Below are 72089 nucleotides of genomic sequence, written 5' to 3' on the forward strand. Positions count from 1 at the left end.
GGGTCTGTGCTGTAAGGGAGACAGTTGGTTAACCATTAAACTGGTGTAATTTAGAGGGATTGATTTAATCTAATTAAATAAAAAATTTTATAATTAATTACATAGAATGGAGCAGATGATGTGTTACTGTTGCGAGATGTGGGAGCCGGTAGACCACATTGAGGCTAACGGTGATTACATCTGTGACAAGTGTCTGCTGCTACAGGATCTCCAGCTCCGTGTTGATGAGCTGGAGTCTGAGCTTCAGATACTGCGACACATCAGGGAGGGGGAGAAGTACCTGGACTCTGTGTTTCAGGAGGTGGTCACACCTATGAAGTTAATTAATTCAGATGTAGCCCATGGTCAGGGACTGGACGGTGTGACCACGAGTGAGGCAGGTACGGGGATCCAGAAGGTAGTGTTGGAGGAGCCGCAGCCGTTGCTCTTGTCCAACAGGTTCGAGCTTCTGACTCCCTGTGGAGACGGAAGCAGGGGCTGCAGGGAGGATGAGCAACCTGGCCACAGCACCGTGGAGAGGGGGGCCATTCAAGAGGGGGGAGTAAATAGAAATGTTGTAGTGGTAGGGGATAGTATTATTAGGGGGATAGATAGAGTTCTCTGCAGCCAAGAGCGAGAGTCCCGTAGGCTGTGTTGCCTACCCGGTGCCAGGGTTAAGGACATCTCCTCTGGGCTGGACAGAAACTTGGAGTGGGAGGGGGAGGATCCAGTTGTCGTGGTCCATGTTGGTACCAACGACATAGATAGGACAAGGAAGGAGGTTCTGCTGAGGGAGTTTGAGCAGCTAGGGGCCAAATTAAAAAGCAGAACCACAAGGGTAATAATCTCTGGATTATTACCTGAGCCACGAGCAAATTTGGCTAGGACAAATAAAATAAGAGAGTTAAATGCGTGGCTCAAAGACTGGTGTGGGAGAAATGGGTTTGCTTCCTGGGACACTGGCACCAGTACTGGGACAGGAGGGAGCTGTTCCGTTGGGACGGGCTTCACTTGGCCAGTGCTGGGACTAGAGTCCTGGCGGATCATATAACTAGGGCTGTAGAGAGGGCTTTAAACTAACTAGTGGGGGGGAGGTTCCCAGAGAGCAAATAATACAAATGACAACAGAGAAGGTCATAGACTTAGGTAGCAGTGGGGAAATTAAAAACCAGAGCGTGTCAGGAAGGGGTAGAAGGTGTGGAGTAAAAGGTAAAGTAATAAAAAGGGCAATAGCAGGAACTAAGTGTCACAAAACATATTTTAAAGTTCTCTATCTGAATGCACGTAGCATTCGTAACAAAATAGACGAGTTAAAGGCACAAATAGCTACATATGGGTATGATCTTGTGGCCATTACAGAAACATGGCTGCAGGGTGACAATGCCTGGGAATTAAACATACCAGGTTATTTAACAATCAGGAAGGACAGGCAGGAAGGAAGGGGAGGTGGGGTGGCTATGTTAATAAAGGAAGGAATCACTGTAATACAGAGAAATGATATTGGGTCAAAGGATCAGGATAATGAAACAGTTTGGGTGGAGATAAGGAATAATAAGGGGAAAAAAACACAAGTGGGTGTAGTATATAGGCCTCCGAACAGTCGCAACTCGGTTGGACGGAGTATCAATCAGGAAATAGTTGAGGCTTGTAATAAGGGAACATCTATAATTATGGGGGATTTTAACTATCATATAAATTGGACGAATCAAATTGGGCAGGGCTGCCTTGAGGATGAATTCATTGAGTGTATTAGGGATGGGTTTCTTGAGCAGTATGTAACTGAACCAACCAGGGGGCAAGCAACCTTAGATCTGGTCCTGTGTAACGAGACAGGATTAATTAAAAATGTCCTAGTAAAGGATCCCCTTGGAATGAGTGACCATAACATGGTTGAATTCCATATTCAGTTAGAGGGTGAGGAGGCTGTATCTCAAACAAGCGTGCTAAGCTTGAATAAAGGAGACTATGAAGGTATGAGAGCGGAATTGAGTAAAGTGGATTGGGAAAATAGGTTAAAGGATAAGACGATACATGATCAGTGGTGTACATTTAAGGAGTTATTTTACAAATTCCAAAAAAAGTATATTCCACTGAGAAAAAAAGGGTGTAAAAGAAAAGACAGCCATCCGTGGCTAAGTAAAGAAATTAAGGATAGTATTCGACTAAAAACAAGGGCATATAAGGTAGCCAAATCTAGTGGGAGGATAGAGGATTGGGAAAACTTTAAAAGACAGCAAAAAATAACAAAAAGATTGATTAAGAAAGGGAAGATACATTATGAAAGTAAATTAGCAAAAAATATAAAGACAGATAGTAAGAGTTTTTATAGTTATATAAAAAGAAAAAGGGTGGCTAAAGTAAATGTTGGTCCCTTAGAGGATGAGACCGGGAAATTAATGGTGGGAAATATGGAGATGGCAAAAACACTGAATGAATATTTTACATCAGTCTTTACAGTAGAGGACACCAAGAATATCCCAACACTTGACAAGCAGGGGGCTATAGGGGGGGAGGAGCTAAATACGATTAAAATCACTAAGGAAGTAGTACTTGGTAAAATAATGGGACTCAAGGCGGATAAATCACCTGGACCTGATGGCTTACATCCCAGGGTTTTGAGGGAAGTGGCGGTAGGGATTGTGGATGCATTGGTAATAATCTTCCAAAACTCCCTGGACTCAGCAAAGGTCCCGGCAGACTGGAAAACTGCTAATGTAACACCCTTATTTAAAAAGGGCAGTAGACAGAAGGCTGGAAACGATAGACCGGTTAGCCTAACATCTGTGGTAGGTAAAATTTTGGAGTCCATTATTAAGGAGACAGTAAAAGGACATTTGGATAATCATAATTTAATAAGACAAAGTCAGCATGGTTTTATGAAGGGGAAGTCATGTTTGACAAATTTGCTGGAATTCTTTGAGGAAGTAACATATAGGGTGGATAAAGGTGAACCAGTGGACGTAGTGTATTTAGACTTCCAAAAGGCATTTGACAAGGTGCCACACAAAAGATTATTGCTTAAGATAAAAAATCACGGGATTGGGGGTAATATTCTGGCATGGATAGAGGATTGGCTATCTAACAGAAGGCAGAGAGTTGGGATAAATGGTTCATATTCAGACTGGCAATCAGTAACCAGTGGTGTTCCGCAAGGGTCAGTGCTGGGTCCCCAACTCTTTACAATCTATATTAACGATTTGGAGGAGGGGACCGAGTGTAACACGTCAAAGTTTGCAAATGATACTAAGATGGGAGGGAAAGTAGTGAGTGAGGAGGACATAAAAAACCTGCAAGGGGACATAGACAGGCTAAGTAAGTGGGCAGAGATTTGGCAGATGGAATACAATACTGGAAAGTGTGAGGTTATGCACTTTGGCAGGAAAAATCGTAGAGCAAGTTATTATCTTAATGGCAAGAAACTTGAAAGTACTGAAGTACAAAGGGATCTGGGGGTCCTGGTGCACGAAACTCAAAAGGTTAGTATGCAGGTGCAGCAAGTGATTAAGAAGGCCAATGGAATGTTGGCTTTCATTGCTAGGGGGATAGAATATAAAAATAGGGAGGTATTGCTTCAGTTGTACAAGGTATTGGTGAGACCGCACCTGGAATACTGCATACAGTTTTGGTGTCCATACTTAAGAAAGGACATACTTGCTCTCGAGTCAGTACAAAGAAGGTTCACTCGATTAATCCCGGGGATGAGGGGATGGACATATGAGGAGAGGTTGAGTAGATTGGGACTCTACTCATTGGAGTTCAGAAGAATGAGAGGCGATCTTATTGAAACATATAAGATTATGAAGGGGTTGGATCGGGTGGATGCAGGGAGGATGTTCCAGATGATGGGTGAAACTAGAACTAGGGGGCATAGTCTTAGAATAAGGGGCTGCTCTTTCAAAACTGAGATGAGGAGGAACTACTTCACTCAGAGGGTGGTAGGTCCATGGAATATGCTGCCCCAAAAAGCTGTCGAAGCTACATCATTACATAAATTTAAAACAGAAATAGACAGTTTCCTGGTAGAAAAGGGAATTAAGGGTTACGGGGAGCGGGCAGGAATTTGGACATGAGTCTAGGTTCGGATAGGTCATGGCCCTGTGGGTAGCGGAGCGGGCCCAGGGGCCGTGTAGCCTGATCCTGCTCCTGTTTTCGTGTGTCTAATGCTGTTAGATTCAGGAGATAGTCCTGTCATAGTGGATTGGCGGTTAGGATCAGATCAGCCATGATCTTATTGAATGGCGGAGCAGGCTCGAGGGGCCAATTGGCCTACTCCTGCTCCTATTTCTTATGTTCTTATGTTCTTATGTTCTTAGCCGAGCCAGGAGCAGTGTGTGAGGTGTCTGTGCTTTACGAAGCAGGTGCTCACAGAACTCTGCAACCTCTTGCAACCAGACCTGCAGCCTCACTCCAGGGCAAGGATAGTGCTGCCAGTGGCTGTGAAGGAGCTCATGGCCCTGAAATTCCTTGTGTCAGTATCTTTCTAGGCTGGAGCAGGCAACATATGTAACGTCTCCCAGTTCACCATGCACTGCTGCAAAAGAAAGGTGACAGACGCTCTTTATGCCAGGAGAGGGGACTTCATTGTCTTCTCTCTGACCAGAGAGAAGCAGACAGAGTTTGAACATGGTTTTGCCAGGGTGATGGGCTTCCACATGGTGCAGGGCGCCACCAACTGTGTGCACATGGTGTTATAAATCTCATCATTTATCAAGAAACTACTCGTGAAATAACGCTGGACGGCCAGCTGGTGGCACCATCCAAGGAGTATAAATACTCGGGCGTCGGCCCCAGCTTGCCAGGGATATTTTGTAAGACAAGGAACTAGTGAAATACAACTAGACCTCCATGTTCTAGTTGATTAAAGCCTTGATTTATGCTCAAACCAAGTGCGTAGTGAGTTTTATTACGTCACATGGCTTTGTGGGCACCGTACATAAATGTTGACATGTATCGCAACCGCAAATGTTACCACTCGTTGAATGTGCAGTTGTTGTGTGACCATGCTCAGCACATCATGATGGTGAATTCCCGGTATCCTGGCAGCTGTCATGATTTTATTCTGCGCCATTCTGCCGTTCCCTCCATCTTTGAGCCACGACAAACCAGAGGGTGGCTACGGGGCAACAGGGCTATCCGCTGACCACCTGGCTCATGACTCCGCTGCTCAACCCACGCACACATGGGCAGCATGCATATACCGAACACCATACTGCCACAAGGAATCTGAGGAGAAAGAGAAAGAGGAGGAGGAGGAAGTGGAAGAGGAAGAAGCAGAAGGTTTGGAGGAAACCCAGACAGCCCTTTTCTGCCCGGAGTGTCCGTGATTGACACATCCGATTGCGGTATGAGTGAACGCAATCCCAATTCCCCATTCAATAATAGTCCCACACCTTACCTTCCCTCTGTTACTGACTATCACAGCATCCTCTTGGCCAGAATACTGAAATAAAAGCCACCACAAAAGAAACATTCCAATCCAACTTTATACATCAATCCATCCAATATTAGTCAACTAATCAACCTTGTACATTTCCTTAGTGCCTGTCTTCCATGTGTCTTTGCCTGTCGTAGTTCTCCTGTGAGGTGCTGCCCCAGTGGTTGCAGCAAGGCTGGTGGATGGCTCTGACTTTCAGTGGGGGAGACTGCAGATGGCCTTGCAGGATGACCTTGAGCAGCCCTGGGCCTAAAAGGCATGGTTATGGACTGCACCATTTCAGCATAGCCAGCAGCAGTCTGGGCTGGCTGACTGACAGGCAGCAGCAAGGGCACTGATGGAGTGGCAGTAGTGGGAAGACGAGTGCTGTCATCCTGAGAGAGGACAGCAGGTTCATGCTCCACGGAGCCACTGCCACTCCCCCGGGGTAGCACCTCAGCATTCCTAGTAATCTGTTGGAGGACAGATTGCTGGACTGCTGTAACACCCTGCAAGCCCCTTTCCTCACTGGTAAATGCAGCCATGATGTCAGCAGTCTGAACTTGTGTGGCAGCGAGCTGAGCCTGCATGAGAGCAGTCTGAGCTTGCACGACAGAAGTCTAAGCTTTCACTGCAGCACTCAGACAGGCTTATGCTTGTGCTGCAATGTGCTGAGACATCAGCCATCAGATGCTGAATTGTGGTTGGGTCCACAAGTGCGCTAATGGAATTTCTCATCACTTCCATGGTGGAAATCATGGGCTCCAAGCTCTGCACAAAACCTGGTGCAAGGTTGGTGCTGGATTCCTCCAGGCTCTTTGACCTTGCACTCGGGCTTTCTGGCAGGCCTGCCACTGTACTAAACATTTCATTGTGCATATCCATCAGTGTTCTTCTGTAGGCCGCTCCATAGAAGTCCTCATCTGAGTCCGCTGCAACAGAACTCGTGTGCAACCTCGCCCTATGGGGAGCTGGCACCCTGCGCTATCCTTTCCCCCTGCCCTGGCTGCAAGCCACTCATGCCTGGTGTCTCACCATGTGCAGATCCCGCATCTAACCTATCCTCTAAACTACATGGAGTGTCAGTATCTGCACTGGTGGTTGCAAGTGTGAAATCGAATGACGGTGCTGTGTCTTCATCATCAGTGCCTTGGTGTTCTTCTATTCCGTGCTCTTCCACCAGTGCCTGGCCAGATGTCAGTTCTTGGCTATCTGAAAGGAAAAAGGCACTAGAGTAAGGTTGTGGGGGAGGGGCGGGGGAGCAGGAAAGCAATAGGTGTAAGCTTACACCATGTGCAGCTTGTAAATCAGAAGATACTGTGGGATGAGGGGTAAGTGGGATTTGAGGAGAGGATTATGTGTGAGGATACTGGCTTCTTATATTCTGTCATCACCGTCGCTGGCCACGGACTCAGCGATGCCCCTCCCAATAGTGGCCACCGCCATCTCTTTCATTGGGGTCACGTTATACAGGTGCATCTTTCCCCGTCCTGCTGGCGTCGGTTGTGAGCCAGCTTGTCCTGCAAGAGAAAGGGAAATTTGTCAGTGAGTGTGGTGCAATGTGTTTGGGTGATATGCCTGTCAGCGTTGAATATCTGACAGTATGTGCAAGCTGTGAGATGTGGGTGTGATGCTTGCAGCAGTGGTAAGTGTGTGAGGGTGAGATGAAGCTATGAATGTGAGGTTTGAGTAATGTTTGGTAGGTGAGTGATAGAGGTTTGGCGCATTGAGCAGTGTGTGAGGCTAGTGATGCAGATGGTGGGATATGGCATTAGAAGATGAATTCACTGACCTTGACCACTCGTGTGATGTCGTTAAACTTCTTCCTGCACTGCATCCAGATCCTCGGGGCTATACTGCTGGCATTCACCACAATGGCTATCTGCTCCCATTAGATGTTATGCATTTGCCTGGAGGGCCTTATGGCCCCCTGTGGAAACAAGACCTCTCTCCTCGTATTGACCTCCTGTACCAAGGCCTCCAGTGCTGCATCCAAGAATGCTGGAGCACGTTCTCTTCCCCTGTTGTGACATCATAGCTTTTTTTTTGTCCTCTCTCTCTCTTCTCCAGCCAGTTGAATGAGCTGCTGCAGGCAGAATGCCTCTCCCCTTTAAGAGGTGCAGACTATTATGTCCGTGTGTAATTGAGACACGGACTGCAGGAGTTGGTTATAACAGGTCTTTACTGAGTGGAGACAAACTGGAACTAACTATGCAAAGTTACTACACAGGCTTATATACAGGGGTGGTCACTACTGGTACTGCAGTATACAGGGGCTGCAGAATATAGTTCCTTCTGCAAAGTACATACACTACAATTCCTCCCCTTTTAGCTAAACAGTACATAACATTCGATTTGTAATTAAATAACATATTTACAATTACAGTTGTCATATACATTAGCTGAAGTTAAGCAATTATAAGTTCAGTCTTTGAGGAGGCTTCCTGATTCTGTCTGGATAACGCCTCTTTGGGGTATCAGGTTCTTCTGGCAGAGTTGATTTGGAATCAACGTCGTTGTTGGGTTCGTCTGCTTCCACTATTCCCGATTCTGAGGTAGATGCAATTGGTACTTCGGTTTCATCACCAAGTGTATCGGATCGTGGTGTGGAATTGACATTTTCCAGTGACTCTAGAATCTGGCTAGCATGGCGTCTTACAATGCTCTCTCCAACGTCCACGGTATACATTAGAGGTCCTTGCCGTGTACAGATCGTTCCTGGCTGCCATTTCTCTGTGCGGTAGTCCCGGGCCAAAACTGGTTGACCTATCTTAAAACTCCTGGTCAGCCTTTCATTCATATTCTGAAACTGCCTGTTCTCCACATCTCTTCTGATGTTTGGCTTAATCAAATCCAAGCGGCATCGTAGTCTTCGATTGAAGAACATCATGGCTGGAGTTTGGTTGGTAACCGCATGTGTCGCATTCCGGTAGGCAAACAAGAAGTTATCCACCTTGTGTTGTAGGGGTATGTCTTCATTACACATTGCCTTGATAGCCTTCTTGAATGTTTGAACGAACCTCTCAGCCAATCCATTGGTGGCTGGATGATATGGGGCGGATGTGTAATGCTTAACACCATTGTTCTTTAAGAACCTCCGGAGCTCTTCAGACACAAACTGTGGTCCATTGTCGGAGCAAATCTGTTCAGGCAGACCATTTCAGGCGAATATGGTTCGTAAGACTGTGATAGTTTTTTCTGTGGTGGTTGAGGACATTTTTATTACCTCTGGCCACTTTGAATGTGCATCCACCGCAATTAAAAACATCGAGTCCATAAATGGACCAGCAAAATCAATGTGCACCCTTTGCCATGGAGATGAGGGCCACTCCCATGGATGTAGAGGGGCTTGTGGTGGGGCGTTTTGGACCTTCTGGCATCCTATACAGCTCTTGGTCATCTCTTCGATTTCTCTATCGATTCCCGGCCACCACACAAACGCTCTGGCTAAGTTCTTCATTTTTACCCCTCCCAGATGACCCTCATGAAGCTCATTGAGCACTCTATCCTTAAATTTGGGTGGAATTACTACTCTGGATCCACACATGAAGGTTACTCTGCACACTGACAGCTGTTCCCTTCTCTGCGAGAATGCTGGCAGCAGTGGTTCGCCATGTGCTGGCCATCCCTTCACCATTAAATCATAGACCCAGGAGAGTGTCGGGTCATTTCGTGTTTCCTTTTCTAGGTTTGCATTCGTCACAGGTAGACATTCGACTATGGTCGAGTGGTATATCAACACTGGATCTACTGCAGGTGCTTCTTCCACCGTCGGCAACTGTAGGCGCGACAATCCATCAGCATTCCCATGCTGTTTAGTTCATTTGTACTCGATGTCATATTGGTGTGCCCCTAGGAAAAGGGACCACCTCTGTAGCCGTTGTGCTGTCATTATCGGGACGCCCTTCTGAGGGTTGAAAATGGAGACAAGAGGTTGATGATCAGTTAGTAGAGTAAATTTCTTCACCCCCCACACCTGGCTGAGGGCCTCTCTGTCAATCTGGGCGTAGTTACGCTCGGCTGAAGTTAACGAGCGTGACGCAAAAGCTATCGGCCTCTCTGAACCATCAAGGAATTTATGTGACAGTACCGCTCCAATGCCGTAGGGAGACGCATCACACGCCAGTCTTATCGGTAGTGATGGGTTGTAGTGAGCCAATACTTCTCTCGAAGTGATTAGGTCTTTACTCTTCTGAAAGGCCCGCTTACATTCATCGCTCCATTTCCATGCTACTGCAGTTTGTAGTAGGGCATTCAGTGGGTGCAGGATTGTGGACAAATTCGGCAAAAACTTATGGTAGTAATTCACCAATCCGAGGAATGACCTCAGTTGTGACACATTTTCAGGCACTGGAGCCTTAACTACCGCTTCAATTTTGTCAGGGGACTTATGTAACCCCTCTTCATCAATCACGTGGCCACAATACGATATCTGTTTCTTAAAAAACTCGCACTTGGGGCGATTGGCTCGTAGCCCATGTTCTCTTAGTCTAGTGAGCACCTGCTCTAGGTTGGCAAGGTGTTCACTGTCATCTTCACCTGTCACTAGGATGTCGTCCAAGTAACACTGAGTCCCCAGAATCCCTTGCAGGACTTGTTCCATCGCTCTTTGCCATATCGCCGGAGCTGATTATACTGGTAAAGATCTTTGTGAGTGTTTATCGTGAGATACTTCCTGGAGGATTCTTCAACCTCCATCTGTAAATATGCTTGTGCTAGATCAATTTTTGTAAAACGCATCCCTCCAGATAGTGAGTCGAAAATATCTTCTATCCTCGGGAGGGGATATTGTACTGTGTGAAGGACTGGGTTCACCGTCACCTTGAAGTCCCCACAGATGCAAACCTTCCTTGGCTCCTCAGACTTATTGTTTAACGTTCTCTTCATGACAGGAACGATGGGTGTCGCCCACTCACTCCAGTCTACCTTAGATAACACGCCTGCATTCTCCAGATTCTCCAGCTCTGCCTCGACGGCTGGGCGAATTGCATATGGTACCGGTCTTGCTTTGAAAAACTTGGGAATTGCATTCTCTTCTATTTTTATCAAGGCGGTTACGCCTTAAAGAGTTCCCAGTTCTTGTTGAAATACCTCTTTGGCGTTAGCTAAGATTTTTGACAATCGTCCAGGTTTGACGTCGTCATCCTTTTTACCAGCCACCGTCAGTGCCTGAATGGAGTGCCAGTCTAAACTTATCTTTCTGATCCATTCACGTCCCAATAACGGTGGTCCACCATCTTGCAGTATGTACAGATACAATTTCTGTATTTCCTTGCCGTTGTATTCGACAGGCACCCTTATTTTCCCTCTGGGGTATACTTTTGCCCAGTGTACGTCTTCAAGACAATGGATGTCTCTTTCAAGGGTATGTGTGAGAATAGCCGCTCGTAGTCTCGTCGATTCATGACGGTCAGGGCTGATCCTGTATCCAATTCCATTTTGACTTGGGACCCTGCTATCGTGAGGGTGACCCAAATGGTTCGGTGATCCTCTTTTGCGATTACGTTGTGAAGTTTGAGACAGCTTATTCTCTTGTTCCCGGATTCACTATCGCTCATCTGGTCTTCGGAACTACTGTCCGTCATCTTTTGTACTTTCCTGTACTGTTCCTTAGTAGCCTTTTTGTTGTCATTAGTCTTCTTTCCAGACCTGCAAACTCGTGCAATGTGTCCCATCTTTCCGCATTGCCTGCATATTTTGTCCTTGGACCAGCAGTCCTTCTGGTCATGGGTTGTTCTGCCGCAGCGATAACATTTTTCAAATCCCCGTGTCATTTCGTGGGTGCCGTATTCCTGTGCCTTTTGCTGTATTTCTGCAGCTTCCCTTGCTGCTGCTTCGTACGATACTGCCATGCTGAAAGCCTTATCTAGCGTCAGCTCTTTCTCTGAGAGTAACCTCTTCTGGGTTCCTTCACTCAGGAGTCCACAGACAAATTTGTCCCGTAGGATATCTGCCAGTCCTGCTCCGAGCTGGCAGTGCTTTGATAGCTTGCGTAGTTCCATAAGGTAATCAGCATTGCTCTCATCTTTATGCTGATTTCTCCTGTGGAATTTAAATCTTTCTGCTATCAGCAGCGGTGTAGGATTTAGGTGTTCCTGTAGGATATCAACAATTTCGTTAAAACTCTTCGCCATCAGTTTGGCTGGAGTAATCAGGTTCCGCAATGGGCCGTACGTTCTTGCGCCCATTAAGTTTAGTAGTACCGATGCCTTTTTCTCATCGGCTACTTCGTTTGCCTCGCAATATACTTCAACTCTTTCCACATACGTGGTCCAGTCTTCTATTGCATTATCGAAGGCAGTGATATTGCCAGTCTTCGGCATCTTGGAAATCTAAGATGGTGCCTCCCGCGCTTTGCCTTCTTCCCCGATTTAACGAAATGGCGCCTCCCGCGCTTTCCGTCTTCTCCGCTGCTGCTAGCGCTGTTGCTGGCGTTTTATGCCTTGATGGTGACGCTCTATGGTCTTCGCGCACTTCCTCCCGCGTTGCTGCTCACACCGCTCTCCACGGTTCCCGTGGCAAACTGCAGCCCCTCGTGGCTTTCTGCGCTTCTAATTTCTTTTATTTCCCCATCGTCGGTGCAACCCTGTGGGACACTTTCCTCCCTCTTCTCGGGTCTGTACGCTGCCCGGCTTCGTAGCACCGGCTGCGCCCTGTGTGCTCCACCCTCTCTCTCTCTCTCCTCTTCCCGACAACGCTGCTCGGCCCCGTTGAAAAGCCACCCGATCGAGCTCTAGCCTGCCGCAGCCCAGGAAGGATCAGTGTACTACCTGCCACCAGCCCGATTAGCTGGAACACCATCGACAGGATAACCAAGCCCCACTCTCGACAGCCTCTCCTGCAAATCTTTCACTCCGATGAATCAGAGGCGGTTGCCCATGGTCGACGCCCATTTCTTCTGATTGTTTTATTTTCTTTTTTTTTTCTTTCTTCCTTATGGCCTCGACCTCTGACAACTTCGCTTCAGGGATGGATCCCCATGAGGTGGTGCAGACTGTAGGTAAGTTCGGATCTGCTCGTCGCCAGTATTATGTCCGTGTGTAATTGAGACACGGGCTGCAGGAGTTGGTTATAACAGATCTTCACTGAGTGGAGACAAACTGGAACTAACTATGCAAAGTTACTACACAGGCTTATATACAGGGGTGATCACTACTGGTACTGCAGTATACAGGGGCTCCAGAATATAGTTCCTTCTGCAAAGTGCATACACTACACAGACCACCTTTAACAATTGCAGGCTACCTTTAATTGGTGCTAGTCTCGCACGTTGTGAGCGTTCAGCCACTCTGCAGTGTGTTCAGTGCTGGGCTGAAAGCCAGAATCATGCTAATCAGCAGGCGGCATGAAGTTCGTCTGTTGACTGCATTACTTTAAACGGGTGCAGTTGATCGCGCATCATGATCCCCACACCCGTTTTTGGGGGCAAATGAATTTTTAGCCTAATGTCTTTGAAGTGACCTTTTACATACCCAGTTTGTAATGTACAATCTCTGAAGCTTGAGAAAACAGTTATGGATACGCAACATTTAAAATGACTGACAGATTCCTTTGCAAAGATATATTGAATATTTAAAATAAAAATCTGCAGGGGTTCCTCCAGTCTCTCACTGTAATTCCAGAGGGAGACCAGAAACCCCCACCCCCATCCAGCAAACAGCAGAAACCTGGTTGTACTTGTTCTTCGCTGTTCCAGAGAGGCTTTATATGGGGCAAAATCATTGCCCGCTACTTAGAAATCAAATGCCATCAGGCGGGCGAAGCCCAGAGGAAAGATTCCCTCCATCAGGATTCCCACTACACTGGCTCAGTTGGCGCCTAGTGTTTATATCTGGAGGCCGGTATGCTGAGTGTATTGAGGTGTATTGTTGACCTCTGAATGGGTGAAAGTGGGCTTCACCAGTGAGTCCAGGCTGAAGAAACGGTCTGGACCTCTGAAGAATGGAGTGTTTATTAAAATTTTGTGGATTGACTTCCTTACACAGAGGACCAGGGTGGGGGCTGGGCAACCACTGGGTCTGAACTGCAGAGCACCAATGGAATTGCGAGCTGAGGAATTTGGGGGCGATAAAACTTCTTATTATTTGTAACGTGACTGAATCTCAGTATTTCACAGATGCATGCATTCATTTAGTGTCCTGGCTACAGAGGATAGACTTGATCGCCTAGGAGCCACCCTGTAATCTGCTTTTTTGGTTCACAGAAATTTAACATGCAGTTACAGCAAGTAATTAGGAAGGTAAACGGTATGTTAGCCATAATTGCAAGGGAGTTGGAGTATAAGAGTAATGGGCCTAGAAATTCAGTATAGCCACGTTTGAGGTGCTACAGCTGGGCGTTCGCTAAATTTAGTGCCCGGTGCAACTTAGCGCCACCTTCGCCGATATTCAGTTGCATCGCCCCAAGAGGTTGCTGCTGCGCTAAAGCAGGCGATGCACGACTATCATAAGGCGCTGAGCTGGCGTGCCGAGGCACTAACACCGAGGGCGGGCGCAGCGCAGGTGCAGCGAGTTGCTGATTGAAGGCAGACACACTGGCGCCGGTCAGCTCTTAAAGGGGGAGGGTGGACTTGTTTGGCTGCCACGCCCTGCACACTGCAGCCCTGAATCAAGGCCTGAACATAGCTGCTTCAACAGTTCAATGCCCACGACTATGGAGAAGGCTAGGGAGCGAGCGCAGCGCTTCAGAGAGGGTGCCCTGAAGCTACTGGTTGGCGCAGTGGAGCGCAGGCTGTAAGGATATCAGCAAATAGTGATGATATTTGTCTGTGTTTGATTACTTATGCCTTACAGCATATTTGTCTGTGTTTTTGATTACTTGTGCCTGACCAGCAGAGGTCATGTGAGAGACAAGCAGTCCAGAGGAGTTTTACTTTCAGTTTCATTCTAGATGCATCACAGCATAGTGTGTTCTGTAAAAAGCTGTAGAAAGTCTTGAACAAGACTTTAGATTAAACAACATTCTCTTTCAGAAATGAGTCTTTATTGAACCCAAAAAGAAATCAATACATGATGTCAGAAGTGGCTGAAAGAGAAAAAATCTGAAGTTAGCAAATTGATGGGACAGTGAAAGCAGTTGTGGCAAGTAAGCGAAATCAGCTCTCCACATATTAGCAAGCCAGAAGAGAACATCGTTGCTTACCATTAGAGAATAGCTAATGAAGTGAAAAAATGGAAGGTTTACACCCACCGGCGACGCTTCAATTGACCGGTAATGTGGCTGAAAATTGGAGGAGATTCAAACAACGTGTAGGGTTGTATTTATCAGCAATCGGAGCTGACGATAAAAGTAATAAACAGAAATCGTCCGTGTTTTTACATGTAGTGGGTGATGCAGCGTTGGAGGTATATAATAATTTCATATTTGCCGTTGATGGAGACAAAATGAAGCTAGATAAAATAATGGAACAGTTTGAGGCCTACTGCATACCTAAACGCAACGTGACCTTTGAGAGGCACAAATTTTTCACATGTGCACAGAAAATCGGCGAGGCTATTGATCAGTATGTGACTGAACTGAGAAACCGGAGCAAATCGTGTGAATTTGGGGGACTCACGGACTCGCTGATAAAAGACAAACTGGTGTGTGGTATTCCAGATAATGATCTAAGGGAAAGGCTGCTAAGAGAGCAAGATCTAGACCTGGGAAAAGCCATAGCACTGTGTAGGGTTACAGAGACTGTGAAGTTGCAGGCAAAGGAGCTGTTCAGTGACAGTAGCTGCAACGTGGATGCAGTGAGAAAGAACGGATACAAACCGTTTAACAAAACGAGCGCCAATGTGAAAAAAGAGGCGTGGCCAGCAAACGAAAATGAAAGGGACAATCGGAAGTCATGTAGTCGATGCGGTACACAGCATCCACCAAGAAAGTGTCCAGCATATGGTAAAACTTGCTTTAGTTGCAACAAGAACAACCATTATGCCCGTTGCTGCAAGAACCAAGCGCAACAAAGCAAGGTCCATGCAGTAGATGCAAGCGACATAGAGGAATTCTATGTAGATGTGGTGTCTGAAAACAAAAGAGAAGAAAGAGACTGGATGTTGACACTAAAAGTGAACGACATACACATTCCATTTAAATTGGATACTGGAGCACAAGTTAATGTGATATCAGAGACCGATTTTAAGAGAATTAGACCCAGACCAAAGTTACATGGAATACAAGTGAAAGTGACCGGATACTCAGGTACTGATATACCAGTGAAAGGAAAATGCATTGTCAAAGTAACACACAAGGACAGAGAGCACACGCTAGCATTAATCGTGGTGCCAAAGGATGTGCAAGCCATACTAGGTTTAAAAGCCTGTGAGAGACTGAACCTGGTAAAGAGAGTCCTCGTTGTGGAAAGTGAAAGAGAGACAGTCTATGATGAACTGAATGTTGCATACACACCGGGTAAGCTGATGTATACAGCAGACACGTTGTCCAGAGCTGTTGACCCAAGTGAGCCCGCAAACACCACAATGGATGAAAAAGTGAACGCCTACGTGGACATGATCACAAGTGCACTGCCCATAGCAGATGCAAAAATGGAGCTCATAAAGACTGAGACAAACAAAGATGAAACAATGAGACGACTGAGAAAAAACATCTTGGATGGATGGCCCAACATGAAGCAAGACTGCTCACCTGATATAGCAGAGTACTGGAACTGCAGGGCGGAACTATCAGTGGTCGAAGACATCATCTACAAAGGAAGTAAAATAGTTATCCCAAAGAGTCTGAGAAGAGAGATGCTAAAAAAGATCCATGGAGGACATCTGGGAATCGAAAAGTGTAAGAAAAGAGCACGAGAGGTGATGTACTGGCCACGAATCAACCAAGATGTGACAAATGAGGTGTCAAACTGCACAATATGCCTGAAATATCGAGCAAGCAATCTGGTAGAACCACTAAAGCCACACCCAGCACCAGACAGACCTTACCAGAAGGTAGGCGCTGACCTATTCGTATGTCAAGGGAAGGACTATCTTGTCGTCACAGACTATTACTCCCTGTATCCAGAGGTTTGTAGACTGTACACCACCACTGCAGAAGCTGTGATAAGAAGTATGAAAGCCATATTCTCCAGACATGGCGTGGCAAGCGAGGTCTTCACAGACAACGGACCCCAGTTTAACAATGCAAATTTCCGACACTTTGCCAAAGAGTGGGACTTTGTCCACACAACGTCAAGTCCTCACTATCCACAGTCCAATGGACTAGTGGAACAATCGGTCCAGACAGTGAAAAGACTGATGTACAAGGCAAAAGACAGTGGAACTGACTTCTACCAAAGCATGCTTGTATACCGCACAACGCCGCTCGAGTGTGGTATGTCACCAGCCCAACTCCTGCTGGGACGTCGGCTAAGGTCAAACCTACCCATCCCGGAGAACCTCCTGAAAACAAAAGAGGGGAGAAAGTGAGGAAGTTCAAAGAGCAACAGAAAGAAAAGCAAAAGTACTACTATGACAGAGGAACACAAAACCTACCTGAACTCCACACTGGTGACCAAGTAAGGTTGAAAGACAAAACAAACACATGGACTCAGAAGGGAACTGTCCTGAGTGAAGTTCAACCAAGATCATACACCATTCAGACAGATGAGTGTGCTGTTCTGAGAAGAAATCATCGAGATCTTCTCATGGGACCAGCCACAGCAGTTCAAGAGACTGATACTGTTGAACAACCTGATCACACAGCTGAGAACCAATCATCTGAGGCAAGAACTCAGATTCAAGGACAATCAATCAGAAAATCCTCAAGACACGTGAAGCCTCCTGAGAGACTCATTGAGCAAATTTAAGGACTATTGTTAAAGAAGGAAGTAATGTTATCTTATTCTTTCTTCAAGTTCTAGTGTATTGACATATTTCATGTGAACACACAAAGCAAGGGTAAAAAACCTTGATCATGATAATGATGATGTAAGTTCATTAAATTTTGTTAGTTAAAAGTAAAATACTTTTGTTTTAAGAAAGGGAGATGTAAGGACATCAGCAAATAGTGATGATATTTGTCTGTGTTTGATTACTTATGCCTTACAGCATATTTGTCTGTGTTTTTGATTACTTGTGCCTGACCAGCAGAGGTCATGTGAGAGACAAGCAGTCCAGAGGAGTTTTACTTTCAGTTTCATTCTAGATGCATCACAGCATAGTGTGTTCTGTAAAAAGCTGTAGAAAGTCTTGAACAAGACTTTAGATTAAACAACATTCTCTTTCAGAAATGAGTCTTTATTGAACCCAAAAAGAAATCAATACACAGGCGACTTGTCCTCTTCCCTGATAGTGGCAGGAGGCCACTGCCCAGCGAGTATAGAAAAGCCTGGAGGGAGGTGGCAAACAGGGTGACCTCCAACAGCATGGTTGCCAGAACTCCTGTGCAATGCAGAAAAAAGTTCAACAAACTCACTCGGGTTGTCAGGGTGAGTACCCTTTCCAGTATCCTCCTCATCCCTGCATGTGCACCTCACTTTATGGCCAAAGGGACCTGAAAGTCCCAATGCCCAGCCCTCATCCAGCAGCTATGGGACTCTCATGAAAATCACTTGCACATTCAGCACTTTACACACTGTCAGGGCTATTCCACCATGGGAGGCAGTGCAAGCAAGATCAGGGCTTAACACTGTCAGGGCTATTCCACCATGGGAGGCAGTGCAAGCAAGATCAGGGCTTGACACTGTCAGGGCTATTCTACCATGGGAGGCAGTGCAGGCAAGATCAGGGCTTGACACTGTCAGGGCTATTCTACCATGGGAGGCAGTGCAGGCAAGATCAGGGCTTGACACTGTCAGGGCTATTCCACCATGGGAGGCAGTGCAGGCAAGATCAGGGCTTGACACTGTCAGGGCTATTCCATCATTGGAGGCAGTGCAGGCAAGATCAGGGCTTGACACTCTCAGGGGCTATTCTACCATGGGAGGCAGTGCAGGCAAGATCAGGGCTTGACACTGTCAGGGCTATTCCACCATGGGAGGCAGTGCAGGCAAGATCAGGGCTTGACACTGTCAGGGCTATTCCACCATGGGAGGCAGTGCAGGCAAGATCAGGGCTTGACACTGTACTTAGAGGCCTTCCTTTCTCTTGCAGGGCAAGCTGGCCCACAATCGCAGGCAGCAGCGACAGACCGGGGGAGGCCGTCCTGACCTCAAAGAGCTCAGCGACCTGGAGCAGCATGTGGAGCGCCTTATGGCAGGCTGGCTGATTGGCCCCATCGCCAGTGGAGATGCCAACCCTGTTCTGGGCAGCAATGGTAAGGTCATCACCTTTTTGACCTGTCTCTTTCCACTTGTGCCTCACACCAGCATCCTTTGCCACTATTGAACCAATGCAGTGCATAGCAGCACTCATGCCTCCCTCGCTGCTGCCCTGTCCTCACTCTAAAGCAACTCTTGTGCCTCCCTGCTTTCAGATGGTGACTCACCAGGTGAGGAGGCGAGCCCTCAAGCTGGCACTGTGTCTGATTCTGAATTCGAGGAGGAGGAAGAGGAAGCCGGCCCATCAGTGCCACCCTCAGCCGAGGCAGCCCATGGCCATGATGGGGACACATCTTCCCTGGAGGGGAGCAGGGGGGAAGGGTCTGAGGAGAGTGAAGCTCCGGGGCCCAGCGGGCTGCAGCAATGCGGGAGGGGTGGGGAAGCTCGGTGACCTTCTCCCTGGAGGGTGAGTGCGGCCTCCAGTCCTGCTACGGTGAGCATAGAGGAGGTGCGGCTCCTTGGTGAAATGGGCGCCCAGGCTGAGCGCAGGCACACTGAGCTCATGGCTACAGTGGCAAGGATGCCTGACTCCATAGAGTCACTGGCAAGGAGTGCTTAGGAATTCGGGGCAGCACAGGCCAGGAGTCTGCAAGAATTCAGTCCAGCACAGGCAAGGAGTCTGCAGGACTTCGCGGCAGCATAGGCGGCTTCCAGCCAAGTGCTCAGTCATGACGTGCATTCACTGGCTGGTCTGATGCAGACACAGATCAGGGCCACACGGGCACTAACTGCTGCCACCCTCACTGGATCGGCCAGGCATCGCCGGGGCCCTCGCCGCGCCGCAGCAGCCCAGCAGTCTGTGCTTCAGCAGGTTGCTGCGCATGCTGCAGTGCTGGCCCGTGCGAGTGCCAGTGTATCAGCTGACCAGGGAGTGCCTGTACTCTGTCAGGTTGGCAGCATTCCTGCAGCCAACACTGTCACTCATCCACTGCAGCTGCCACCACCCGTAGGACAGACTGCTGCCACCCAAGCAGAGTTGGAGCAGTCAGCAGCAGGCCCAGAGCTGGTCCAGGCCGTCCCCCAAGGGCATCTGCTGTCTCACCATCTGACCCTCAGCAGCCTTCCCCCAGCCTTACTGCAGCCACTGGGGTCCCATTGACGAGGAGCTGCAGGGCAAGAAGGGGCCACTCACGGAAGCGAGGCGGATCACCCTCACAGGGGAAAAAGTAGAAGGTGTGACCAAATGTTTTTTTTATATATGAAGGCCGAGAAGGTTTTTTTTATATATGAAGGCCGAGACTGTTGTGTTTGTTTTTTATGAAGGCCAAGACTATTGTGTTTGTTTTTTATATGAAGGACAAGACTGTTGTGTTTGTTTTTTATGAAGGCCGAGACTGTTGTGTTTGTTTTTTATATGAAGGCCGAGGATCATGGTCATTATTGTTTAACTATTTTTTTCATTTTCTGAAGGTTGTGAGAGCCAGTTATGTCTCTGATTGTTTTTTGGGGGGTTTATCTGAATTAGTTTGCCATGTGGGAAGGGCACAGAGTTTGCACAGTAAAAAAATTTCTTTAATCACATTGTCCATGTTTGCATTTTGAGCTATTTGTTGCCTTGACCGGCTGAGGGCTTGCGGAGTGGCTCCATTCATCTTCTTTCATTGGCACAGGCCATTCCCTGAGAGGGGGGCCTAGAACCAAGTTGCAATAAGCCGCCGTCAGACGGCCCTTGTGCCTCCCTCCCGTCTTGGTGCTCCTCCTCCTCCTCCTCCTCCTCCTCCTCCTCTGGTGGTCCTCCAATGTCTGCTGGCAGTGGCTGAGTCCTGAGGATAGCCAGGTTGTGGAGCATGCAGCACACTACAATGAAATGGGAGACTCGCTCAGGCGAGTACTGTAGGGCTCCTCCAGAACGATCCAGACAGCGGAACCGTTGCTTGAGCACACCGATTGTGTGCTCAATGATGTTCCTGGTAGCTTGATGGCTGTCATTGTATCGCTCTTCAGCAGGGGTGCTGGGCGCACATAGTGGGGTCATCAGCCAGGTGCACAAAGGATAGCCTTTGTCCCCGAGAAGGCATCCTCGTGGGTGAGACTGGGCTTCGAAAATGCCTACCACAGAAGTCTGGCGCAGGATGAAGGCATCGTGTCTGCTGCCTGGAAAGCGGGCATTGACAGCTAGTATGAGCTGCCTGTGGTCACACACCAACTGGACGTTGAGCGAATGGTAGCCCTTCCGGTTGCGGTAATCCTCGGCATTCTGTAGAGGTGCCCGCAAAGCCACATGCATGCAGTCAATGGCGCCCTGGACCATGGGGAAGCCCGCTATTCCTGCAAATCCCATTGCACGCTCTTGCTGCTTGTCCAGGGTCATGGGGAAGGAGATGTACTGACGTCTCCTTCTGAAAAGGGCATTGGTCACCTGGTGGATGCAGCAATGTACCGCAAACTGGGAGATGTTGGCAATGTCCCCAGTAGCGGATTGGAAGGAGCCGGTGGCATAGAAGTTGAGAGCCACCGTCACCTTCACTGCCACCGACAGAGACGTCCTGCTCCTCAGCTGTGGCTGCAGATCTCTGTGAAGCAGGTGGCAGATTTCAGTGACCACCTCCCTTCTGAATCGCAGCCTCCGAACACACTGCTCCTCAGACATGTTCAGATATGAGAACTGCTGGCGGTATACCCTGGGTGGGTAAGGCCTCCTGTGCTGACGCCTGTTGGCCCTTCTCCATCTGGCTATGATTGGCACTCTCTCTCGGCGTCTCTGAGCTCTTTGAATGCAAAGCAGTAAGCCAACGTTTCCACCCATTGCAGCCCCCATTATATGTGGCGACTCAAGGCTACGGCACTGAAAGTTAAATCCAAGTGCAAAGCTCTGGCCTGAAGCCAGAAGTACCTGTGCGAGTGCTGAGTCAAACCAGAAAGCTCTCTCCCTTTGTCTCTCTCCAAATATCCGTCTCTCACAAAGAAGGATTGCCACAAAATGGCTGCCACTTATAATGCAGGAGGAGTCCCCTTTAAATAGCGCCCCCCGCGCCCTGCAGCGACTGGGAACCGTTCCCCTCTACCAGACGCTGGGGGCGCCAGGCGCACAGAAGGGCGGCGCCACTGAAGTTCCAGTTTGGGGCGCACCAAGGGCGTTGCACCATGAAATTACGTCAGGATCTGCGCGCGCAGCTGAGCGTGTGCTGCAGTTTTGTGCCACCGCTAAATCTTGAGGGAAGTTCGCGAGAGGCGCAGATTGCGCCGCGCCCGGGCGCTAGCCGCTTAGCGCCCCACTTCTCCTCCTCCTAAGGCGTTAGCGGCTGGCGCTAACAACTGAATTTCTAGGCCATGAAGTCTTGCTGCAATTGTACAGAGCTTTGGTGAGACCACACCTGGAGTATTGTGTACAGTTTTGGTTTCCTTACCTAAGGAAATATAATACTTGCCTTAGAGGCAGTGCACTGAAGGTTCACTTGATTGATTCCTGGAATTAGAGGGTTATCCTATGAGGAGAGATTGAGTAGAATGGGCCTATACTCTCTGGAGTTTAGAAGAATGAGTGATGATCTCATTGAAACGTATAAGATTCTGAGAAGGCTTGACAGGGTAGAGGTTATTTCTCCTGGCTGGACAGTCTAGAACGATGGGGCATAATCTCAGGTTAAGTGGTCAGCCATTTAGGACTGAGATGAGGAGAAATTTCTTCACTCAGAGGGTTGTGAATCTTTGGAATTCTCTACCCCAAAGGGCTGTGGATGCTGAGTCAATGAGTATAGTCAAGGCTGAGAGAGACAGATTATTGGACTCCAACAGATATGGAGATATGGGGATGGGGGAGAGTGGAGTTGAGGTCGAAGATCAGCCATAATCCTATTGAATGGCGGATCAGGCTCGAGGGTCCTTATGGCCTACTCCTGCTCCAAATTCTTACCTTTTTATAGTGAAATGGAACCCCGCACTAAGTTAAGTTGATTAGCGGGGGAAGGGAGGACCAGGGCAGTGGTGGCTAAAACATTCCTGGTGGGGCTCAGAGAAGCACACCATCATGGGGTAGAGTTTCCACTTTGGGCACAATCAGCAATCTGTTTCCAAATTACACTCATTTTCAAAAGTGATTCTTTTGCTCAAGTTTCCATTCAAATTCATTTGCATATTGCCGAAAATAAAGGGCTCGATTTTAACAGCCCTGAGGAGCCGGGTTTGGAGGTGTGTCAGCTGCTAAAATCAGAAAAAATGGCTTCAGACACCCAACACACCTCCATCCCGCCCCCACGCGATTTTCGTGAGTGTCTGTTTAGCTGTTCCCAAACTGACCCGACTCCAACCGGTGGGACAGGTAGTTAAGGCAGTTAAGAGCCTGTTAACTGCCTTTATAATACTATTTTGATAGAGGTTTCCCATTTTCGTGCCTCTGGCTCCTGTTCCCTGTTTTGTCAGAAACAGTCCTGCTGCAAGGGGACGAGTTAGTGGAGGACATGATCTGCAGTCATTATTGGTGCAGAACTTTAAAAGCGCTCCTGTAACATGGCTGGCATTCAAATGCAACAACTTTGTTGTTGGAGGTTTGAGATAAGATTTTGCAAATCTACTGACCTTGCGACTGGTCAAGCTGACACACATCTGCTGTTTGAACTGATTGGAATAATTTCAGGCCACTTTGTGCGATTGTAAGCTTCTCGCCTCAACTGAAATCTATAACAACAGGATGGGAACCATTTACATCCTCTCATCCTGGTCATCAGGTTTGGAGGAAGAGCAGCGCGGCTTAGTGCTGCCGGATCAACAAGTGGCTCAGCACACAGCCTCCTTGGAGGAAGATGAAGATGAAAAGGACGAAGAAGAGGATGGGGAGCGATGCCTTGCAGGGCTGGATGTGGCCAATCCAGCAGCAGACAACCACATTGCTGGCCGTCAGGCAAGGGATGCACTCATCCATGCCAGATTTGCGTAAGCTTACGCTTCAACCACAGGTGGCTGGCACATGGAGATGAAAATAAGTCCAACATTCTCAAACTCCAGGCATCATCTGTCCAATAAACAATGGTTTGTGCTCAGTGTCACCAGCAACGTTCTACATGGAAATCACCCTGAGCCCTCACTCTTGAACTTCCATTTCCCAGAACACAGAGGCCACACTTTAGGTGATCTCAGCAGATCATTAAACCTTTTTTCACACAGAGCCCATGTGCATCTGCATACAGACCTCGAGCTCAGCTCCTCAGCAATTTGCAGCTAAGCTGCCTTGGTTTGCTGAGGAAGCCCCCTCCTTCTGTTTCCAGGACCCCTCAACAAGAGCATGGAGAGAGCCCTCATTGAACCTGGCTGCAGCCTTTGTTATTGGAGCTGCCATTCCTGCTGCAGCTAGCACCATTAAGATAGTCGTCTCAGCCTCTGCACAGTCACAGGAGGAGCAGGCTGTTGCGGAGTCCTCCCATGCTCCCAAACACAGAGGACACCCGCCAAAGGCATCTAAGCAGGCACAGAAGAGAAGTGAGCAAGCTGCCTCTACATCTGCTGAAGTCACAGGGGAAGCACCACGTAGCAGCGCGCGTAAGAGAAATTTAACACAGAAATAGTCACAAGGGTAGTCACTTTGCTGTTTTGATATAATAGAAAGATACGTTTCTCATCGTTATTTCAATTGTATTAAAGAAATGCTATGTCAAAAATTCAAAGATTTGGCCTATGTGTGCTCAGAAATGGAAGTTGCACAGTGAGGGGTCAGTGTGCCTTTCATCTGTAGTGATGGTGGGGAGAGTGATACGAATGCAGTTCATTGTACAGAAGCTGTATGGTGTGTAATGAAGGTCGTGCAAACACTCATTTCCATGTGCCAGCCACATGTGTTTGCTGCGTAAAGTTACGCGAATCTGGCATGGATTAGTGTATCCCTTGCCTCACGGCCAACAATATGCTTGAGTGCTGGTGGTGCTGGCACAGCCGCCTCCACAAGGTCTTCCTCATCTGCCGCCTCATTCAGCTCCTCCTCCTCTGAGGAGGAGGAGGAGGCTGTGCGCTGTGCCTCATTTGTTCCTCAGGCAGCGGTGAGCTATGCTGATGAATGATGTTGTGCAGGGCACAGCAGCCCACAATAATTCTGGAGACCCTGGCTGGTGAGTACAGTAGGGCTCCAGCAGATCTGTTGAGGCATCTGAATCGCATTTTGAGCAAGCCAATGGTTTGCTCTGTGATGCTTCTGGTGGAAATGTGGCTCACATTGTACCACTCCTCAGCTTTGTTTGATAGCCTCCTCATTGGTGTCATTAGCCATGTCTTCAGGGGATAGCCCTTTTATCCAAGGAGCCATCTGGAAAGTTGTGCTGACGGATTGAAGAGCTGAGGCACAGTAGACTGCTGCAGGATGAAGGAGTCATGGCAGCTGCCAGGGAGCTTGGCACAAACATGCATAATGTTCTTCCTGTGGTTACACACCAGCTGGACGTTAAGGGAGTGGAAGCCCTTGCAGTTCACAAATACAGCTGGGTTATGATGGGGTGCCCTATGGCCACATGTGTGCAGTCTATGATGCCCTGCACCCTTGGGAAGCCTGCCAGCTTTGGAAAGCCAACCGCATGCACAATTACACTTGCTTCAGCTGTGGAGAAGTGGATGTAATTGTGCGACTTGGCAAAGAGGGCATCAGTAACCTGCGCGATGCAACTGGGTGCGGCCGACTGGGAAATGCTGATGATGTCTGCTGCTGATCCCTGGAAGGACCCTGAAGCAAAGAAGTTGAGTGCAGTGGTGACTTTGACAGCCACTGGTAAGGAGTGTCCACCCGCTCCTCTGGGCTGCAGGTCTTGGTGCAGCATTGTGCAGATGTCAGCGACTGCCTCTCGCAAGCGTCTCAACCTCCTTTGGCACTGCTGCTGACTCATGTTGAGGAAGCTCATCCTCGGCCTGTAAACCCTGTGTTGGGGGTATCTCTTGCGGTGAGGTGCAACCCTGCACTGACATCCTCTGCCCTGATCATCATCAGGTGGCTGAGGAGGAGATTGGCACTCCTGGTGTTGGTGCTGCTGCCGCGGCTGCTCTTCCTCCAATTCTGAGGACCAGGATGAGACGATATAAATAGTTCCCATTCTGCTGGTATATATCTCAGTTGAGGAAGAGATGTTATAAGCGCTCAGTCAATGTGGGGAGAAGGTATTCCAAGGAAGTCACAGTGCATATGGATCTCAGATTAAACACTTAAAACCTCAATAGACCTGCAAAATGTGTTCTAAAACCTCAAAACTGAAAGTTCTGGCATCTGAAAGTGAACTCATGTTACAGGTAAGCTTTTATGCTGCAGTTGCATCTCCCAACTATTCAGCTTGTTGCTAAACCCGGCACAATCAGTTGGCGTGTTTGTTGCATGACATGGAACATGATGAAAATGTGGCAAAATAGGATTATCCAGGCAGTTAACAAGCTCTCCCGCTGTTTGGTGTCGGGTCTGATTGGAACTTGCAGACCCGACACTTTGTAAATTTGCGTGGAGGCGGGATGGCGGTGGGTTGCGAACCCGCCATCAATCATTTTGATTTTAACTCCGGACCCGCCTCCAAACCCGCCCTCTGAGCGCTGGCAAAATTGTGGCCGTTTCAGGTCAGTATAAATAAAGACCTGCAATTCCCATTCTTCATTGGACAACTTTAATATTTAAATTTCCTTCCTTACTTGAATTTCGTATAAAGCTACAAAGTAATAAAACCTTGATTGCTCATAATCCATTAAACATGGCCAAGAGTTTCTGCTCGATTGCGCTTTTTTTTCGGCGCAATTCTCCCGATGTTCGTGTAACCGATGCAAAAGATCACAGAATTTTAAGCGCAAATTGCATTCAGCGCAAATTGAGTCTCTGTAATCTTTTGCGCTAGTTGTAATAAAATTGCGCTAGAAGCAGGCTGCACCCACAAAACTGGCCACGCCCTCAGGGTGAATTAATCACCTTTGTGAGTTTCCACTAATTGCGCTCGTTTGCAGGTCTTTGAGGAGGCTCCAAAAATTAAGCTGGAACCTTTGGGCCGAGAACACTAATAGGTACGTTTTGAAAGTTTTTTTTAGCTTTACTAAGGATACCAATCTAACTAAAAAATAGTTTTGTATATTTTTTAAAAGTCAATTTCAGTCATTTAAAATGGGGTTATTCACAGGTGTTGGACTTACACTGTGATTTTAAATGCTTATTTTTTGTGATAAACCCATTTTCAGCTGTATTAATCAAATGTTACCAAGTTACCACTTTTAAATATATCAAGGAATATTTTTTAAAGCAACATTTAAACAAAAATAATGTTTTAAATCGCTGCCCGATTGCGCCGGTTCATTGCAGATTTTGCCTATGGAGTTGAGTTTGAGCGGAAACTCGGGGAAAAAAAAACACTTTTCAAAATGAGTGCAGTTTTGGGTGCAATTTACGCTGGAATTGCAGATTGCGCCCAAAGCAGAAACTCTACCCCCACATATCTACAATTGAATTTTTGCGAAAATTACTTCTTCATTCTTTAAAGGTCCTGTCAAAAACTTATACATAACCTTACTAATAATGACTTGACCACAATATTCTCACTGTGGCACAGAAAACATAAATAAATGGTTCTCAAAGTAATTTATACAGCTCAGTAATTGATTGCATATAAAACCAGACAGACTGATTCAAATCAGATACGCCTACTATCTCCCAATACATTCAGTGCAATCAATTATAGGAACTGATTCTAAAAGTGCTTTGCTTGGAATTTACCCGTTGTGTTCAAGGTCATAGTGCCCATTGTTACTTGTACTCGTTATGCCATGTTCAGTTGGCTGTTGAGACAGATGGACAATTTCTAATATTATCCAGTTATAGAATAAAACTTTGCCTGAGCAGCTGTACCCTAATTTGAATTTCTTCCACTGCAAGCTTTTCCATCATTGTGATTGAGGTGGGTGGGGGTATTTTTGTGAAGGGTTCAAATAAAGCTGTTTGTACTTCTACAACTAGATGACACTTTGCGCTCATTTGACCTTTCACCTCTTAACATATGCTAAAGTCCTCCTTTGTTTTTAACCTACTAACTGGATCATTACACTCATGCAACCCTTTCTTTCCAGAGACTTTACTTATATTTCTCTTACCATTTACTTTCAACCCAAGTCACTACATGCAGGCAGAATCCAGGGTACCTGGGAAAGAAATGAAAAGAAATCAAACAAAATAGAATTTTGCCCAGAATAAGGTATTCAGATTCTCTGTAATTTGACTTTGGTTAAACAAAACAATAGTTTTCTTTTATAGTGTTGTCTTTTCATTAATTAAACAATTCTAGTGAAATGTATATTTTAAAATTAAAACTGACCTAAAAATAGGCATCTAATGTACATGATTGCCTCTGCTTCTGTTTGTCCTTATTTAGCTGTCATAATATGAGGCATCAAGCAGCTAGCAAGTAGGTCAGACCTAAGCCAATTATTGCATCAACTTCCTTTCTGCGGTACGTTGAGAATTAATAATTGAGAAAGGGTGAAATTCTGACAAGAAGAATTCAGTTAAGAGTAACGTTTTTATGTTGAAAAACCCAAACTGCTATTGATGACGAATTAGCTTTCATCAGCTCCCAATGGAGGCTCTATTATTGTTAATAGAAATTCACACCTTGATAAGATGAATCCCTTTCTCTGTTTCAATGAGCTTTCAATGATGACGTTCCATTGTATTTGCTTAATTATTCATTTTTGTAGTTAAGATAATTAAATGAGTGTACGACTATTGTAGATCTTCCATAACAATGGATATCATTGCGAGTCATCTAACTGTTTTTTAAAAGCATTGGTTCTTTACTAGTGAGAGAGCTATAGATAAATGAACCAATTGGGACTGTATATCTCAGAATGCTCTGAAGCGCAATTTAGATTTTTTTCTATTTCAATTTTACATTATTTTTCAATTAAATAGAACTACTGAAGCAAAAGATAATTTCTTCCTTCCCCCACTGATGATTTGAAGGTCTAGGGGCAAAACTAACATCTGCTTAGCACCATACATAACTAATTAGCCCAAACCACACAATCTTTCTCTGTAGCTCTATATATATTCTCCCTGTTCTTGTTCTCCAGATTTTTTAAATAGACTCGCTCCATCTTTTGCGTACAGAAAGTTTAGATGGAGAGGAGTACAAAGATTCATTGCAGACAGTAAATAATATTTACCTTGGCCTATAATTCTTTCTAGGGTATTATTTTACTCATGTGTAGGATCTCATCAGATAATCCTAAGGTGTTACAATCATAGAATCATAGAATAGTACAGCACAGAAGGAGTCCAGTCGGCCAATCAAGTCTGCGCCGGCTCTTTCGAAGAGCAATCCAGTTAGTCTCACTCTCTATCTCTTTCCCCATATCCCTGCAACTTTTTTCTCCTTCAAATATTTATCCAATTCTCTTTTGAAAGCTACTATTGAATCTGTTTCCACCACCCTATCAGGTAGTGCATTCCAAATCCTAACCACTCGTGTAAAAAAGTTTTTCCTCATGCCACTTCTGGTTCTTTTGCCAAACACCTTAAATCTGTGCTCTCTGATTATTGACCCTTCAGCCTATGGAAACAGTTTCTCTTTATTTACTCTGTCTAAACCCTTCATGATTTTAAACATCTCTATCAAATCTCCTTTTATCCTTCTCTGCTCTAAGGGGAACAACCCCAGCTTCTCTAGTCTATTCACGTAACTGTAATCCCTCATCCCTGGAAACATTCTGGTAAATTCTTCTGTACCCTCTCCAAAGCCTTCACGCCCTTCTTAAAGTGTGTTGACCAGCATTGGACACAATACTCCAGCTGGGTCCGAACTAGTGTTTTATACAGGTTTAGCATAACTTCCTGGCTTTTGTACTCTATGGGGGGAATTTTAACCCTAATAAACGGGTGGGTTGGGGACGAGTGGGAGGTTATAGAGTTAAAAAGCTGACCCGTGACCCCAACCTGCCCAGTTCCGGTTTTAATGGAGGCGGGACAGGGGTTGGGGGGTGGGGTGGGGTGGGGGGGGTGGCCAATCCGCTCCCAGGAGACGAGTCGCTCATTTAAATATTATAATGAAGCTGGCGTGCCTCATGGTGATCCACCATTACAAATTTAACACTGGCTGGTTGGGTTTTCTGGGCCTCGGGGAGTCCAGCAGCTAAAGGAAGGTGAGGACTGCTAGATCCTGGAGCCTTTACACTTAATTCCTGGATCCAGCGTCCCTGCCTCACCCACCCCTTCGTGATTGGACACCCACTCCCCCAAGGCCTCCGCTCTCCTCCAACCCAGGCCTCTGATCTCCCTCCGACCATACCGCCCCCCCACCCCGAGGCCTCCAAATTCCTTCCCAGGTCTCCAATCCCTACCACGAGGCCTCCGATCTCCCCCGCTGACCTCCCCCCAAGGCCTCCGATCTCTCCCCGACCTCCGATCACCTTCCAGGCCTTCTCCCTCTAGCCCCGATGCTCCTCTGGCCTCCCTCCTCCAGCCCCAATGCTCCTCCAGCTCGCCCCCCAGCCCCCCATGCTCCTCCAGCCCCCTTACGTCCTCCAGTTCCTGACACCCCTCTGATGCTCTTCCGGTCCCTGATCGTCTTCCGGCTCCCAATCCTCCACCCTCCAATGCTCCTCCAGCCTCGATCCTCCAGCCCCGATAACCTCTCCGCCCCCCAACCACCCCCTCCGATCACTCCCTTCCTCCACTTTGCGGCCTAGTGTCACAGGCCTATCTCCCCACAGCCAGTCAGCCTCTCCATCAGCCTGGCTGCGGGGGGGAATCGGTGCTTTGAAATGCTATTCAGGCCCTGCCATTAAATTTGGCAGGGCCTGCGGGAAACCGTTCTCCTGGGTTTTTCGACTGCTTTCTAGTACCCCCGTTCCCGACCCGCCTCCAGATTAAAATTCCAGCCTATGCCTCTATTTGTAAAGCCCAGGATTCCATATGTGTTATGTTCATAAATAAATAGACGTTTTCATTATGAACAGCTAGCTTGAGCTAGTCATTTATTCAGCCATGTGGACTAGTGTACAGGCATCCATCTTGACTACTGCCTTGTGGGTAGCCCACTATAAATATACAGCTCCACCTAGTGTACCATTCTAGAATGACATGTTACTGATCATTATATCCCCCTTCCTTAGAGGTTAAACAAAATCAATATCAATCAATCATAACGACATAAACATCTTTACAACAGTCAACACATTTTCAAAGCTTTACTTTATGAACTCTAAGCTTTTCATTCTTTTATTATAGTTTTCTTTGTACTCAAAGATTAAGTCTATCTGGCTTTTTTTACTTCACGTGTGGATCTTCTCAGCACAGGTAAGTCTGATGTGTTTTCATGAGAGCCTGTATGTGTGTTTGTGTTAGATTGTTCTGGTGGTGAGTGACAAGATTCAGTTGCGGCATTGTCATCGATTTGCTCTTGGATAGTTTCTTGTGTTTTCAGGAGGGAACGGCGGTTCCTCCTGAGAATCTGTCCTTCCTCAGTTCTAACAGTGTATGACCTTGGTCCTACTTCCTCAAGAACTGTAGCTTTCCTGTTCCATGCATTTGGATCCTCAATTCTGACAACATCATCCCTTGTCAATGGTTTCAGAGTTTTGGATGACTTGTCATAGTGTGATTTCTGTTTCAGCTTTAACAGTTGAAGTCTCTGTCTCAGTTCCTTACTCTGCTTTTCTTTTGCACAGCAGGGTAGCGTGGTGTGCAACTTGCGACCCATTAGGAGTTCAGCAGGTGAAGAACCACAGTCTAAAGGGGAGGCTCGGTAGCTCAGCAGGGTGAGATAAGGATCAGACTTGCTTTCTGTTGCTTTCTTCAGTAGCTGTTTGAGAACTTGAACACCTTTCTCTGCCTTACCATTCGACTGAGCATACAGAGGACTGGATGGAATGTGTTGAAAGTCATATTGTGCTGCAAACTGTTGCCACTCCTTACAGTTGAAGCACGGACCATTGTCGCTAACGGCAATCCTGGGAATTCCATGTCTGGCGAAGATGGATTTAACATGCATTATGACACTGCTTGCTGATGTGCTTGAGAGCAGCGCCATCTCAGGATAGTTAGAATAGTAGTCAATCACTAATAGATTGTCTTTACCATTCAAATGAAAAAAGTCCATACCAACCTTTTGCCATGGTGCTGTTGGTAAGTCAGCTACTATCATTGGTTCCTTTGCTTGTTTGTTTTGGTGTTTCTGACATGTCTCACATATGCCTATCATGTTCTCAATGTCCTTATTTATGCCAGGCCAATAAACAGTGTCTCTTGCTCTCCTTTTGCATTTTTCAATTCTGAGGTGTCCCTCATGAATCCTTTTGAGCATGTCTTGACGTAGAGCCTGTGGAATGACTATTCTGTTCTGTTTAATAATAGTCCACTTGCGACACTTAACTCTGACCTGATGTGATAGTACTTTGGACAGGAACCTTTTGGCCAACCATGATGAATGTTCTCTATTACTGTTTGTAACACTGTATCTTTTACTGTTTCTTCTGCTATTTGCTTTGATTTTGTGTCTGACACGGGCAGCGCAGCAGTGACCATACTCACATGAACATCCACATCTTCCTCAGTAGAGCTCACATGACTCATTGTGGGTGCTCGGGATAGTGCATCTGCTAACACTATGGCCTAGAAATTCAGTTGCGTTCGCCAGCCGTTAACGCCATAAGAGGGGTATATTTCCAGCGCTAGGCACTTAGCACCCGGGCGCAGGCCGATCTGCGCCTACACCCAAATTCAGTAGACATTTAGCGCCGGCGCAAAGTGTTTGCACCCGCTCAGCTGCGCGCGCAGCTTATGACGTCATTTCGTCGTGCAACGCTGTTTGTGCGCCCCAAACCGGAAATTCAGTGGTGCCCGCCCAATGTGGGCGTGGCGCTGTTAAGAACTGTGAAGTGGAACGCAACAGAGGCCCTGTGGGCCTCGGGGAGCGCTAATTAAAGGGCACTTACACTGACCTATAAAGCCCAGCCATTTTGCTGCAATGACTTTACTGCTTTTGATTTCTGGACAGAGACCAAGGAACAGAGCTTACTGATTTGGGACAACATAGGAGAGGTATTTTTGGCTTCTGGCCAGAGCTTTGACATTTGAATCATTGTGATTTCACTGTTTGCAAGTTTATTATGGGGGCTGTATGGGGTTCCAACCCTCAGTTGCAGCATTATGTGCGAAGGGCTCGCAGACGCTGTGTGAGAGGGCCAGCCATGCCTAGACGCAGAGGGGCCATCAGGCGTCGGCAACGTAGGCCTTACCCACTCAGGCAATACCGGCAGCAGGTGTCCTATCTCACCATGACTGCGGCGCATTGTGTTAAGAGGCTGCGCTTCAGAAGGGAGGTGGTTGCAGAGATCTGCCAGCTGCTTCACAGAGATCTGCGTCCACAGCTGGTGTGCAGGACGTCTCTCTCGGTGGAAGTGAAGGTCACGGTGGCTCTGAACTTTTATGCAAGCGGCTCCTTCCAAGCCGCTGCTGGGGACATAGCGAACATCTCCCAGCTCGCCGCGCATCGCTGCATCCGGCAGGTCACCGATGCACTTTTCGCGAGGAGACACCAATTCATCTCCTTCCCCATGACCCTAGAGAGGCAGGAGCAGCGTGCAGTCGGATTTGGCAGGATCGCGGACTTCCCCATGGTGCAGGGCGCCATTGACTGCACGCATGTGGCTATGCGGGCACCTATGGACAATGCCGAGGATTACCGCAACCGGAAGGGCTACTATTCCCTCAATGTACAGCTAGTGTGTGACCACAGGCAGCGCATCCTAGCTGTCAATGCCCACTTTCCAGGAAGCAGCCACGATGCCTTTATCCTGCGCCAGACTACTGTGGCTGACATGTTCGAGGCACAGCCTCCACCAAGGGGATGGCTTATTGGGGACAAGGGCTACCCTTTGTGTACATGGCTCATGACCCCGCTCCGCGCGCCCAGGACCCCAGCGGAGGAGGCATACAACGAAAGCCATCAAGCCACAAGGAACATCATAGAGCAAACGATTGGCGTCCTCAAGCAACGGTTCCGCTGCCTGGATCGTTCCGGCGGATCTCTACAGTATTCGCCGGATAGAGTCTCCCAGTTCGTCATCGTGTGCTGCATGCTGCACAACCTGGCTATCCGCAGGACTCAGGCACTGCCACCTGACGTTGCACCACCACCTCAGGAGGACGAGCAGGAGGACCATGAGGAGGAGGAGGAGGAGGAGGAGTACCAGCCCAGGAGGGAGCCACAAGGTCCAAGGGCCGTCCGCCGGCGGCTTATTGAATGACACTTCTAGGCCCCCTGTCAGGGAATGGCCTGTGGCAATGAACGCACCTGAATGCAGCCGCTCCGCAAGCCCTCAGCCGGTTAACGCAACAACCACTTGAAACATGACACCTGGACATGCTGAATAAATAAAAAGCTTTATTTTACAAACTCAGGGCCCTTCCCACATGAAACAGAAAAACAGACGAGACCCCCAAAAAACAGTCAAAAACATCTGTCACTCCCACAACCTGGGGAGGAATAACAAAACTTGCCCATCCAATTGGCCTTCATCATCGGCCTTACAAAAATAAGCCCCCCCCCTCCACAACACAAACACCCCCATAAAAACAAAAAATGCCTTCATCTTCGGCCTTACCAAAATAAGCCCCCCCCAGAACACAAACACCCCCATATAAAAAAAAACGCTATCACCACACTCTACTGGGTGTGCCGAGAGGGCGAGTCCTTATGCAGGCTTCTCCGGCCCCTGCCCGACCTGCTGCTCCGCCTCAACCTGGGCCCTGTGGGTGTGGCAAGGCTGGGGGAAGGCTCATGAGGGCCACAATGCGTGACGGCAGATGCCCTTGGGGGTCGGCCTAGACGAGGCCTGGCCCGGGAGGGGCCGGCTGCTGACTGCTGCAGCTGTGGCTGGCCAGCATCAGTCTCAGCAGCAGCTCGTCGCACCTTGGCTGGGGGAGTGGCCATGTCGGCTGCACCAATGGGGGCAAGCTGGCTGATGCCAGGCGCGCGCTGTTTGCCAGAGACACTGGCACTCGGCCGGGCTGGCAGTGCAGCAAGCGCAGCAATCTGGTGGAGGCCAGACCGCTGTGCTGCAGCAGGGTGGCGGGTGCCCTGGCGATGCCTCCGCGCCACAGCGAGTGTGGCAGAAGTGAGTGCCCGAACTGCCCTGATATGTGCCCGCATCAGATCTGCCAGTGTCTGGACGGCACCACTCATGGACTCGCGACTCGCGTCCTGCGCTGCCGCGAGTTGCTGGACAGCCCTGTCCTGCGCTGCCGTGAGTTGCTGGACACCCCTGTCCTGCGCTGCCGCGAGTTGCTGGACACCCCTGTCGTGTGCTGCCGCGAGTTGCTCAACCCCCCTGGCCTGTGATTCCCCGAAAGCGACCACACTATGAGCCAGGGACTCAATGGCCTGAGGCAACTGTCCCACAACCCCCATGAACTCCTTGTGGCGCCGCTCCGATGCCACGGACATCTCATCAAGGAGGCGCACCTCCTGGGCGAGGACCGTCTCCGGACTGGAGGGCGGACTCTCCCTCTGGGGAGAAGGCCGCCGAGCTGCCCGACCCTTCCCGCGTGCCTCGACCCCACTGGGCCCAGGAACTGCCCTCCCCTGCAACACTTCCCCCCTCTGGGGAGAAGGCCGCCGTGCTGCCCGACCCTTCCCGCGTGTCTCGACCCCACTGGGCCCAGGAGCTACACCCCCCTGCAACACTTCCCCCTGCCTCTCCTCCAGGCCAGACGTCTCCCCTCCATTGCCATCCCCTGGCGCGGATGAGGGATCCCCCGATGTGCCGCCTTCCTCCTGGTCCTCGTCGTCCTCCTCCTCCAAGGGCCTGGCACTCTGAGCTTCAGGGACCACCTCCTCCTCACCAGCTGAAAGCAGGAAGGCACAAGAGTAGCTTTAGAGTGAGGACAGGGCGTCAGCGAGGGAGGCATGAGTGGTGGCATTATGCGCATTGGTCGGACAGTGGGAAAGGATGTAGATCTGAAGCGCAAGGGCAACGAGAGAGGTCCAACCGGTCATGTCCTTACCAGTGGGTCCCAGTACAGGGTCCGCATCTCCAATGGCAACAGGGCCAGTCACCCGGCCACGCATGAGTCGAGCCACGCTCTCCTCCAGCTCACTGAGCGCCTGGTACTGGGGACGGCCTCCCCCAGTGGCAGACTGGCTCCTCAAATTCCGCGCCAGCTTGGCCTGCAAGAGAAAGGACGGCCTCTAAGTACAGTGTGGTGCCCTGTTGCTGTGTGCACTGCCTCCCATGGTCGAATAGCTTGGCCAGTGTGGTGCCCTGTTGCTGTGTGCACTGCCTCCCATGGTCGAATAGCTTGGCCAGTGTGGTGCCCTGTTGCTGTGTGCACTGCCTCCCATGGTCGAATAGCTTGGCCAGTGTGTTAAGTGCAGAAAGTGCTATTGATGATCATGCCAGTGCCATAGCTGCGGGAGGAGGGCTGGCCATTAGACCTTTGAGGTCCCTTTGCCCATAATGTGAGGTGCACATGCAAGGATGAGGAGGACACTGGAAAGGGTACTCACCTTCACCATCCGAGTGAGGTCGTTGTACTTCTTGCGGCATTGGTCCGCACTCCTGGGGACATCGCTGGTGGATGACACCCTGTGGGCGATTTTCTTCCAGGCTCTCCTGTACTGCCTCCTGGGAGCCTTCTTGCCACTGTCCGGGCACAAGATCTCTCTTTTCTTTTCCACACCATTAACCAGCACCCTCAAAGCATGCTGGGAGAAGCGCTGCGCTCGTTCACGGGCCTTCTCCATGGCTTCAGGCGCTATTTGGGTCCACCAGCAGTGTTGAGGCCTAGCTGCAGGGCTCCACTATGCAGGGCGTGGCAGCAGTCAAAGTCGACCCTTCCCCCTTTAAGAGCTGGCCGGCATCAGGGTGTCTGCTGTCAATCAAAACATGACCGCACCTGCGCTGCGCCCGGCCTCGGCGTTATCAGTCCGCATCGCCGGCTTAGCGCCTGAAGATAGCAGTGCAACGCCAGTTTCAGCGCTCGCCCAAACTCTTGGCCAAATCTACTGAATTTCGGCGAAGTGGCCTACACTTTCCGGCGGGCGCTAACTTTAGCGACCGCCCGACTTTACCGCCCCAAAAGTGGCCAGACTGAATTTCTAGGCCTATGTGTTTGCCTGGTGTGTAGATCAGTTCAAAGTCATATCTTTGCTGCTTCATCATGAGTCGTTGAATCCTTGGAGACATCTCATTCAGATTTTTTTTAATGATGGCAACCAGTGGGCAGTGGTCTGTCTCAACTGTGAAGGTGGGAAGTCCATATATGTAGCCATGGAACATTTCTAGTCCAACTACCAAGCCTAGACATTCCTTTTTAATCTGGGCGTATCGACACTCAGAGTCAGTCATAGACCTGGAGGCATATGCAACAGGCTTCCAATCTTCACCCTCTGCTTGTAACAAGACGGTGCCTAGGCCATCTTTTGATGCATCCGTTGACACTTTGATTCTCTTTGTTGGGTCAAAGAAGGTGAGTACAGGTGTGGTTATCAGCACTGTTTTGAGGTTCATCCACTCTTGTTCATGTCTTTCTGTCCATGCAAATTCATTTGTTTTATGTAGCAGGTCTCGCAGACAGGCTGTCTTGGCTGACAAGTTAGGAATGAACTTTCCAATTAAGTTTATCATCCCCATGATGCATAACACTCCTTTTTTGTCAGTGGGTCGGGGCATGTTGAGTATGGTGTTTACTTTTTCCATATCTGGCCCTATTCCTTAACCAGATAGATTATCTCCTAGGAATGTGACTTCCTGGACACCAAACTGACACTTGGCTTTGCTGAGCTTCAGTCCATTCCGGTGTATGCTCCATAGCACTTTAGTCAGTCTCTCATTGTGTTCTTTCAGCGTGGAGCCCCAGATGATGATATCATCAACATAGACCCGAACTCCTTCCAGACCTTCAATTATGTGTTCCATCGCTCTATGAAAGATTTCAGATACAGATATTATCCCGAAAGGCATTCTGAGGAAACAATACCTGCCAAATGGTGTGTTGAAGGTACAGTATTTGGTGCTCTCTTCATCCAGTTTTCGTTGCCAAAATCCTTGTGAGGCATCGAGCTTTGTGAAGTATCTGGCACCTGACATTTCACTGGTGATTTCTTCTCGCTCGGGAATCTGGTAGTGTTCACGTTTTATGTTTGCATTTAAGTCCTTTGGATCTATGCATATTCTTAGATCATTGTTCTTTTTCTTTACACATACCATGGAGTTAACCCAGTCTGTTGGTTTTCGACTTTCCTGATGACTCCTAGTGTGGTCATTCTGTCCAGTTCTTTCTTGAGCCGGTCACGCAGGAGTGCTGGAACTCTCCGTGGAGCATGTACCACTGGCTGAGCATCCTTCTTTAGCTGGATCTTGTAAGTGATTGGTAGAACTCCAAATTCTTTGAACACATCCTGGAAATTACTCACTACAGAATCCACTGAGTCATCTGGTCTGCTTATGGCACAGTTTATACGGTAGACTCTCTTGACCAGTTCTAAGTCCTCATAAGCTTTGTCACCTAGTAGTGAATCAAGTCCTTCAGCCACAACAGAAAACATGAGATGATGCACTTTGTCTTTGACTGTCACTTTAAGTCTGCATACACCTAAGCTATCTATTTTTTGTCCATTATAGTTCTTCAGTAGTACTGACTTTTTCTGTATTTTGGGCTTTTCTTTCATATTTTTAATGTCACTCATACTGATTAAGTTTGCTTTTGCCCCAGTGTCCAGTTTCAATGTAACTAATGCTCCATTTACCTGCAGTGGCATTATCCATTTGTCCTATTTTACTGCATTAACTTTATGTTCAGCATTGTCCATTCCTGAGGGCTGCACATTTTCTGTATCCTTTTCTATATTGTCACATGACACCATTCCTACAAAAAATTTCTCACTTAAATCAGTGTCCTCAATCACATTGACTTGTTGCCCTTTCTTTGTTTTTACTTTTGAAAAGCATTGTTTGGCAAAGTGATTCTTTCCATTACATTTTGTGCACATTTTCCCAAATGCTGGGCATTGTCTTGACTATGCTGGCAACCACAGCATTTACAATTAAAAATTCCATCCTCCGATTTCTTTGCATTTCTATTCTGCCCATGTTTCTTCCCCTCATAGGACACAGCACCGACAGCAGCACAGTCATTCACTAGAGTCGCATTATTATTAATTGCACTGAAAGTCTTTGCATGCTGTTGAGCTAGCTCACTGGCATGGCATATTTTCACAGCATCCTCCAATGTTAGTTTGGTTTCTCTCAACAAACGTTCCCTAACTTTTTTATCATGAATACCAAACACAATCTGGTCACGAATCATGGATGATTTCAGTTCAGAGAAATTACATGTCTGTGCTTTCAGTTTCAGATTGGTCACAAAGCTATCAAAAGTCTCATTTTGCTGCTGTGTCCGTGAACGGAACACGTACCTCTCATAGGTCTCATTCTTTTTGGGAGAACAATGTGTATCAAACTTCTTTAGCACCTCGTCCATTTTTTCTCTGTCCTCCTCTTGATCAAAGACAAACGTATTAAATACCTCTATCACCTGCGGGCCTGCAACCGTGAGCAGTGACACTATTTTCCTTGCATCTGGCATCGTACCGAATCCAATGGCGGCAATGTAGAGTTCGAATTGTTGTTTGAAAGTCCGCCAATTGCAGTTGACATTTCCCGTGAGTTTCAAACCCTCTGGTGACTTCAAATTCTCCATGTCACGTTTTGCAATATTCAGCAGATATTGCCAATCCTGGTTCCATGTTATTTCATAAATAAATAGATGTTTTCATTATGAACAGCTAGCTTGAGCTAGTCATTTATTCAGCCATGTGGACTAGTGTACAGGCATCCATCTTGACTACTGCCTTGTGGGTAGCCCACTACTTAACATACAGCTTAACCTAGTGTACCATTCTAGAATGACATGTTACTGATCATTACAATATGCTTTATTAACTGCTTTGTTAACCTGTCCTGACACCTTCAAAGATTTGTGCACAAACACCCCCAGGTCGCCCTGTTCTTGCACATTCTTTGAAATTGTACCATTTAGCTTGTATTGTCTCTCCTAATTCTTCCTAATGTATCACCTCACACTTTTCTGCATTGAATTTCATTTGCCATGTGTCCACCCATTCCTCCAGCCTATCTATGTCTCCTTGAAGTCTATTACTATCCTCCTCACTGTTTACTACACTTCCAAGTTTCGTGCCATCTGCAAGTTTTGAAATTGTGCCCTGTACACCCAAGTCCAAGTCATTAATGTATATCAAAAACAGCAGTGGTCCTTGTACTGAACCCAAGGAACACCACTGCATACCTCCCTCAAATCCGAATAACAGCCATTCACCACAACTCTCTGTTTTCTATCCCTTAGCCAATTTTGTATCCATGTTGCTACTGCCCCTTTTATCCCATGGGCTTCAATTGTTGAAAATGATGTGAACTACTTTCCCACCCATTCTATGCATTTGACAATTTTCTCTACTTCTGTTTTCTCTATCCTTCTGATGCCTCTGCAGCACTGGGATCCCCTATATTCTCCTTCATGCTACCAAGATTCCTGCTCTCTGCTTGACTTTAAACTCTGTGCTTGAAATCTCTGTTCTCTGTCCTCTCCATGTCTTTAGCATCATTCTCCATCCTTTCTGTATGTTTCCTAAATTCCCCTCCACATTACCTTAAATGTCTCCACCCCCTTGAATTTCTCAACCTTAAAAGCCCTTGCTAACTATTGCAAGACATATCTTTCCTATTGCTGTCTATTCTTCAATGGCAAGCGGATTCCTCAGATAGTCCTGCAAATATTCCTCACCACTGGAAGAGTAACACCTAGAAAAAGAGTGGTGCAAAAGCCTTTTAAGACAATGTAAGCCCAACCATAGAGAATGAATGGAAGGTGAGCATCAGAGGGGCAGGGAAGAGATTGAAACAGATATCTGGAAGTTGAGGTCAGGATTAAGCCTGACAGCAAATGGGTGGGCAGGAGTGGAACCTAATGTCAGTAGGTTTAATCATAAATTGCAGGCAGTTGGAATTCGGTGGAAGGATCACAGGAAGCTTCCAAGAGTGCACGGGTACTCGGGCAAAGCGTTATAATGGCGAAAATTGTGCGGGAATAGCTTCCACCCGATTTTGCTGCCTGAAATGTTTTTTTAACGCCATTAATTTGCTGAACATGGCGAGGAAATTCACTCCCATAGTGTTTAAGTGGTGTCACCTGTTTACTTAATGCACTGTTAGTCCACACACAAAAGTTGTTAGGATCATATGATGTTCAATGATGTCACCATGCCAGACTATTTACTATCATCCACACAGAAAACATTGGAGCTTCTCCCTTTAAGTTTTGAATAACCTCCCCAATGCATTGCTTTATTCTTTCAGGACTGCAGAAATAATTTTCTAATAGCTCTTATAAAGTAGAATTAAAGAAATGTATAAATTGATAGAGTATGATTGAACAAAATTGTAAACTAGACTACTTTATTGAGTATAATGCAGAAATGTTGCTGAAACACAAAGTATCAGGGAAAAATGTTATCATAGTTAAAAATATTATCACCAATAAAAAATTCATTTTGTATTTTTCTCTAAGCTGTTTTACAGCTACAAAAATACCACAAGATGTTTTGCCCTGATAGCAAATGTTGAAAGCAAATATTCCCTAAGAATGTGCAACTAAAATGGATGAACAATCCAGATGTTTACAGTCTAAAGTGAAAATAAATGCTGTAGCGGGCAGTCAACGGCCGTTGAATAATTAAAGAAGATCTAAGATGTCTCCTCAAACAAACAAAAAAAGGTTTATATAAAATTGAAATTTGTTTTCTGTTGCTGTGCACTGTATTCCTTTACAGCAAAACCATGGGGATTTTAGAGCCATCAGAAGCTGATTTGCTTGAATGATTCATTTGTTTAGTGGATAAAGAACACTTCTAGACCAGTAGACACAAGACTTCTGCAGCTGAAGCTTGCCGTAAGCCAGCCACATCACATAACTGCTATATTTAGCACTGGAGCGAAGAGAAATCCAGGCGTGAGAATTCATTCTGCGGGTCACTGGTTGTGATATTACAAGCCTATCCAGAAAACTAGGAATAACTTGCTGATGCACTTTGCATACTACGTAGTATCTCTATATCTGCCACCGACTGAGAAATTAGCCCCTTGCATCTTAATTAGATGTGTGAGATTCAAATATTAATGCTGCTACTCATTGCATGCTGAACTGAATTTACAATGTTAAGTATTATGTTAAAGATTTAAACTGCCTGAAGTTTAAATAACTAAGCAATTAGGTATGTTAGTTTGCAGGACAGGGAGGTAAAGAAGGATTTTTGTTTTGTTTTCAGTAATTACAAATTGAAGCACTAAATTCTGGCTTTTAACTCTGCTGATGGAACATTAAGCCCAATTCAGTGAGAGCCACTTCTCATTGATTTTTAAGGGTCATTGGTGACACATGACATCTATAGTATATTCCCAGGGAACATTTTCACACATCATTAAATCAATCCAGAGTTAAATTTAAAGTTCACAGAATACTGAGAAATGTTTCACGAAAAACCTGTAACTTCTGGAATTGCAGAACTGTCCCTATTATTAACAATGAGAAAGAAGTACTTACTTCAGAAACTAAAAGAGACATGCAGACTGCAAAGCTGCCGACACAATTAAAACAGAATATAAAGTGCACGTTAGATTTGATTGACGCATCATGTTATAAATCTTCATATGGGTTCCATGCTGCTGAAGAACTAAATGCTTGATTTATAATTGTTTTAAAGACACTAAACCAATCGTACACTATATTAATATTTTGAATATTACAGCATCTTAAGATTTTAGATTTGATCATATGTATAAATTACTTTACCTCTTTAAGATATATTTGATAGTTATTCACACTATTCAAATATTTAAAATGAGTACAGAGCTAAATTCAGACCAAAGGTGACACAACAGAGCTAGTTTTCTCTATTCTAATCACTTTATGCCGTGGTTGTCCCATCCGTTGTATAAAAATAACAATGTGTATGTGTAGAATGCAACATCCCATCTGTACATTCGTTCCAGCACCGTGCATGTCTCTCACACGTTGGCCCAGAAATTCCAGAACGGGGCTTGCAGCGCGTGCAAGCCCCGTATTTGCACTTACCCCGCGCTCGTGCCGATCAGCTTCTGGGACGCCTGAACTTGCAGAAATAGAAAGCACATTCCCGGGCAGCGTATGACGTCACGCCGCCCAGGAGTGCAGCCAGCGCGAAGCCAGGAGCGTGCAGTGTAAGTGAGACACGCCCCTTGAGGTCTCAGTTTCACTGGACACGCCCCCAATGTTTCTGTCAAGCTGCTAAGGATTTTTACATGCAAAGCAGCAGTTTAAATAGGTTTTTGGAAGTTTTTTGAAGATTTTGGTAACTTTTATAAACTTTTTAAAATGTTTACATTATTTTGAGTAATCTGAAGCAGTTTTAAAGAGAATTAAAGCAATTTAAAGACTTTTAAAAGCCCTAAAAGAATTTTTTTAATTCCATTTATTTATTTAGCAATGTCGTCGTCATACGTGTCTTCACACTGTTCCCTTTGGGGAACTGTATGAAGTGGTGGAAGGATTTATGGCCATGATTAACGCTCATTCCGTGACCGTAACCATCTTTGAACCAGCCATTAGGGCAGTTAGTCCTATGGCGGGAGGGTTTTACGGGCTCCCACAAGCTATACAAGGAGGGGGGGCCACCCACACCCACGGATGCAAATATCCCACTGGATGTCAACCCAGAATTTAGAGCCAGAGCTCCGACTCCACTTGCCAGGACTGTCTGGAGCGGGGTTCGAAACCCTACCCTGATCTGGCCCAGCGGCGGGGATCCTACCGCTATGACAAAGGCCCAATCCAATTAGCAACGTGAAATGGCAGCATAGGGCTCCAGTCACGGGGAGGGAAAAGGCGCAGGAAACATATGGGTGTCACCTTTTGTGCGGAGTGGGCCATTTGCGTAGCAGTAAGCATCCCCGCCGCTGGGCCAGAAGGAGTAGGGTTTTGAACCCCACTCCAGACAGTCCCGGCAAGTGGAGTCGGAGCTCCAACTTTAAATTCTTGGTGGACATCCAGCGGGATACTTGCGTCCGTGGGTGTTGGTGGCCCCCCCCCCCCTCAGATGGGTTGTGGGAGCCCGTAAAACCCTCCCGCCATAGGACTAACCACCCTAATGGCTGGTTCAAAGATGGTTACGGTCACGGAATGAGCGTTAATCACGGCCATAAATCCTTCCACCACTTCATACAGTTCCCCAAAGGGAACATTGTGAGGATACGTACGATGATGACCTCTTGCGCAATGCACCTCCTTGGGCCCTCAGTCGCAGATGCGAGGGGGCAAGTCGTGTAATTGTTAAATTTTTTATTTTATTGACATGTAAAATGTTGGCCCAGTAATTCCCTTCCAAATGCGCTAGTACGGTCGGGGTACTTACGCATCTGGCCGGATGAAATGGCGGTTTTCAGCATTCACAGTGCATGTGGGGAAAACCGGCATTTCCTGTCCTCTGAACGAAGGGGTTCAGAGGCAGAACGCGTGCGACTGCACAGGCAGCGCGTGCGCAGTATAATTCGCCGCTTTCGTTAATGCTTTCAGTGAGGTCCAGTCATTACAACTTACACATGAAAAAAGCATGGGTACAGTTGCTCCACAGGCTGCGGAGGAAGATATTTCTTATCGTGGAGCTTCTGAAAGTATGTATGTCTGTATATATTCCTTTGCGTGTTATGTATATATTCCTTTATTTATGTGTATGAATGTATTATTTAATTATGACTTTCAGAGAAAGTAACTTATTGGAAAATCATAATTAAAAACACACATTCATACACATTAGTAAAGGAATATAAAACATACATACATATACGTAAAGGAATATATGTGGACATACATACATAACTCATTCTCACATTCCATTCACACAGCCACAATTGCTCCTTCTACCTACCGTTCTGAAAACCCTTTTAAAAAAAAAATTTAAACTTTAAAACTTACTTAAAATTTCTTAAAATAACTTCCCTCCGTTTCCCAAACAAAAATATTGCATTTCAAAAGCTCCACGATAAAATATATCTTCCTCCGCAGCCAATGAACAACTTTACACTTGCTTTTTCCAAGTGTAACTTCTAAGGACTTACCCTCACGGATTTCATGAATGAAATCCACGAAATTCACTGCGCAAGCGCTGCCTGTGCAGTCGCACGCGCTCGAGGTCTGGAAATGCCGGCGTTCCCCGCATGCGCTGTTCATGCTGAACGCTGGCATTTCCAACGGCCAGAAGCGTGAGTAAGCCGACCGTACTCACGCTTCTGGCCTGGAATTTCTGGCCCATTATATATTTGATAGAATTCTTTATTAAGATGGAGAGTGAAGTAGTTGACTCAGAGACTAGGGTCCTGAATTTAAATAAAGGAAACTATGATGGTATGAGGCGCGAGTTGGCTAGGCTGGATTGGGGAATCTTACTTAAAGGGTTGACGGTGGATAGGCAATGGCAAACATTTAAACTCAGCAGGTCAGGCAACATCCGTGGAGAGAAATATGAGTTGACGTTTCGGGTTGGACCCTTCTTCAAAACTGGAAAGAAAAGAAACTAGATCGGAGGCAGGGCTGCGATCGGACAAAAGAATAAAAGAAACAAAAGAAGTAAAAGAGATTAGAAGCTAGGCGAGATGGTAATAGGCTGGGATTAGGTGTAAAGTGTACTGGCAGGGCAAAAGATAGCTGCCAGGTGTGAGAGAGAAACAAAAGGAAAGAGGGGGGGGGAAAAGGAGTGGAACAATTACAAGAGAAAATGAAATGGGGGCCGAGCTTATGATCTGAAATTGTTGAACTCGATATTGAGTCCGGAAGGCTGCAGACTGCCTAATCGGAAGATGAGGTGCTGTTCCTCGAGTTTACGTTGAGCTTCCGTGGAACAATACAAGAGGCCAAGGACGGTGAGGTCCGAGTGGGAATGGAGCGGTGAATTAAAATGACAGGCGACCGGAAGCTCGGGGTCACCCTTACGGACTGAACGGAGGTGTTCCGCAAAGCGGTCACCCAATCTGCGTTTGGTCTCCCCAATGTAGAGGAGACCGCATCGTGAGCAGCGAGTACAGTATACTAGATTGCGAGAAGTACAAGTAAATCGCTGTTTCACCTGGAAGGGGTGTTTGGGGCCCTGGACAGTGGGAAGGGGGGAGGTATAGGGGCAGGTGTTACATCTCCTCCGCTTGCACGGGAAGGTGCCAGGCGAAGAGGAAGGGCTGTTTGGGGTGATAGAGGAGTGGACTAGGGTGTCTCGGAGGGAGCGGTCCCTGCGGAATGCTGAAAGGGGAGGGGAGGGGAAGATACGTTTGGTGGTGGGATCACTTTGGAGGTAGCGGAAATGCCGGAGGATGATCCGTTGAATGTGGAGGCTGGTGGGGTGAAAGGTGAGGACAAGGGGAACCCTATCGTGGTTCCGGGAGGGAGGAGCAGGGGTGAGGGCAGAAGTGCGGGAGATAGAACTGACACGGTCGAGGGCAGTGTCAACCACAGTAGAGGGGAATCCTCGGCTGCGGAAAAAGGAAGACATGTCAGAAGCACTGGTGTGGAAGGTGGCGTCGTTGGAGCAGATGCGGCGGAGGCGGAGAAACTGGGAGAATGGAATAGAGTCCTTACAGGAAGCGGGGTGGGAGGAAGTGTAGTCCAACATCTGCAGTATTTTGCTATCGTATGAGAGTAAGCTTGCAGGGAACATAAAAACTGACTGTAAAAGCTTCTATAGATATGTGAAGAGAAAAAGATTGGTGAAGTCAAGTGTAGGTCCCTTGCAGTCAGAATCAGGGGAGTTTTATAATGGGGAACAAAGAAATGGCTGACCAATTAAATACATACTTTGGTTCTGTCTTCACAAAGGAGGACACAAATAACCTCCCAGAGATGTCGGGGAACATAGGGTCTAATGAGAGGAAGGAACTGAATGAAATCAGTATTTGTAGGGAAATGGTGTTAGGGAAATTGACGGGATTGAAGGCCGTTAAATCCCCAGGGACTTATAATCTACATCCTAGGGTACTTAAGGAAGTGGCCCTAGAAATAGTAGATGCATTGCTGGTCATCTTCCAAAATTCTATAGACTCTGGCACAGTACCCATGGATTGGAGGGTAGCTAATGTAACCACACTATTTAAAAAGGTGGTAGAGAGAAAACGGGGAATTATAGACCGGTAAGCCTGACATCGGTAGTGGGGAAAATGCTAGAGTCCATTATAAAAGATGTAATAGCAGAGCACTTGGAAAACAGTGACAGGATCAGACAAAGTCAACATGGATTTACAAAAGGTAAATCGTGCTTGACTAATCTACTGGAATTTTTTGATGATGTAACTGGTAGAATAGATACAGGAGAACCAGTGGATGTGGTGTATTTGGACTTTCAGGAGGCTTTCAATAAGGTCCTGCATAAGAGATTAGCGTGCAAATTTAAAGCACATGGGATTGGGGGTAAGGTACTGACTTGGATAGAGAAGTGGTTGGCAGACAGGAAGCAAAGAGTTGGAATAAACGAGTCTTTTTCCGAGTGGCAGGCAGTGACTAGTGGGGTACCGCAGGGATCAGTGCTAGGACCCCAGCTATTCACAATATATATTAATGATCTAGACGAGGGGACTGGATGTAGTATCTCCAAGTTTGCAGATGACACAAAGCTGGGTGGACGTGTGTGCTGTGAGGAGGATGCAGAGAAACTCCAGTATCATTTGGACAGGTTGGGTGATTGGGCAGATACATGGCAGATGCAGTATAATGTGGATAAATGCGAGGTTATCCACTTTGGTGGCAAGAACAGGAAGGCAGATTATTATCTGAATGGCAATAGATTTGGAGAAGGGGAAGTGCAATGAGACCTGGGTGTCCTTCTGCACCAGTCGCTGAAGGTAAGCATGCAGGTGCAGCAGGCGTTTAAGAAGGCAAATGGTATGTTGGCCTTCATAGCGAGAGGATTCGAGTACAGGAGCAAGGATGTCTTGCTGCAGTTGTACAGAGCCTTGGGTGAGACCACACCTTGAGTATTGTGTGCAGTTTTGGTCGCCTTATCTGAGGAAGGATGTTCTTGTCATGGAGGGAGTGCAGCGAAGATTCACCAGAGTGATACCTGGGATGGCAGGAATGACGTATAAGGAGAGATTGGGTCGATTGGGCTTATATTCATTGGAGTTTAGAAGAATGAGAAGGGATCTCATTGAAACTTACAAAGTTCTAACAGGACTAGACAGACTAGATGCAGGAAGGATGTTCCCGAAGGCGGGGGAGTCCAGAACCAGGGGTCACAGTCTAAGGATAAGGGGTAAGCCATTTAGGACAGAGATGAGGAGGAATTTTTTCACCCAGAGAGTGGTGAACCTGTGGAATTCTCTACCACAGAAGACAGTTGAGGCTAATTCATTAAATATATTTAAGAAGGAGTTAGATATATTTCTTAAGGCTAAAGGGATCAAGGGATATGGGGAGAAAGCAGGGACAGGGTACTGAATTTGGATGATCAGCCATGATCTCAGTAAATGGTGGAGCAGTCTCGAGGGGCCGAATGGCCTACTCCTGCTACAATCTTCTATTTTTCTATGTTTCCCTGGAAATGTTGAAATGTTGTTGGGCCTCTCAGTGCAAGGAGGCATTTGTCTGCTTCTGATCTATGGCAGTGTGGAGGCGACTATGTCAGTTTTCCTTACGGGCAAATGTACATCTTTGTTTCCTGGTTGTCTCAACGGACTTAAGTGCCTACATTTTACATGCTCCAAGGTTGAATTCCAAGCCAAAATTTCAGTAGAGGTGCTCAACCATCCGACTCAATATACCACTCTCAGACAAAATGGCATTATCCCAGCTAACAATTTACACATTAATGTCACACAAAGCCAACATTATTCAAAATGAGACCTTCAAAAGGGGTCAACTCACTGCTCTTCATTGATTACAGATAACATGAAATCTAATCCCCCCATTCTGTGGCAAGCTAGGTTGGAGTCTCAATGTGCTTCGTTGCTGCAATAATGATTTCTCATCACTTAAGTGGTTGGTTCCTGTGAGACATGTGAAAATCTTCTAAATTGTGCAGGGTAGAGCATACTTGATCACATTAAATCCTCACTGTTGTAACCTTTAATGTATGGTCATCTGAACTTGAGCCAATAAATGTTTAATAACGGCCCAACCTTTTAAAATATATAAATAAAGCAAATGGTAACTATCTTGGTCATAGTTAGAACTCAAAGGCGACTGTTTAAAACTGTACAAAATAGGTTAGAAAATGTAGTTATATTAAACAAATATGTAGTAGAGAGCAATGTTATTGGCTTGATTTAAAAAAACAATAATCCTGCCTATTACATAATGAAGTACAGTAGGAGGAGCTGCACAAAGCATAATTTTGAATTCGGATGTCCTGTGAATAATTTAATGCCTGCAGTGTCCCAAATAAAAATACATAAATTAAGCTAACTCAGAAAGGTGACGCTGATTTCTATTACTTACATTTTAAATTTGCAATTAATATTACTGAAGTAGTATTATTCCCTAGTTCTCAAGGTCTATTTTAAGATATATATATATTTTATTATGTCAACTTGGCTCAGTTGGTGAGTCTAAACGTCATGGGTTCAAGACCCACCCCAGGACTTGAGCACGTTTCAGTTGGGAATGCTATCCTTTAGATGGGATGTTAAATTGAAAGCCCATCATGCTTGTTCCAGTGGTTCAGTGGGCATTAAAGATCCCGTGGCATAATTCAAAAAAGAGCAGGCAGTTCTCCTGGCATCTCAGCCAGCATTCTTCCCTCAATCACAACCAAAAAAATAGACTAACATCTGTGTGCAAAATGGCTGTTGCATTTGCCTATATAGCAAGTGACTGCACATCAAAGCAATTGGATCAATTTTTCACTATTTACCTTCTCAAAACCTTTCATCATTTTGAAAATCTCTATTAGGGGCTCCCCTTATCTTTGTTGTCTCCATTGTTAAACCTTTCATCACAACTTGAGTTTGGGATTATTATCATTCCCTGATTATTCTAGTGAATCTTTACTCATGTGAAACTTTACTCATTCTTTCTACTTTTCCATATAATTCTGGAACAATCCAGATACTAGGACCCATTGGTTCAAACTTACCCCTCCTATACCTTAATATTGCTTCTTTAATTCTCCAGATCATAACGTCATTTGTCCCCACATGTATCAGCACTGCAAAGTGCAATACTCCACCCCTCCTCTCAGTGGGTAACTTTTCTATTAGTTAAAATGCAAACTGCTGTTGGAGGTCCACTTGACACTTAAATGAGTTGCTGCTACCAATTATATAAAATCAAGTGTTATTCATAATGTTCACTTAACAAGAATAATTAGATTAGATTCTTTTCCTGCTAAATGGACTGAGTATTTCCATTCAGAGACTACTGAAATCTACATTTACTTTCAGACTAAGCAGAAAGGCCAATTTACCGACTGCAGCAAAAATGGCCTCAAGGTCATGATGGTGTCTGTGCTTCTGTGCTGGTACAGTGGGGCGCTAACCTCACTGGATTCAGGGAGGTGAGGTCATTAACATAATTGTAATATTGCTCCCTGCGTATTTGCCACATGCACAGGCAGCACTATGGCAGTAAGGAATCGACTCATATCTTGTTTTTTTTAATAAGATCATATAACTGGGTATTCCAGCTCTGCAATGTTTAATCCCAACTCATGTCAAAATTTAATATATTTTGGTCATTATCAAACCAAGTTGCCATGAGCTCCATTTAGAATATGCTGCCAGGGTCACTTACCATTACTAAGTCAAGCTGAGAGTATCTTCTTGTGGCATCCCTAACAGACCATGTCATGAAGCAATCATGCATTACTTTTATCAATTCAGACTCTAGGCCACTTGAGCATTTACAATTTATACTTGGTTGATTGAAAATTAATGTAACCTTGCTATTTTCACATATCATTGCTATCTCTTCATATTCTGTTCTCTGACTTATTCTTGTTATGGGCGACTTGGAGCAATCCTCTAGAGTTATTTTTGCTCTCTGCATTGAAAACCTTCAGCTAAGTGATTATGCCATGTATTTTTAATTTTCTTAAAATGTTGACTTCCTTTACCTCCAAAGTGCCTCTAACACAGAACTATATCCCCTCTTCTGTTTTGTTCTTCCTGAACATTCTACACCTACTATGTGGTATTCATCTGCATCCACTGGGTTAAGCCATATTTCATTTATTCATATCACATCACAGTTTCCTACTGCTACATCTGTCTCTAGTTTGAGCATTTTGTTACCATTCATGTATAAGCTCCTCAGCAAAGTTTTTCCTTACTGTGTCCTCAGTGCCCAACTATTTCTGAAGGCTGGATCCAGAATTACTCCCTGAGTTCATGAATTCCTCCCAGTTTGCTTGCTATCATTCATTCTTATAACAGTCTCATATTTTCTTTAATTCACTCTCAGGGTGTGGGCGTCGCTGGCAAGGCCAGCATTTATTGCGCAGCCCTAGTTAGCCTTGAGAAGGGCACACTACACAGAGAGCCTTCTACTTGAACTGCTGCAGTCCACGTGGTGAAGATACTCCCACAATACTGTAAGGTAGGGAATTCCAAGATTTTGACCCAGCAACGATGAAAGAACAGCAATATATGTCCAAGTCTGGATGGTGTGTTACTTGGAAGGGAACCTGGAGGTGATGGTGATTCCATGCACCTGCATTCCTTGTCCTTCTAAGTGGTGGAGGTTGTGGGTTTGGGAGGTGCTGCCAAAAAAGCCTTGGTGAGTTGCTGTAGTGCATCCTATAAGTAGGACTCACTGCAACTACGATATGCCGATGGTGGAGGGAGTGGATGTTTAAGGTCGTGGATGGGGCGCCGATCAAGCGGACTGCTTTGTCCTGGATGGTGTTGAGTTCTTGAGTGTTGTTGCAGCTGCACTCATCCACACAAGTGGAGAGTATTCCATCACAGTCCTGACTTGTGCCTTGCAGGTGGTGGAGAGGCTTTGGGTAGTTAGAAGATGAATTACCCACCATGGAATACCCAGCCTCTGACCTGCATGGGTAGTCACGGCATTTATGTGGCTGGTCCAGTTGAGTATCTGGACAATGGCAACCCCCAGGATGTTGTTGGCTGGGAATTCAGCAGTGGTGATGCCATTGAATGTCAAATGAGGTGGTTGGACTCTCTTTTGTTGGATATATTCATTGCCAGGCACTTGTGTGGCATGAATGTTACTTGCCTCTTACCAGCCCAAGCCTGGATGATGTCCAGGTCTTGCTGCATGTGGGCACAGACTGCTTCATTATCTGAGGAGCTGCAAATGGACCTGAACACTGTATAATTTTCTAAGTAGAACTGCAAACTTCTAACAATCGCTTGCTCCCATTTCTATCCAGAAGAAAAGCCCACATCAATTATGCCCAAGCCTAATTTTCCAAGGATCACTGACTTAAATAATAGTGTCAGTAAATGCCTGAGTGATCAAAGGGCATGTATCCAAACTGTCAATGTGTAGATAGTGCTGTGGGCTTACTGCACATATTTCCTCCTACAGGTTTCCATAACCTGATTAGAATGAGTAGTGACAGAAACTAGATGTATCAACAAAGCCATTATTCTTTATGTTATGAAACAGTCATCATGGTTGTGCTCATGTTATCAAGAAATATTAATAAACTGCATTTTCAATTAAGTTGTGAATTGAGTAAGTTGAAGATTATAATTATTGATGCCCTCAACAGTCAAATAAAAGGGATACATATTCCACTAGACCTGCATAGCATATAATTCTTCATTAATATCAATCAGTCAAATTGTTCTTGATTGAAATATTTGCCATGGATAGAAGCTTCTGCCCTAGCATGAGTCATGAGGAGAGGAATCTAATAACCAACATGGTAGCAAAAGTTATTCCGATTGTAAACTGAGACTAACAATATTACAGCCCATCGCCTCAGATCTCACAAAATAAGTTGAGCAAGATTTTGGGGCCGGGAAATTCGCTAACGACAAAAAACGGGCGCAGGCATCGTGATGCGAGATATGCCTGCGCCCGTTCAGAAAGCATAGGCAGCACATCAATTTGATGCTGCCTGCTAATTAACATGATAGGAGCGCACAGCCTAGCGACGAACATGCTGCTGACAGGCTGCGCACTCAGCAGGGTGTCAAAGTTAGCATCGCTGGAGTGAGACCAGCTTTACTTAAAGTTAGCCTGCTCCTTTTCGAGGCAATCTCCAGCTCTTAAAGCTGAACTGCCTACTGCATATACAAAAATTAAAATACTTCATTAGGCAGTCTGCAGCTCTAAAAGCTGAGTTGCCTTCTGCACATAAAAACATTAAAAATCCTTCAGAATTCAGCAGTCTGCAGCTCTTAAAGCTGAACTGCCTTCTACACAGAAAAAATGCTAAAAGTGCTTCAGCACTAATACAAGTGGCTCAACAGGTCAGGGAAAGGGCACCCAGGTCTTGGACACAGCACTTGGGCTTTGTACAGGGGGTCAACACTGGAAGAGAAGTCCTGTACCCACAGGGGCCAGGAGGCCCTTCAAAAAGTAGGATATGGGACCAGATCACCAAGGCCATCACTGCCATCAATGTCACCCCCAGTGACCTGGCTCCAATGCCCAAAGAAGTTTCATGACCTCAGACGGGTGGTCAATGTCAGTGAATGCATCTTCAAAAGTTGTCTCCTACCAACTGCACCACTAGCCTCACACACTGTTCAATGCACGACCCCCCGCCCCACATCACTCACCTACCAACAATCTCTACCAAACACAAGGCACACCTCACATTCCTAGCTTCACCTCACCCCCTCACATCCCACTTCCTCCTCATCCCTCAATCTCTTCTGATTTATAAGCTACACATGATGTAAGCATGCAGCTCTTGCTTTACCCCCCCCACCCCCGCCACAACCCTACACTTGTGACTTCCTCATTTCAGACACCCAAGAAATCCAGCCTGCCCAGCCAAGAACAGGGAGAGGAGAGTGAAGAAGAAACACCAGCACGCGATTTCACACTCACAGCCACCAGATCCTTGAGGTCGTCCTGCAAGGCCATCTGCAGTGTCCCCCACTGAAACTCAGCAGCCTTCCACTAGCCATGCTGCAACCACTGGGGTAGCACAGCGTGACATCACTAGGATAGGCAAAGGCACACGCAAGACAGTCACTAAGGGAATGCACAAGCATGATGAGTTGACCTTTTGATGTAATATTGGATGGATACATGGATAAAGTTGGATTGGAACGTTTGCTTTGTGGTGACTTTGATTTCAGCATTGTGGCCAAGAGGACGCTGTGATGGTCAGTAACAGAGGGAAGGTAAGGTGTGGGACAAATGGTGAAAAGGGAATTGAGGTTGTGTTCACTGGTACCTCAGGCAGATGATCCGATCCCGGATATCCTAGCCAAAAAGGGGCTGTCTGGGTTGCCTCCTTCCTTCTGCTTTTTCTTCTGCTGCATCTTCCACTTCTGCTTTTTCCTCTTCTGCTTCCTCCTCTTTTGCTTCCTCCTCCCTCTGTGAGTCGCTTGTCCCCTTTGCTGCCTCTGCTCTTTCCCCAAGGGAGACTGCCACTAGAGCCCCCAGGACTGGGAGCATGTGGTGTTCTCAGCGGTCTTCCTTTAACAGCCAAAGTCTTGCAAACATCTAGCAGCACTCCCTGAACCCTTTAACAACTTTTTAAATGCTGCAGATCTTGTGGGACACTGGTGACCATGAGCTCGAGGTCGTAGCCCTCTTTTGGCTTCACGGTGCACAGGGTCCCCCTTTCCCCCTTCCCTGGGATGATGACTACCTCGCCCTTCTTACCCTTACATGCTCCCCAGAGACAATGATTTCTTAGATCCACGAGGATCCCGTGTTCTGCTAAGAAATCGGACCCAAGGATCCCTTTTCCAACCCCCACCTCCCACTTCATCAGTATACACTTCCACTTGGTGTGGAGTGGTCCTAAACGAATGGAGAGGGGGATGGAAAATGCGCCAGCCTGTTCTTTGCCTGTGAAGCCCGACAGAATATATGGGACCCCGGTGGACAGAGGTGAGGTGGTAGGGTTGTCTGTATGAATCACGGTGCACGATGCCCCCGTATCCAACAGGTAGGTTCCATTTTCCTGCTCTACCTCCATCTCCACGAGGGGTCGCCTCCATACAGGTAAACGGGCTGCGCTAGCTCTAGTCATTGGGGTGAAATGGTCAGGTTTGTGAGAACGACAGGACCGGTGGTGGCTGCTACCCTCCCCTGCGAGATCATAAGAGACCGCATTGTCTCTAAAATTGACTCTATTGCAGCGGGATCCATAGCTGCACCGGTTCCCTTTTCTGGGACAGGGGCTGCGGTCTGGACCTGGACTCGTGCTGGGGCGGCGGTCTGGGCTTGGGCTTGGGCTGCGGGAGATTTTCCCTTATTATCCTTCCACGGATTTTTACAGCCCTTGCGCCACTGTCCATCCTTCCCACAACCGTAGCAATTGAGCTTGGCTTGGGTAGGGCGATTCCCTTCCTGATGCCACTCCTTTTTACTTGGGGCTGCGGGTTTTGCCTCATGCACTTTTCCCTTAGAGGGAGGTGTCTCCTGACTCCTACAATTCTTGTATGCAATGGTGAGCTGTCAGAGCACCGTCTCCTCCATGACACCGGGACCTTGGGGGTCAAACCAAGATTTGACTTGGGCCTTTATCTGCGACAGGCTGTTGGCAACCAGACAAGGGAGCCAATGAACCCGCTGAACATCGTTCATTGCAGCCCGTTCAGGCATGCCCGGACAGCTGCGCCAATACACTGGCTAAAGCCTTTCTGTGAAAACCCGTGGGGGCTCTCCAGTTAGCTGCACAGTCCCTTCCACACGGAGGAACGGATTACCTTTGACCACTCCCAGAACTTCCAGGACCTCATCCCTGAGTTCCACATACCCTTTCTGTCCCTTCTTGCTCCCTGCTGAGAGGCACTGAAGGATTGTGCTATCCAGGGAGAATAGTAACATCTTCGCCTGCGCGCCGACAGTAGCAACAGTTGCCAACCTGATAGGGAGTATCCCAGCATCCGCGACCACGTTCACGGTGCTGGATATTTCCAATGGATTTTGGTCCATCCCTTTAAGGAGGGAGGATCAGTACAAGTTTGCCTTTACTTTTAAAGGGCAACAGTACACCTGGAACTGCTTGTCACAGGGTTTCCATAACAGCCCCAGCATTTTCCATCAATGTATGGCAGGGAGCTTAAAAGAGTTCAGCCAGCCCAATCAGCTAGTGCAGTATGTGGACGACCTGCTCCTGTTCACAGATTCCAGAGAGGAGCATGGCCCACTATTGGCCGAGCTATTGGAGCTGTTAGGCAGAAAGGGTTTCAAGGTAAACCCAAAGAAGGCACGGATCGGCCAGCAGGAGGTAAAATTCTTGGGTCTGATCATCTGCGCTGGAGAGAGAGCCATAGACAAGGCTAGACGGGAATCGGTGCAAGATCTACCGATCCCCACCACCGTAACGGGTGTGGGGTCCTTTCTGGAACTGACCGGATACTGCAGAGACTTCATTGAGGATTATGCAGCCACAGCGGCCCCGCTGCTCCGACTCCGACACAAGGGAGTGGATTGGTCCTGGGATGAGGGTTGCCAGGCAGCATTTGAAAAACTCAAGGGGGACTTGCAGACCGTGCCAGCTCTGGGGGCCATAGATGCGGGGGAGGAGTTCTTCCTGGAGGTAGCGGCTAGCGGGGATAGCTTGAGCGTTGTACTGCTTCAAGAGCAACACGGCAAGCTAAGGCCGGTGGTTTGCTCCTCCAGAGTGCTCACAGATGTGGAGAGGAGTTTCTCCAATTGCGAGCGGCATCTTTTGGCCACGCATTGGGCTGTGAAAAGGTCTTTGATCTTCACAGGCACCTCTCCCATCACTCTCCTCACCCATCACACACCCACCTGGATGCTTCTGGATGGAAGGATTAAGGATGGGACAGTAAGCAGTGCCCGCATTGCGCGCTGGACCCTCCTCCTTTCACAGATGGATCTGAGGGTGAAGGGTCTCTGCGAGCCCAAGCTCGCGGCCAACATGGTATATCCTGGAACAGCCCATCGGTGTTCTGTAGAAGGGGTATTGGAAGTGAACGTAGGTTTACGGGCCGGGATACATCCCACGGGCCGCGAGATCTACGTAGACGGTTCCAGCACGGTATCTGCTGGAGAACGCCTCACAGGGTGTGGAGTTTATGACCCCGCGGCAGACATTGCCCTGGCGATTAAGCTCCCCAGCATTATGAGCGCCCAGCAGGCTGAACTGTCCGTGCTAGTGTACGTCGTTACACACCCCGAGATCTTCTCCACCCCATACACGATTTGCTCGGACAGCATGTTCACATACAATTCATGTACGGAATACCTGGCCATCTGGTTCCGCCGTGGATATACCTCTGCGGACGGGCGACCCTTGACCATAAAGCCCCTGTTAGAAAAGATCCTGGCCGCAGTGGGGGAGGAAGGGGAAGTCTTTATCCACAAGGTGAAGGCCCATTCCTCCACGGAACCCCGTAACCAGCAAGCGGATACGCTAGCCAGGGAAGGTGCCCGCACCGGCATTTTCTGGGATCCCTATGGGTCCAAACCCGTGGCAGTAATCCAAGGCAGGGATGGGAATCAGGGGACCACAGGGGTAACACTGCCCCCAGACCTCAAGACCGTCCAAACCCTAGATCCCGCCCTAAAAACATTCCTCAAGGCCATCACTGAGGGCAAGGAAGTAGAAGGTCCGTACAGTACAGCAGCCCTCTCCATCAAGGAAGCCATGCTGTTCCGAGGGGAACAGTAGGTTGTGCCGCAGCAGCACCGGAGGGAATTCCTTCAACTGGCCCATGAGGGTCCAGGAGCGGGACACCCCGGGCCTGAGGTCACCTGGCAATGGGTAGAACAGGCGGGATGGTGGCCGGGACTTCGGGACGATGTCCGCAAGCTCTGTGCTAATTGTCTTGTGTGCGCTGCAAACAACCCAGACCCCCAGAAAAGGAAGGTGCCCATGGGACACATCAGGAGAGTAGAGGGACCATGGCAGTCGATACAGGTCGACTACATCGGGCCCCTGCCCACCGCCCAGGGAGGTTATAAGTATTGCCTTGTCCTGGTGGATGTGTTCACCAAATGGGTAGAAGCCTTCCCTTGCAAAACAGCCACGGCACTTAGTACTGCCAGGATCTTGGTCCGGGAAGTGTTCTCGCGGTGGGGACTACCACGATTTGTGGAGTCCGATCAAGGGAGTCATTTCACCGGCCAAGTGATGCAGAACACCCTCATGCTCTTAGGCATTGAAGGGAAGTGGCACGTGGTCCACAATCCGCAGTCATCTGGGATTGTGGAATGCATGAACCGCACCCTCAAAGAAAAACTGAGGAAAGAGACGATGGACTCACCCCAGAAATGGGCGGAGGTCCTGCCTCTAGTCCTCATGGGGATCCGGACTAGCCAGTCCAAAAGTACGGGGTACTCCCACATGAATTAATGACTGGGAGAGTCATGCGAACCCCCATCCATGTACTAGCCCCGGTGCTCACTGAAGGTCAGCTCCGAGAGGTAAATCGGGACAAGTTTGCCTGGACCCTTTTTGAGCGCCTGAAACAGGTTTATGGGCAAGCGGCTGGGAACATGGGAAAGCAGCATCAGGGCAACCGGTTGCTGCTCGAACCCCGTACGACACAGGAGTGGGAAATTGGAGATCAGGTCATGGTGAGAAACTATGCCCGAGTGGGGAGTTTAGAACCGCTGTACATGGGGCCGTACAGTATTGTAGACAAAGCCAGCCCCATGGTTTATGCAGTGTAATTGCCCCGATGCACTAAATGGTTTCACATCAATCAGTGCAAACTGCTTAAGCTGGGTGCAAAAGAGCCAACAACTGAAGCCAGGTCTGAGGGTAAAAATCCTCAGCCTGAGGTGCGCGATGAGTCACAGACCACACAGGCTGGAACCGCAGCCTGCTTGAGGGGAGAAGCTATCCCGCCCACCTGGGAGGTTTCCCCATTGGCCTGGGACTCGGACGGGGAAGTGCCCGAAGACCAGGGCCCTCCCCCTGATCCGATCACCATCGGGGGGGAGCCCAAACAGCTAGGCCCTGCCCCTGACACGATTCTGGAGGAGGTGGATTCGGAGGACGGAGGTCCCGCCCTCAACTCAAGCTTGGGAGAGGTAGAACTTGGGGGCAGAGATTCTCCACCTGTAGGGACAGGTAGGGAGAAGTCGTCTGCCACAGACCCAAATCCCAAAGGGGCGGAGCCTGAGGGAAGGGAGCCGAAGCCGGCAGTCGTGGTGGAGCCACGGGCTGTGAGGGCTAAAGTCCCAACCACAAGTCCACTCGCTAAGGGAGCCTCGCCCAAGACACCCCTTCGCAGGCCGTCTCGGATGCCTCAGCCAAGGAAAACCAGGCCAGATCTCCCCTACGTCAGCAGACACCGACTTGGGAAACCCCTGGAAAAATGCAGTCCCCAATTGGCAAAAAAGGGCTGTGGGGGACCCAAGCTACAGGTCAGTGCAGCCCCGCCACAGGGAGCGGTGAGCTGCAGTCCAAACAGGGATTAGGCAAGCCGCCCGGGGACGGGCGGCGCTGTACATAAGTTAAGTTTAAGTTTAAGTTTAAGGTGTGTAATTTTAAGGCGATAGTATGTATAAGTAGTAGTTTTGGAATCTGCCCAGCATGTGTGTTTGTTTGGGATTGGGGTCGAAAGACCCGATCATGCTTTCACCTAGGCCAGAATCTCTCGGGAGCCTGGCTGTATCGTTTAATCTGTTGCAGGACCAAAAGGTGCCATGGAAAAGATTCTCATCGCGCTCGCGGTGATCGGGTGTAGCTTGGCCTATCGGGGCTACACCAAGGACTCCATCGTGTATGGATGTTCCGGGGACACAGCCCCCATCGCGACGGATGGGTCGGGCACGCGTGACATTGAGGAGACAGCCACCTACTTCCACGAAGGGAGGTGGCCAGGATAGCTGGGGTCGAAATCTACGGATTCGCATACAGAGAGACTTCTCTGATGTGTCCCAGGGTGAGGATCATCGCACCCAGAGTCAGCGTTACCGTCGGGAAGAAGATTTGTTTGGTCTGCGCAGGACATGTTCCTTTGGACCGATGATGGTGGCTGCGGAAGCTGAGTAAGACCATGAAGAACTCCACGGTCGAGTGGGAGAGACTGGGTAACAATACCCATCGGACTATTATGGGGACTCATGGGGGGTTGAGTGTCTGTTGGGACAAATGGTGGGAACCAGATGAGGGGATTTACATCTGTATGTGCGGTTCAGAATACGTCTGCCCCACAGGCGTCTCCATCTTTTTCCAAAGACAGTGGCAGGATGCTGGAAAAGGAATGAGATGGGACGTCAGCACACGGGCATGCGGAGTCCCATACTCTCAGATCCCGGTGAATGCCACTGAGCTCATCACCCGCCCCCGCAAGCCCCTGCCCACGATTCCGGTAGCCAAAGCCCGCAAGAAAGGGTGCCCCACCACTACCAAGGGACCCGGGAACGGATTGGTATTAATGCCCACAAGTCAGGTGCTGTACCAAGGGGTGCACTACGTGGTGGCTTCGGTGATTTTAAACCTCGCCGAGGTGCATTTGCCAGAGTGGTGCCCCAAGGAAACGGAGCAATTGTACCAGGTCCTGTTCACGAAGATGTTCAGACAGTTTTATGAGTTCGACTTTGCCGATGTCGACAGAGCCGGATTATACACCACACCCCATGGGGTCTTGGACAGGGTAGGGAGACAAAGAAGGGGTGCAGTAAATGATATTTTTACAGCCTTTAACACAGGGACTTCCGTCATCAACACTTTGGATGACGTGGAGCTGCAGACTCAGATCAATGATTTAAAAGGGCGGTTAAGAAAGATACTGACGGACGAGAATAAGGTAGTGGGTTCTGAGTTACATGAGGACCAGGCCATGACACTACACTTAAAAGAAATTATAGCTGAGCTGGAGAAACACACGAAAACGGCAAATGCTCTCATCAGGGAGGATCGGAATGCGTCAGATCAGGCTGCGCAGAACGAAGGTGTGGTTACTGGGCGAGGGCCGCAGTAATCTGGAGCATTTAAAACAAGGTTTGGTCCCCTCCTGGATCAGCAATAAGCACCTCGCAGCCCTCCACCCTTTTGAGAACGCATTGAGTCCGTGCCAGCTCAGACTAGCTACAGAGGCCTACCCAGTCCCAGTGGACTGTGGGAGGTCTAATCACACCATTATGGGTATAGTGGTAAGAATGCCAGTAATGGGAAAAACAGCTAAACCCGCCCTGGTATACAGGGTGGAGAACATTGGAGTCATTCAAGGGGGTGCACACATTCGCTAAACAGCGGTCCCACCGTACGTCATTCAATGGGAGCATGCAATGACGGGTACCGACCTCTCGGGGTGCCGGAGCCGGGGAGCACACATCATCCTTGTTGTATCCGTGTGTTAATGGAGACACGGAATGCAGGAGTTGGTTTCACAGGTGTTTACTGAACAAAGTCTGGAGGTGAACTAACAGATACAAGACACTATACAGGCTTATATAGCCCAAGTGGCCATTACCGGCATTACAGTACACAGGGGCTCTTAAAGGCAAATACACCACAATTCCTCCCGTTTTAGACAACCAGTACATAACATTTTAAGTAATCATTAGTTAACATATTACAAGAACAATAATCTACACATTTGCTGCAGTTAATCAATTATAAGTCAGTCTCTCTGGAGGCTTCCTGACTCGGTCCGGATAACGCCTCGGTGGTGTAGTAGTTTTTGGTGGTGTAGTAGGTTCTTTTGGCAAGGTCGATTCGGCTTGAATGCCAGTGTCGGGTTCATCTGGTTCCAGTATCACCGGATCGGAGGTAAATACTATGGGTATCTCTGCTTCATCATTAGGCGTATAGAGTTGTGGTGTAGGTTGTCCCTTTTCGGATGACTCTATGATCTGGTCAGCATGGCGCCTTATTATGCTTTCTCCAATGTCCACGGTATACATCAGCGGTCCTAGTTGTGTGCAAATAGTTCCAGGCTGCCATTTCTCGGTACGGTAGTCCCGGGCCAAAATTTGTTGACCTATCTGGAAGGTTCTAGTTGGCCTTTCATTCATGCCTTGAAATTGCTGGTTCTCCATGTCCCTTCTGATGTTTGGCTTGATCAAATCCAGCCGGCATCTTAGGCTTCTATTGAAGAACATCATGGCGGGAGTTTGGTTTGTAACCACATGTGTTGCATTCCTGTATGCAAACAAGAAGTTATCTGCCTTATGCTGAAGTTTTATGTCTTCATTACCCATGGCCTTTATGGCCTTCTTGAAGGTCTGGACAAACCTTTCAGCCAATCCATTGGTGGCGGGATAGTATGGGGCGGACGTGTAGTGCTTAACCCCATTGTTTTTTAAGAACTTCCTGAATTCTTCGGACACAAATTGCGGTCCATTATCAGAACAGCTCTGTTCAGGCAGTCCATTCCTGGCAGATATGGTCCTTAATACTGTGATGGTTTTTTCCGTGGTGGTGGAGGACATCTTTATTACCTTCGGCCACTTGGAGTGTGTATCAACCGCGATTAAGAACATTGAGTCCATAAATGGACCAGCAAAGTTGATGTGTACCCTTTGCCATGGAGATGAGGGCCACTCCCATGGATGTAGAGGGGCTTGTGGTGGGGCATTTTGGACCTTCTGGCATCCTAGGCAGCTCTTGGTCGTTTCTTCGATGTCTCCATCGATACCTGGCCACCACACAAACGCTCTGGCTAGGTTCTTCATTTTCACTCCACCCAGATGCCCCTCGTGAAGCTCCTTTAGCACTTTATCCTGGAGTTTGGGTGGAATCACCACTCTGGATCCACAGATCAAGGTTCCTCGGCACACTGACAGCTGTTCTCTTCTTTGCGAGAATGCTGGCAACAATGGTTCGCCATGTGCTGGCCATCCCTTCACCGTTAAATCGTAGACTCATGAGAGAGTCGGGTCATTTCTCGTTTCCTTTTCAATGGCAGAATTTGTTACTGGTAGACATTCCACTATGGTTGAGTGGAACATCTCCACTGGGTCCACTGTAGGTGCCTCTTCTATCGTTGGCAACGGTAGGCGCGATAAACCGTCAGCATTCCCATGCCGTTTTGATCCTTTGTATTCTATGTCATATTGGTGTGCCCCTAGGAAAAGGGACCACCTCTGTAGCCTTTGCGCTGTCATAATGGGAACACCCTTTTTAGGGTTGAATATGGAGACGAGGGGTTGATGGTCAGTCAACAAGGTAAATTTTTGTCCGTGTAGGTAATGGTTGAATTTCTTCACTCCCCATACCAGGCTGAGTGCTTCCCTGTCGATCTGGGCATAGTTACGCTCAGCTGAGTTCAATGAGCGTGACGCAAAAGCTATCGGCCGCTCCGAGCCATCAGGGAATCTATGCGATAATACCGCTCCTACGCCATAAGGGGATGCATCACACACCAGTCTGATTGGCAGTGATGGGTTGTAATGAGCCAAAACTTCCTTGGACGTGATCAAGCCTTTGCATATATGGAAGGCACGTTTACAGTCTTCGCTCCATTTCCAAATTACTCCCGTTTGTAGCAGTTCGTTGAGAGGGTGCAGAAGAGTTGACAAGTTCGGTAAAAATTTATGATAGTAATTTATCAATCCCAGGAACGATCTTAATTGTGAGATATTTTCAGGTGCTGGGGCTTTTATGACCGCTTCAATTTTTTCAGGTGACTTATGCAACCCTTCCTCGTTAATTATGTGGCCACAATATGATACCTTTTTCTGGAAAAAGTCACACTTGGGGCGATTTGCTCATAGGCCCCGTTCTCTCAGCCTAGTGAGCACCTGCTCCAAATTGGCAAGGTGCTCGTTGTCGTTTTCTCCTGTTACAGGGATGTCGTCTAGGTAGCATTGAGTCCCCGGAATCCCTTGGAGGACTTCCTCCATAGCTCTTTGCCAGATAGCTGGAGCTGATGCTACTCCGAAAACCAGTCGATTGTACTGGTACAGGCCTTTGTGTGTATTTATTGTGAGATACTTTTTAGAGGCCTCTTCAACCTCCATCTGTAGATATGCCTGAGCCAAGTCAATTTTGGTGAAATGTTCTCCTCCGGATAGTGAGGCGAAAATATCTTCTATCCTCAGACGAAGATACTGTACCATGTGAAGGACCGGGTTTACAGTCACCTTGAAGTCCCCACAGATCCGAATTTTTCTCTTTTCTTCAGATTTATCATTATTCAATGTTTTCTTCATGACCGGGACGATGGGTGTTGCCCACTCGCTCCAATCTATCTTGGATAATACGCCTGCCTTTTCCAAATTCTCCAGCTCTGCCTCGACTGCTGGACGAATTGCGTATGGCACCGGCCTTGCCTTAAAAAACTTGGGAATTGCCGCATCTTCCACTTTTATTGAGGCGGTGACGCCTTTCAAGGTTCCTAGTTCCTGTTGAAACACTTCCTTGGCGTTGGCCAAGATGTCTTTTAATCGTTCAGGTATGACATCATCATCATTTTTTTTCTTACTGGTCACCGTCAGTGCCTGAATGGAGTGCCAGTCTAAACGTATCTTCCTGATCCACTCACGTCCCAACAGCGGTGGACCACCATCTTGCAGAACGTATAAATACAACTTCTGTATTTCCTTGCCGTTGTATATAACAGGCACCTTTATTTTCCCTTTGGGGTATACTTTCTGCCTCGTATATGTTTTCAAGATAATGGATGTGTCTTTCAAAGGTATATGCGGAAATAGCCGCTCGTAATCCTGTCGACTTATGACGGTCAGAGCTGATCCTGTATCTAGCTCCATTTTAACTGGGGACCCTGCTATCGTGAGGGTAACCCAAATGGTCTGGTAATCTTCTTTGGCAATTACATTATGTAATTTGAGACAGCTTAGTCTCTTGTTTCCGGAGTCGCTATCGCTCTTCTGGTCTTCGGAGCTACTGTCCATCATCATTTGTACTTTTCTGTACTTTTCCTTATTGATTTTTTTCCTGTCCGTGGATTTTTTTTGTCCAGATCGGCATACCCGTGCAATGTGTCCAATCTTTCCGCATTGCCTGCATGCTTTGTCCTTGAACCAGCAGTCCCTCTGATCATGGGTGGATCTGCCGCAGCGATAACATCTCTCGAAATCCTGTGTCATTTCACGGGTGCTGAAGTCCTGTGGTTTTTGCTGTATCTCTGCAGCTCCTCTTGCGGCTGCTTCGTATGATACAGCCATACTGAAAGCCTTGTCCAGTGTCAAATCTTTCTCAGAAAGTAGTCTTTTCTGTGTTCCTTCACTTAGGAGACCGCAGAGGAATTTGTCTCGAAGAGAATCTGCCAGTCCTGCCCCGAATTGGCAGTGCTTTGACAGCTTCCTTAATTCGGTGAGGTAATCAGCGTTCCTTTCATTCTTGTGCTGATTCCTCTTGAAGAATTTGAATTGTTCCGCTATCAGCAGCGGTGTTGGGTTTAAGTGCTCCTGTAGGGTATCAACAATCTCCTTAAAATTCTTGTCCTTTGGTTTGGCTGGAGTGATTAAGTTTCGTAACAGCCCGTATGTCCTTGCGCCCATTAGATTTGGAAGTACTGATGCCTTTTTATCATCTTCTATTTCATTTGCTGTGCAATATACCTCCACTCTTTCCACATATGTGGTCCAATCCTTTATATCGCTATCGAAAGCATTAATATTGCCAGCCTTAGGCATCCTGGAAAAAAAATGGTGCCTCCCGCGCTTTCCTTTCTTCCCTGCAGAAAAAAAATGGCGCTTCCCGCGCTTTCCCGCCGCTGCTGCTGCTGACAACGCTGTTCTCCGCGGTTTTTATTTACATAGGTTTTTTTTTTCAATAGGTGGAGACTCGTTCCCGCCGGACTCTCTGGGACTTTTCCCTCCCTCTGCTTGGTCCGAACGCCGACCTGCTTTGCAGCGCCGGCTGTCTCCCGAGTGCTCCCCCCCTCTGTCTCAGTTTGCCTCCGCCTTCGCTGCTCGGCCCCGCTGCAGAGCCAGCCGATGGAGCCCCAGCCCGCCCAGGAAGGACCACTGCAGTACCTGCCACCAGCTCGGCCAGCCGGTGAAACCACAGTCTTTCCCTTTTCTCTTTTCTTTCTTGTTTTTCTTCGACTTTTGTCTGAGGAATCGATCTCCTTGAGGTGCTGTCGAATTGCAGGTAAGTCCATTTCCAATTCGTCGCCACTGTTGTATCCATGTGTTAATGGAGACACGGAATGCAGGAGTTGGTTTCACAGGTGTTTACTGAGCAAAGTCTGGAGGTGAACTAACAGATACAAGACACTATACAGGCTTATATAGCCCGAGTGGCCATTACCGGCATTACAGTACACAGGGGCTCTTAAAGGCACATACACCACAATCCTGTGTTCCCAGCACTTGAATGCCTATTCGAAACCACAGTGCGGGTTCAGAACGGCTGGCGCGAAGCCTATAAATTGCACCATGGAGGCAATGGCACAAGGCCATGTGCCCTCGCAGGTGGCATATATAGGAGGTGGGACATACTGTGTCACCACTGCAGCGCCCCACTACCAACATGGACAGCACGGCTGGTGTCCGGTCAGTGACAGCAGTTTCTGCTTCAAACCCAGGGCAGAAGTTCAAGTGGCCCAAGAGCGAATTGTCCCCATTCCTGAACCTTCCACTGTTCACATCATTGTTTAAGAAAATTTCACCGATCTGCAACGATTCGTTGCACATTTTAGGTATATCACTCCCCCTCTCCCTGAACACCTCACCAAGATACTAAAAGCTGTTGCCGTTTCACAGAAACATTTTTACACACTGGCGCAGAAGATGTTAGAAATAGGGGCAGACATATTGGATATAGTGACCCCACAATGGTGGGACCTGTTCACTAATATAGAAGTCCCTTATTGGATTAGGATAGCCTCCCACATCCTTGTAGTGTGTCAGGTTTTTATTTTGATTTATCTACTGTTTGTACATTGTAAGAGGGACAAGCGTGTCCAGAAGTATGAGAACAGAGGAGAATGGAGAGAGCATTATGTGCGGGTAGAAGAGGAGACACCCATTTAGATTTTTGCTGCTACGTATAAAGTTAAAGTTTCCCTCTCTCCTCTATTTTTGATAGTATGCATGAATGATTTAGCATGTATTTTCTTTCTTTATGTTATTTTTATTGATACGTGTTGCTCTTAATAAAAGAGAATATGTATGAACCAGGTGGTGTAGGGGTATTAGGCTCCCCTCCATGCCTGGAAATGTGTGTGTCAGATTTTAATTCCAATGTATTGCCATCTATAGATGCTTAATGTACATTGCCGGTTTTCTGAAATGGGAAATGCATGTGTCGTGGGGTCGTAGATAGGTAAATACAGGGGATGGTTTGATTGTGGAGAGTCAGAAAATTTTGCTCACCCAGAATTATGATACTTCAAGCAAGTTATAGTATCATCAGGGGGGACTGTAAGATTCACAAAGTTGAACATTGTCCTATAAGGGTCTATTGGCAGGAGAGGCCTTAATTTTTAAAGACTGTTTTAAAAGAAGCCCAGAAAAAGGGGCATACAAAATGGCCACCAGACCCTGTGACCAGCTTTTGGGACACTTTAAAAAGGTTCCTGCAGTCCCCAGACAGCCTTTTTGGATTCAGCCCACAGTAAGTTCTGGAAGGCAGTTTTGAAGAAAACGAAACCAGACAGAACCACATACATATGGACTGGATGCAGATCCAGTCAGATCGGCCTGTAGATAAAGGCCATCTAGATGTTTACCCAGACAAAGGAAAACAGTTTCATATTCATAGGGGGAACATCAAGAACCATTTAAGACATCAGAAGGACATTAAAAACAATACAGGGTCATTCCAGACCAGAGATGGCCGTTACCGGCCATCCCAAAGTAGTTTAAAACGTAATAACTACCCCGCTGTGCTACAAGCCCGCCAAAAGTTAAACAAAGACTAACCTTGATTTGGCGGGAGATAAAGGCCTCTTTTGAGAAGTATATCTGGGGGACCCGGGGTAGCGATTGATGTTCTGAGAAAGTTCACAGGATCCAGGGCTTCATCTTGGGCTTCAGCTGGGCTTCCACATCTTTACATCGCCAGCCATCGAAAAACGCAGCCCTGTTCGGTGCAGAGTTCGAGTGGAGACGATGGAGGATCGAGGTTCGAGATGGGAGGGCGAGTCAGCATCTAGCCCCGGGGTAACTGTCGGGAGATCATCGACCAACCCCAGGACGCTGACAAGTATAGGTGAAACCTATATGAAAACGGTGAACCAACTGGGCTGTGCGACGAAACCCATACGAAAATGGTAAAACAGTTGGTCTCTCCCCGCACCGACTTCCAGGCCTGCTGACATCCAGCCTGTCTGTGACCTTCACCTTGAGGAAGAAGAGAGAGTGTCGCAGCCTACAGCGCTGACCACGTGGAGACAGGATGCCTGAAAGGATCAAAACGCAGACCTTTTTCAAAACTCTATACTTTCCAATTGGATTGGTGAGCATGTTTCTGGCCCCTCACAATCTGATCTAGATAGGCTTAGGCGGTGGGCATTTAAGGGGTAATTTTAACAATGAGTTGTTGTCCCTCGATGCTTCGTGTGTTTCCCTATTTTGTGATGACTTTTGTAAAGTATAATATGCCTGTATATATCTTAGCCAGTACTGTAGTATGATTTGTTTTTCTCTCCCATGTACCTTATTGGCTTGCAGTTTGATCTGTTCCTTTATGCAATAAAGTTTCATTTCATTTTCATTAAACCTGGTCAATAGAGTTTTCTCTGCATTGTAGTTCCTGCCTCAAAGTCCAGTGTCTAGAACCTAAGGGGCGAGTGGGTCGAACCACTCAAGGTTTTACTGTGCAAGAGAGAGGGAGGCTTCTAGAGAGAGAGAGAGACCTCTGCGATCTAAGAAAACCCCTTACACTGCTGCACACATGTTCTTCCATGTGTGGTTTGAAGAGCATGGTATCAAGAGCGGCGATGTCAAAAATCACAGATTGCACATCAATTCAGGCATTGCACACCGATTGATGTCACGATTTGCATCATTTAAACATGGGTGGCGAACATAGGCAATGGCAAAGCTGCCGACCTGCCCAAAATGGCGGCTGCCACTATCCATATTGAAAGCGGGCGTAAGTGAGGCGGCAGCCATTTCTTCAGCAAAACAAGCCTTAACGGCTGGCCCTAAAGCTCCCAATTTTGTGGCCTTTAAGTCTTGAGCATAATAGAGTTTTGTATCAAAGATTACGGGCTCGATTTTGCCAGGCCCGAGGAGGCAGGATTGGAGATGTGTGAGTTGTTAAAATTGGCAAAAATGGCGGGAGGGCCTGATCCCGCTTCCATCCCGCCTCCAAGCAATTTTCCCAAATGCGTGTTTTCTGACCCACTTTCCATCCCGCCTTCAAGAGGCGGGATAGACCCTTAAGGCCCTTAACAACCACTTAATTGCCTCTATAATCCCATTTTGAGAGGCCTTTCTGATTTTTAGACATTCCCCACATCCTTCACGCCTCCTCTCGAACATGCCAGGTAATGCTGGCGACCACACTAGTGGATTGCTTACACAGCTGCAGCTCCACCATTACAAAGGAGTTTTCACCAATGATCATTTACAGGTGGCAGAACTTTGTTGTCTCAGGTCTGGGGGAACTTTTAGCAGGCATACTCAGTGTTGTGGAAGTTTGGAGCCTGACACCCATCTGCAGTGTAACCTCCTGGGAAACCCCTCTCCCCACCTTGACTAAGCACTTCCTCAACTGAGGCATATACCAGAAGCATGGCGACCATTTAATTCCCTTCCTCCTGGACATCAGATTCAGATGCAGACCAGCCGTGGCAGCAGCAGAACCATGAGCAACAGCAGCACCAACAGCAGGGGCATCACCAGGAGTGCCAAGCTGCTAGTTACCCACCTGAAGCTGCACAGGCCAGAAGGTGCCAGCGCGTGACAACATTGCTGCCGGGGATGCAAGGGACGCACTCATCCTGGCCAGGTTTGCTTAGCCTGCACAATCAAACACTTTAGTCTCACTCCTTCTTACCAGAGCATCGACAATGGACAAAAACCTGCAGAATCCTATCACTCTGATCACCATTCTGACAATCGCAAGGTGCCCTAAGCCCTAAATGTGAAAGTCCCATTTGCAAAATGACAGAGGCCACAACTTCAACAGTTTGCCATCAAAACACTTTATAATACAATCACAATGATGGCTAGTCCAAAAACAAAACAACACAGCACCCAAGTGACCATCCTTGTGACTACTTGTGCTTTATCTTCCTCTTACGCGTTCTCCTACGAGTGCTACCCTGTGGCCTCAGCAGATGTGGAGGCCCCTTGCTCACTCTCTTGCTGCTCCTATCTTGAATCCTTTGGCGGGCGTCCTCTGGGGTGGCAAACCTGTGCGGGCTTGCCAACAGTCTGCTGCTCCTGCGGCTGAGACGCCCATCTCAGTTGGGTGAGGACTCTGGTGGTGCTCTGACCGAGGGCTTTGCAGTGGCATGGTCGTGTGAGTGCTTGGAGAGGAGCCCCCACTTCCTTGTTGCCTGCCACCAACATCCCACTCATGGGTCAGCCCCGCTTCAGAGCTAGCAAGTGCTTTACAGCACCTTGCTGCACTGCAGGGGGGCCATGAGGACCCATTTATGCACTGGAAGTCCTAGTCCAGTGGACATGCATGAAGGTCTGGTTTGTTTGCTCAATAGCTGACCATTGCTCCTCAAGAGATATTATTCTATTCTGAACAATTACCATTTTTTCAATACCCTGGCGACTAAGCTTCTCCATGGACGTAGCCATCCTCTCCTCTATCGTAGCCACCCTCTCCTCTACGGTAGCCAGCCTTATCATGGAGGTAGCCATCCTTTCCACGTAGGTTGCCATCCTTCCCGCAGTGATGTGTTCATGCGCCAATGCCTCCACGAAGGCTCTGCTCATGTTCGCGATGGACTCCTCCATTCGCTCCACACTCGCAGTGACCCTGGAGACAAAACCTGAGACTCCTGCACCTGTTCACAGAATCACAGAATCACAGAAACCCCACAGTGCAGATAGAGGCCATTTCGGCCCATCGAGCCTGCACCGACACATATCCCACCCGATCCCCGTAACCCCTACACCAACACATATCCCACCCTATCCCTGTAACCCCACATATTTTAATCCCCCTAACACTAAGGGTCAATTTATCATAGCCAATCAACCTAACCTGCACATCTTTGGACTGTGGGAGGAAACCGGAGCACCCGGAGGAAACCCACGCAAACACAGGGAGAATGTGCAAACTCCACACAGACAGTCACCCGAGCGCCGGATTCGAACCCGGGTCCCTGGCGCTGTGAGGCAACAGTGCTAACCACTATGCCACCGTGCCGCCCGTTCCTGAAGTTCCAGCACCGCTCTCCTTCTGGATGGACCTGGAGACACAGGGTTGACATGCAGAGGAGCTGAGCTGGCAGATTCCTGCGTCCTCTGACGAGAACTCTCCACTGCTGTCCCTGTCTCCACCATCTGCTGATGCTCACTTGTGAGCTGTGATACACCAGGTGACAACACTACTCTATCTCGCAAAGGTCCCACCGAGGTGTGAGTACCTGCATTGGTGCTGGGGGTGCTGAATTCTGCTGACACTGTGCCCTCAGAGGTTGCAGCTTCCTCTGAGGAGTCTGGAAGCTCAGGCTGTTCCACCTGGAAAGTGGGGATGGGGGCTTTTGATGGTCCTGTGGGGGAGTAAAGGAAAGAGTCAGAGATGTGAGGCCAAGGTTACATGAACATTGAATAGTGCAGATGATCATAAGTCAATCTGTTAGAGCATCAGAATCATTATCACTGACTCATGCAATGTCAATGAGAGAAATTCCAAACTATTCTGTCACCAGCTTGCTATGATGCGCCTGTCTGTCCATCCCCCACTTGGGTATCCTCCTCGATCCCAGCGATTTCCAGGGCCGTCGCCTCCCAGGGGGTGAGCTGGACTACTGAGGGTGGTACACCTCCTGCCATGGCTCTTTCCCTCTTATTGTGGGCTCTCTTTCCCTGCAATGAGGGACACAAGTGGAGTTTGAGTGAGAATGAAGGGGTGAGTGTAGAGAATCCATAGCATAGATGCTTAGAAGGATACAAAGGACCCTCCCTCTGTGTTGAAAGTTGTTGTTGTCATGGCATCACAGTGATAGGTGTAGTGTATGTACCCGTCTACCCTTAAGGAAATTATTGTATGTAACCGTTCACCTTTAAGGGAACTACTTTAAGTGTGGCATTACTTGTTTGGCTTCTGTATACTGTAATACCGACAGTGACCACACCAGTATATAAGTGTTGTGGCAGGATAACTGGGGCAGATTCGCCCGGACCTTCGAATAGTAAAGACCTGTTTGTTGTTATTTCTGAAGTCTGTGTATTTATTAACTGCACAGCCCACAGACTTTACAGTGGCGACGAGTCCGATCGTACCCTGCGGCAAGATTACCAAAGCAAGAAGAGCGTCGAAGAGAGGCAACCGCCCTCGTCGTGCTGCTGGAAGAAAACACGAGGCT

This window comes from Somniosus microcephalus, chromosome 8 (genome assembly GCF_052327205.1).
Source record: "Somniosus microcephalus isolate GS21.2 chromosome 8, FLI_Smic_1.0, whole genome shotgun sequence".
Classification (NCBI taxonomy): domain Eukaryota; kingdom Metazoa; phylum Chordata; class Chondrichthyes; order Squaliformes; family Somniosidae; genus Somniosus; species Somniosus microcephalus.